This window comes from Cannabis sativa, chromosome X (genome assembly GCF_029168945.1).
Source record: "Cannabis sativa cultivar Pink pepper isolate KNU-18-1 chromosome X, ASM2916894v1, whole genome shotgun sequence".
Taxonomy (NCBI): Eukaryota; Viridiplantae; Streptophyta; class Magnoliopsida; order Rosales; family Cannabaceae; genus Cannabis; species Cannabis sativa.
In genome coordinates, this window is record NC_083610.1 from 12575826 (window position 1) to 12628815 (window position 52990).

At 35.2% G+C, this 52990-nt stretch overlaps 4 protein-coding genes across 7 annotated transcripts; 2 read left to right on the forward strand and 2 right to left on the reverse strand.

Moving 5' to 3' along the window:
- Positions 1 to 20422: 20422 nt before the first annotated feature.
- Positions 20423 to 24286, forward strand: LOC133031653 (DEAD-box ATP-dependent RNA helicase 24-like). Of its 2 annotated transcripts, XM_061105139.1 has the most exons (5): positions 20423 to 21345; positions 21794 to 23022; positions 23263 to 23302; positions 23445 to 23880; positions 23973 to 24286. In XM_061105139.1, the coding sequence occupies exons 1-5, from the start codon at positions 20709 to 20711 to the stop codon at positions 24022 to 24024; spliced, it is 2394 nt and encodes a 797-aa protein (XP_060961122.1). In that variant the 5' UTR covers positions 20423 to 20708; the 3' UTR covers positions 24025 to 24286. The 2 variants fall into 2 exon arrangements, with proteins under 2 accessions (XP_060961122.1, XP_060961123.1); XM_061105140.1 differs by lacking the exons at positions 23263 to 23302; positions 23973 to 24286 and having other exon boundaries at positions 20493 to 21345; positions 23445 to 23674.
- Positions 24287 to 24428: 142 nt separating this feature from the next.
- On the reverse strand, positions 24429 to 26207 carry LOC133031654 (beta-carotene isomerase D27, chloroplastic-like). Its single transcript, XM_061105141.1, has 6 exons — positions 26014 to 26207; positions 25658 to 25934; positions 25455 to 25546; positions 25218 to 25298; positions 24839 to 24907; positions 24429 to 24688 (listed from the first exon to the last, which is right to left on the reverse strand). Exons 1-6 carry the CDS (start codon positions 26149 to 26151, stop codon positions 24554 to 24556), a joined length of 792 nt encoding a protein of 263 aa, XP_060961124.1. The 5' UTR covers positions 26152 to 26207; the 3' UTR covers positions 24429 to 24553.
- Positions 26208 to 37251: 11044 nt separating this feature from the next.
- Positions 37252 to 40201, forward strand: LOC133032510 (pentatricopeptide repeat-containing protein At1g02370, mitochondrial-like). The gene is made up of 2 exons (XM_061106481.1): positions 37252 to 37540; positions 38145 to 40201. Exons 1-2 carry the CDS (start codon positions 37256 to 37258, stop codon positions 39390 to 39392), a joined length of 1533 nt encoding a protein of 510 aa, XP_060962464.1. The 5' UTR covers positions 37252 to 37255; the 3' UTR covers positions 39393 to 40201.
- A 1722-nt stretch (positions 40202 to 41923) lies between these two features.
- On the reverse strand, positions 41924 to 46108 carry LOC133031710 (uncharacterized). Of its 3 annotated transcripts, none has more exons than XM_061105272.1 (6): positions 45862 to 46108; positions 44901 to 45203; positions 44156 to 44600; positions 43474 to 43772; positions 42475 to 42963; positions 41924 to 42184 (listed from the first exon to the last, which is right to left on the reverse strand). In XM_061105272.1, exons 2-5 carry the CDS (start codon positions 45201 to 45203, stop codon positions 42499 to 42501), a joined length of 1512 nt encoding a protein of 503 aa, XP_060961255.1. In that variant the 5' UTR covers positions 45862 to 46108; the 3' UTR covers positions 41924 to 42184; positions 42475 to 42498. The 3 variants fall into 3 exon arrangements, with proteins under 3 accessions (XP_060961255.1, XP_060961254.1, XP_060961257.1); XM_061105271.1 differs by having other exon boundaries at positions 44901 to 45221; XM_061105274.1 differs by having other exon boundaries at positions 44901 to 45221; positions 45790 to 46108.
- Positions 46109 to 52990: the final 6882 nt, after the last annotated feature.

Below are 52990 nucleotides of genomic sequence, written 5' to 3' on the forward strand. Positions count from 1 at the left end.
TGAATCATTCCTCTTTTACTCAAAGCAAATACAAAATTGTAGATGGATACAAATTGATATGCCCTATGCCAGGCCGAGTAAATTGGAGTAAAGAAGTGTGGGGAAGATTAAACACGCTGAAGCATATCTTTGTAATGTGGCCTGCAATTCAAAATAGATTGAAGACTAAGGAAAGACTGTTCGATTTAACATTCCACCTGATACTTGTTGTTTGATGTGCAATTTGGGAGATGAAATAAGTGAACATTTATTCTTTAAATGCCCACTATCCAGTGATTGTCTCCAACAAGTTAAATAATGGTTAGGGTGGAAGACTCCTACCAACTGACTTGCTAACCTGGTTCGACAAATAGGAAGGAAAAAACAACAACTTTTCAAAAGAAAGTGTTCTCAACTGTTCTCGCAAGATTTCAAGGCATCAAATATGGAGGATAAGAAATGAAAGATTCTGGCTGCAATCCCATGATAATCCAAAAACTATTGTACATAAAGTGAAAATTGCATGTAAAAAATAGAATTCATAGTGTTATGACTCAAAAAAGTTTCAATAAGAGATTTAGAATGGTATACTACATTATAAATACAGTTATACATAGAAAATTGTATTAGATGAAAAGTTAATCTAGGCCTTTCTTAAAAGGTGCTGCTTAGTTTGTAAATATTTATTAGAGTAATAAAAACACTACTGAATCCCAAAAAAAAAAAAATTATAACAAAAAGAATTATATAATTTAATTTTTAACATTTTAATTGTAATGCATATTACAAAATTTATATTTTTTTTTTATTATGCATTAGTAAAAGTAAATATTTAACTGAGTATTTTAGTTATATACATAATTGGGGGGTTTTTTCTATTTTGGGTTAAAATTACTCAAAATAAACATTTATACCATCCTAAGGAAAAATAAACATTTGTACTTTTACTAATTACAAAAATAATATTTATAAAGTTTCTTTATTACAAAAATACAATGGAGAGATAAATACAGTGTAAAAGGAGAGAGTGAGATACACATGTGAATAGGATAGGAGAGTGAGACTCACACGCGAGTGGGGAGAGTAAAATTTTTTACTGACGCGCCTCAGAATGTGGCAGTGACTCTGCGGCTGCCACATGGCAGTTTAGACAAAGTGAGCTTGGGCATGTAGGGTTTTCTTTTCTCAATGCAACAGTTATGCGAAAACAACTAATTAACAACACAAAAACAACTTAACAACAATCAAACTTCAAAAGAAATTTATTAAATATTAACATATTGCATTAACACAATTAAAATTTAGACAACAACACCGTACAAGAACTACTAATTGAACATATAAAAAATATTTACAAATTTAATACAATAAATATAAAAAAAAATTGAAACACATAAACTAAAAAAAATATAAAAATTACACTAAAATAATATTTTTTTAAAACAAATAAAATGATTAATAAAAAAAATATGCTCAATTAGAAATCAAGTATCAAACATTGATATATATATATATATAATTTAAACATAATTAACTCAAAATATATCTATGCAAAATTATACTTAAGATAATGATCAATTAAAATATAAAATAAAAATTAATTTGATATTTGTTTACTATAATACCATTCAAAAACTACAAAGTACCTAAAAATAAACCAAAAATAATATTAAAATATGTACATATGAAAACTAAACATATATATATATAGGAATATGATTTTGTCTCGTTATTGTACTTTCACGGATTGTAATCCGTGATGTACGACAGCCGTCAGATGAGGGAGTTATTTGATTTGACGACTGAGATTGATCTAAGAGTAATTAGAGTTAAAAAGTAAAAACGTACCCTGACACTCATTTAATGTACCACGGAATACATTCCGTGAAAGTACATCACAGGACAAAATCGTCTCCCTATATATATACATATGTATTTATTTTTTTTTCTTCTCTTAGTTAAACATTTAATAACAATAAACAATTAGCTAACAGTAAACAAATAACAATATAAAAAAAACTCAAATATATATATAAAAAATTGACTTTTAACTTTATTTGGCAACAAAAATACAATTACACAACAATACTAATTAACAAAAAAATATGCAAATAAATTGGACATGAACAAAATATTGTCAGCAACCTTAAAAAAACATAAACACAACACACACAACCTTAATACATGTTTAAACATTTAATTAACAACCAACAAACAACTGTATAACAACACAAAAACAATCTTAATACATATACTTATGAAAAATTAAACATATTTTTATTTTTATATTATTTGGACAACTAAATAACAACAGTAAAATAACACAATAACAACCCACTTTAATATGCAAATTAAATAGATTTCAACACCACATTGTAATAACAAAAATAAAAGCTACAACCTAATACAAAAATAAATAGATTTCAACACCACATTGCAGTAACTTTTTGGTTCTCACAACACACACACAACCTTAATACATGTTTAAACAGCTAATTAATAACATAAAAGTAATCTTACGTATACTCGTGAAAAATTAAATATATTATTATTTTTATATTATTTAGACAACTAAAGAACAACAATAAAATAACATAATAACAACCCCACTTTAATATGCAAATTAAATAGATTTCGACACATTGCAATAACAAAAATAAAAGCTACAAACTAATAATCTAAAAAAAAAACTAAAACTAAAAGCAACTACAAAATACTTGTACACTAACTCAAAAGTATATGTACCTATGAAAAATGAAATAGATACTCATTTTTAAATTGGTTGAACAAATAAATAAATAAAAAAAAAGAGCATATAATAACTTTACTTTAATATGAAAATTAATTAGGCATCAAAATATAGCGCCTAAACTCAAAATACAAATTTAATACAACGAAAAATAAATTTCTTAAATATATTGCCACAAATCAAATGAATTTAAAATATTATCTTTTGAATACATAAATATATAACGTGGGATTAAAATCGCTAACTTGCATTTGGATTTTGTTTTAATTGCTAACTAACAACATAAACACAACAGACAAACAACATTAATACATGCTTGAACAGCTAAGTAACATCAAACAAACAAAAGGATAACAACTCCCATCAAAATATAGCGTCAAACTTAAAATAAAAATTTAAAACAACAAAAATAAATTTCTTAATTAATATATTGTCACAAATCAAATTAATTGAAAATATTATCTTTTGGACATAAATAAATAATGTGTGATTAAAATTGAACAACACACAAACAATCTTAATACATGCTTGAACAACTATATAACAACAAACAAACAACTCCTCTTTAATATGCAAATTTAGACATCATCCTCAATTGGAAAGTTTCCACAAATAATTACCCACTCTTTTGCTTCATATAATCTCCTCTCCATAATCAAACATAAGATGAAGTTTCTATAGTCATTAGTCCTTGGAGCTACCCCAAGCTTTCTCTTTTTTTTAAAAAAAAACTTCTCTATCTCAAACACATTCCCTATTGATTGAAACACTTCAAACACAATCAAGTTTACAGTTCTCATTAATCAATGACTCACATCATTTAACCTCATCTAACACACTTAAAACAACACCCAATTCAACTTTCTCACATATCTCCATATAAACACACCAAATCCTAGAGTTGTAAAAGGAACACCTTTTTGAGACATTTCATCGAACACCTTCTGAGCAAGCTCAAAATAACCAGCAAAAACTAAAGTAGCTAATAAAGAGTTACATATTTTGGGTCGAAATTTAATAGAGCCATAAATAGAATAATGGAGAGTAACTTTTTGAGCTTTCACTTGCTTGAGGAGAGCATCAATGGCATTGAATTGGGGGGAACAAGAAAGAGATTTGAGGATTGATTGGTAAGTTATGAAAGTGTGACTGAAACCTAGTTGTTGGGCTGCCCAGTTGAAGAATCCAAGTGCAAGTGAGTGGTGAGGAAGAAGAAAGGGGTCGATGACTCGGGCAACGAGTGATGGGGTGAGTGAGTTGCGACAATGGAGTCGGTGCAATGTGTTCTTGAGGGAAGGACTCCATGAACGAGTTGGCTTTGTGTAGTTGGAAGCGGCGATTAGAGCTCGACTTCTCCGACTTGCAAACTCAGTTGCCGAACCACCACCCTTCATCAATAGTCGGAGACAAAGAAGAAGAACGAAAATGAGAGAAACTAAATGGTGAATGTAGTATTTTTGTAATTATAATACTTTTTGAGATTTAAAAAAGTAAAAGTAGTTTTGTAAAAATGTTTAATAAATTGATAAGCATTAAAAATGTAAAAAAGTAATTAAATTTGGTACCTAGTGTAAAAATCCCTAAAATAAATGAGTTTAAATGATAAGAGATACATTTGAGATATAGATGAGTTGTTCTATTGCACAATTCAAAAAATTCTCTACATTTTTACCGAGTAAAATGACTATTATAAACCAGTATGATTTGTTAGTTGAGGTTAGAATCAATACCTAAAGAAGCACAATCAAATTCTAATTAATTTAAGTAACTTAGTATGATATTTATAATTCTAGTAAATTTAAGAATACTGTTATCCAAATTTTTGTACTATGATGTGGCGCCTGACTGGGTGACACGTGTGTCATGTTTCATAACCTGGGTGAATGGTTTTACCCCTAGCAGTCCATGAAGATTGATATAATGCTCAAGGCCACACATACAAAGTAGGATGTCCGAACAAGCTCACATGTAGACATCCGACCATCTTTATCAGATAAGTAACTCGCATGCACCGACCAGGGGGTGTGAGTTGGCAATTTCAAATATGGGCATTGCTATTTCTGAGCTTGCATGTCACGAAGAAAATTTCTACATATGTGGGATAAATTCAGAGAATAAAGGCAATAAGCTTAGATTTCTAAATCTCTACATTATAATAATGGAATAAACTAGTTTCCTATTTTTATTTTTTATAGATTAAGAGAAACCATTCTTCATATAAATAGTAGTTTAATATCACTATTTAAGGACACGAAATAATTCCGAGAGAAAACACTCAAGAGTAAAATCTCGATCTAAGAGTGAATTACTCAAAGGTCATTGTAAAAGCTTTTGAGAGAGATCAAAGCATTCTTACTCACTCTTCTCACAAGTTAGTACAACAAAAATAAGAGTAGGCTATTACCAACTACAAGAGGATGAACCTCTATAAAATTTGGTATTTCTTTACTTTATGATCTTTACTTTCTATTATTTAATTATTCTTATCGCTTTAATGAAGACTCACTATCATTGGCTAAAAGTGAGGTCAATATTTTGGTTCTTTTATTGAGAGCAAAGACACCCAAGTTTTTTTTTTTGTCTCAAGTCTTTTACAGGACACAAGATGGTCGTGCAAACTCGAAGGGGGAATCAAACTGATATAGTCGATCCAATGGTGACAAATATGAGCATGCAGACACCTGAAAATCCAAGAGATCCACCTAAGATGGCCCCTGGACAGGTTAATACTCGGCCACCAATAGTGGGCTATGGAGTGACTTCCTCTCTGGCTGGGTTCACCCCAGGCATGCAAGAAACTGGAAACACTAGTATGGCAGTTGAGCACACTACTCCTGAAACTGGAATCCCATCCACCTTAAATACTTAAAGGCTGGTTGGGGATGATACTAAAATACAAAATTTGAGAGATGCATTGAGGTTGATGCAAGGCCACAGTAACGCTCTTCACCACGATTAACAATGTAATATCCCGAAAAAATAAATAATATTTAAATAGACATATTTTATTAAATATATGATTATTTTGGTGACGAAGTAAGATTATGATCTTACTTGGGATAATTATTGAGAATTTATTTAATAATATATTGGGCCCGACAATTTTGGTTAGAAATGTCACGACATTTATGGAAGAATTATTTTGAGAATATTCCGGACTAGGTTAGAAATTTTAGAATGTCGGTTTAATGGAATTAGCAAAATTACCAAAATACCCTAAGATTAATTTTTTTAATTAAAAGGATTAGAATGGGTAAAATGGTCATTTAACCTCATTCTTTGTCTTTTGTGTTTCTTTATGGTGAGTAGTGGCTGAATGTTAGTATTTATTTAAGTTTAATAATAGTTAAAAATAGAAATATGAATTGGTCAAAGTTGGGAAGACTTAGAGGAAATAGAAAGTTTGGTTAAACCTTCACCTTTCTTCTCTCTCTCTCGTGCAACCAAGAAGCTAGCAGGACCATGGGAGTTCTTCCTCAATTTCTTTTAGTTTCTAGCAGAATTTACTCCCAAGCTCAACTTAGAAGTCTTGAGGTAAGTTCTTCCTATGTGTATTTAGATTTCTCCAAGTTTTTAAGCTAGTTTTGGAATTAGGGTTTGGAATTTCGGAGCTGTGAAGTTAGACTAAGTTTAGATACTGATTTTAGGTTTGATTTGAAGTTAGTTGGAGTTTAGTTTGATTGAAATAGGTGGCTGTATTGTTGGAATTGAAAAATATTGGGTTTTAGAACTTAATATCTTGGTTTTGCTTGGTGATTTTGAGCAAATTTATAAATTATGTTGAATTAGTTGCTTAGTTATGTTATAATTATGTTATTAGACTGTTTTGGAAAGTTTGGTTAGGTTTGGTGGAGGTTGGAGTGGTTTTTGGGGTGAAAAACCAGAAATTTTCGTAGCTGCCAGGGAAAAACGGCAGGCCGTTTTTCAGGCACCCAGAAAAAACGGCCGACCGTTTTTCACAGTAGGGGGAAATTTTGGGTTTTTCTCCTCAATTCTGATCTGATTCGGGGTATCTTTCGGAGTGGAATTCAGGTTGTTTTAGAGACGGTTAAGCTAGTTTGATCCGGGGGAAAGTAGGGTGTGTTTGATTGTGAGAATTAGAGTCGATTATCAAAAAATTTGATTAAGTTTTTTTATTGAGTTTTGGTTGTTGTGACTTAGGACCAGGATCGCCTAACGTATTTTCCACTCAAGTTGGCCCGTACGCTTGAGTTTTGAACTAAGGTAAGAAAAATGGTAAGCACCATATATGGCTAATGTTATGATAATTATGACTCGATTATGATCGAGATCTCAGTATGTGTTTGTTGTAACATAATCTCAATCGAGATTTAACGATATGTATTGGTTGTGACTCGATTATGATCGAGGGAAATAATAGGAAACGATTATTATCGTTGTGACTCGATTATGATCGAGGGAAATGATAGGAAACGATTATTATCGTTGTGACTCGATTATGATCGAGGGTAATGATATGAAACGATTATTATCGTTGTGACTCGATTATGATCGAGGGTAATGATATGAAACGATTATTATCGTTGTGACTCGATTATGATCGAGTAAAAAAAAAAGAAACGGTCATTACTGTTATGAGTAATTACTCCTGAAACCGCGGATAGGTTTCTTACTTATCGTTTGCTGTATCGGGCAACGATAGTGACATAAGTAGCTCGTGGTTAACGAGTGGTAAGGGTACTTTATAAAGTACCAGAATTTTGTGATTACGAAGTTGTTGAATGACTTAAGCATGTTATTATGTGATGACTTGTAACTGGATATATCTTTGTTATACTCTGAATGAATGGAGTTTTATATTGCTTAAGAAATTAGTTTCTTTTCTTACAGAGTCTTAGTGACTCACGAAATGTAAGAATTCGTGTTTATAGAGATGTAAGATTAGAGTGCTTTATGAAGCACTGAGATTATGGAGTTATGGTAATGTGTGAATTAGAGTGTTTTATGAAGCACTGAAGGTGAGTATTTATAATGATAAATGTTTAGGAGGTTGTATGAAACACAGAGATTGTTGATTACAAATAACTATGAATATACTTGATTATGGAATAAGTGTGCTCTCATAGACATTAAGTTAATTATGCACCTTGAATATGTATGACCTATTGGTATATATATTACATTGTAATGAAATCTGGCTGGCACTTTCTATGATTTTATATACTAGTTTTTCTTGCTGAGTCATTGTGACTCACGGGTGCTTCGTGGTGCAGGTAAGGAAGTTAGAAGCTGTGTTCGGCCATGAGTCAGAGGTCTCCCAGCAATGTACATATCAGCCGTTGGGTCTTGGCTTCTGGGAAGCAGGATCGAAGTCCTTTTGCGTTTGGAAAATGTAATCTATTGTAAAAGAGTTTTGTTTTATAAACAGGGGATCCCTATATTACGATAGTATTTAAAATGGAAGTCTTTATTTTGAATTTAATTAAAGGTTTAAATTAAACCACACTTTTTCCAAAATTTATAGATTAGTGATAATAAGTTTATAAAAGCACACACGTGGCGTCCCTGAGGGTCAAGGCGTTACAAACAAGATATTCGAGCAGCTATAAATCTTTCTTTTGATGAAGAAAGATGCCAGTTCGAGGAGTGGAGGGATCGAGAGATGGAGATAATGAGAGCCTAGCAGGCAGCCATTGACAACTGTTCCAGGCAAGCCACCGCACTAATCTGAAGAGCTTATCAGATCACCGACCAACGGCTAGTGACTACTGCTAACATTCCTACAGGGTCACAAAATGGATTAGAAAAGTATTTAGCTAATCACACCCCACAAACTCACATCGGTGGACTGTCCAATCCAAGGCTAAAGGTTCAAATTGTGGGTTAAGTGGTAGACGGGTAGATTTCACCAAACCGTCCCTTAGGAAGGAATGGTTAGCTTGATACCCTCACTCAGACAGAGATATCAGATCAACCCCTTGCACAAAATGGTCAGACTTAGGGGCCCATCAGCACATCTGTATTTGACCGATCAAGTTACCGTGCACGACCTCAGAAATATTCTGAATCGTAGAAGAGAATTGTACAGATAAAATGTTCCCATACCGTCTAGCCGAATAATGCATACAACCATGTCCCTGTTTAAGTTCAAAGACATCCTAATGAGGCACATGTCGATCCACAAGCAGGTCAAGTTGATCCATTAGTACAACATAAATAGATCATCTTAAGAGCCTCATACAAGGTCTGACTGACCCAAAACTCACAAATCTCGAGCTTGATCAGACTAGAGGATCACCATTCTCACTAGAGATCAATTCTCATGACCTAATGCCCAAGTTCAAAATGCCAACATGGAAAATGTATACAGGCAAAGAAGATCCTTTGTCTCACCTTAAATACTTTGAGATGCAAATGGACTTACAATCGGTGAGAGGTGTTGTACGATGTAGAATTTTCCCATCTACTTTGGCAAAGGTTGCCCAGCAGTGGTACTTCAAATTATCTCCAAGGAAGTTCAATTCATGAAATTGCTTCATATCCGAATTCCATGCACAGTTTTCCTCTTCTCAGCAACTCCCATCTCACTTAGAAGACATGGTACAAGTGAAGCAAATACTAGGAAAACCTTTAAGAGCTTACATTGCTTTGGGCTTAGATGCATAAAGGGAGCCCATTTAATTTTTATAATTAAAATGGACTAGGTTGCTAAATAAAATGATCACTTATGATAGATTTTATTTAGGCCCAATTAGTATTTGGGCCTATTCAATTAATAATAGTTGTTCATTTAAGATTAAATTCCTCTCCTTTGGGCCTTGTGTGAGAGTTAGGGAGCGATAGTAGTGGGTTAACATATTGAACCCAGCCCTCCCTCACATAAAAAATCCAATTGTGAAGGCCTATTTACCTCATTTGAATAACTGTACTAGGTTAATTAAACTAGTTTAACCTAATAAAATTGATTAGCAACATAATTAATTTCCAAATATATGAAATTAATTTTTCATTTGAATATTTTGAAATTAATTTAAGAAAAACACACTTAATTTAATGAAACTTTTTCAAGATAAACTATATGTATTTTTCTTGTATTTAATTAAATAAAGAAGTTATAACTAATTAGATTCTTTTAGATACTTAATTATTTAATATTTCATAAAAATATATTTAAGTTGAAAACCAGTTATTTATAACTAATTTCGGAACAACTTGAATTTGAGTATTTTTTAAATTAATAATTAAGTTGAATTTTTCTAGAAAATTTGTTATTCAGATATTCTTTAAATATTGATTTAAGTTGAACACTTATTAATTCTGGATTAACTTAAAATGGAATATTTTTCAAATTAAGGTGGTCAGTTCAAGATACTTAATTTGTTATTTAATTAAATTTTGAAAATAATTTAAGTTGAAAATTTTGTTATTTTAGAACAACTTAAATTAGATATATTTTTTTAAATATTTATTTTATTATATTTTAATTATTTTTTGAAATTTTATAATTTTATATAATAACTTTCAAAAATTAATTTTGAAAATTAAATTAAAGTTGAAAATTAATTATTTAATTAATTTTGGATCAACTTAAATTAAGTAATTTTCATTATTAAAATATATAGACTAAAATAAGTGATTAAATAAAAATACATTTTAAAATAATGAGCTTTAATTAAGAGACATTCGATCTCCATTGTTGGTTCTACATAGTTCTTGTTTTACGGCTCGTTTGGAACGCCGTATTAGGTCGTATTGTATTGTATTGTATTATGTTGAATTGGATTATATATCATATTTTTATATAATACTATACTAAACTTTAATTTATTCTAAAATATTGTATTGTATAAAAATATTGCATAAAATACAATTCAATATAATACAATGCAATACAATACGACCTAATATGGCGTTCCAAACGCACCCTTAGTGAGTTATCATCCCTAATAAATTAAAATTCATTAGCAATTTAACGCCGTAGAATCTTGAAAGATAAGTATTATTTGTAAGTGTTTTATTTTTAGTAACGTCCACCCCAATAGTGGTTGCTAAGAGTAAGACTTACAAAAGTATGAAACAATGGTGGAGGCTCATGAAATAGGAATGACCTTGACTCTCGCCTAAACGGGATAACGTCGGATTCTCATTTCGATCGAATAAAAGGTTGCTAGAATGTTTATCATTTTAGATGAGTTGACTACTCTATTCAATGGATGATATCTTTGACTCTCGCCTAAACAGAACACTGTATCAGTTTGTTGAAAACCTTAGAAAATATTAAATATGTTTTATTTTAGTATTTTTACAAACATATTTGCTATACTTGTTATTTTCTAAACTTGTGTATGAATTTGTAGAACCAAATAATTTATTTCTGTTTATTGATATTTGTAGTGTCAAAATGGACAACCCACACCCCGACCCTCTCCTAGTGAATGCCTTTGCAAATGAACTCTATAGTGTGAAAATGCTTCCTGGTAAGAGCATTAATTCACACTTGTTGATAATGAATCTGAAGTTTCAGAAAGTAAATTTGCTAGGAATTGATTTATCTAGAGAACAATGGGTTCAATTCATTCTTAATAGTCTTCCTCCTGAGTATAATGGATTTGTTGTATCTTATATGATCAACAATTTTAACTCATCCGACATGGACAAGCTAGAAGTAGAATTGCGTGCATATGAACAGAGCTTACCTGCAAGGAGGCCACCCTCCAATTTTGCAGATTTAAGTAAGAGGAAAAGAATTAAGTATGACGCTTCTAACAATGCTGCTTCTTCAAGTACAAATCGTGAAACAATTGATAGTAGTACTCTTCAATGTTCAAATTGTAATGAGAAGGGACATCAGGTTGAACGATGTCCCAGACTTCTAAACAATTCAAATGAAGGTAATGCTTTTATTTTTGAATCATGTGTTTTAGAGAATGACAAATCATTTTGGATTGTTGATTCTGGATCTACTAACCATGTTTGTTCTTCATTACAGCTGCTTGAAACTTGGGATTATTTAAATCCAGGGGAGTCAAAGCTCAAAGTTGGAATTGGTGAATTAGTATTGGTCCAAGCTAAAGGAAAAGCCCGCCTCAAGTTTCAGAAGAAATTTTTAGTTTTAGACAATGTTTTGTTTATTCCGAATTTTAGTAGAAACTTGATTATTGTTTCATGTTTACAGACACAGTTTCATCAATTGAATTTTTTGAGTTCTATTTGCACTATTTCTCGTAATGGATTTCAATTATGTGTTGTTTACATGGAACAAGGGCTTTATGTTTTAAGACCGGAAATATAAATCGCGCTTAACAACGAACTTTTCAATGTTGCTAAACCTAGAAACCATAAAAGAAAAGAGATCGATAATAATGATGAAACATATTTATGACATTTACGATTAGGTCATATAGGCTATGATAGACTTCGCAGGTTAACCAAAGACAGTCCATTGAAAAATGTCGTCTTGGGTGAATTACCAGTTTGTGAATCTTGCCTAGAAGGAAAAATGACTAAGCGTTCTTTCTCTGTAAAGGGAGAGCGTGCCAAACAACCTCTTGGGTTAGTACATTCAGATGTTTGTGGACCTCTAAATGTCAAGGCCAGAGGAGCTTATGAGTATTTTGTCACTTTTATTGACGATTTCTCTAGATATAGTTTTATTTACCTAATGCAAAAGAAATCTAAAACGTTTGAAAAGTTTCAGGAATTTCATGCTTTGGCTCAAAACCAATTAGGTAAAACATTAAAGATTTTGCGAACTAATAGGGGTGGAGAGTATATGGATATGCAGTTCAAAGATCATTTAATTGAACTTGGAATTGAATCATAGTATACTGCCCCTAGCACTCCACAGCAAAATGGAGTTTCAAAAAGAAGAAATCGCACACTTTTGGAAATGGTTAGGTCTATGCTGAGCTATTCAACTCTGTCTACGTCCTTCTGGGGATATGCAATACAGACGGCTAACGACATTCTAAATGTTGTTCCATCTAAAGCAGTTCCTAAGACACCTGTCGAACTATGGAATGGTCGTACACCTAGTTTACGCCATTCTAAAATTTGGGGGTGCCCTGTTCATGTCTTAAGAAATAAAGAAGGCAAACTAGAATCGCGAACTGAAGCTTGCTTGTTTGTCAGAAGATCTAAAGAGACTAGGGGTGGATTATTTTATAGCCACAAGGATAACAAAGTGTTTGTTTTTAAAAATGCTACTTTCCTTTAAGATGACTATATTAAGGACTTCAAGCCGAAAAGTAAAATAGTGTTAGAAGAAATGCTTTCAGATATAACTCATTCTAATGTTCCATCCTCTTCTACACAAGTAGAGGATAATCCCACTCCCTCAGTTGAACCGACACAAGTTATTACAACTGAGAAATCTACCATAAATGTTCCTGTTCAGAAGGTCACGGCTCCTTGTCGTAGTGGGAGGGTTTCTACTAAACCATCTCGTTATGGCTTGGATGGTGAAATCAATATGGCTGTTGGTTACGGTATTGATGACGATCTATTAACCTATAAATAGGTAATGGCAAGTCCCGAACAGAAACAATGGTCAACCGGCATGGATTTAGAAATGGATTCCATGAAAAAGAACAAAGTCTGGGAATATGTAGATACACCTGATGACTATCGTCCAATTGGATGTAAGTGGGTCTACAAGAAGAAAAGAGGTGCTAGAGGCGAAGTCAAAACTTTTAAAGCTAGACTGGTCGTTAAGGGTTATACCCAAAGAGAAAGTGTGCACTATGAGGAAACTTTTAGTCTAGTCGCCATGCTCAAATCTATCCGAATTCTTCTCTCCATAGCAGTCGCTTTCGATTATGAAATTTGGCAAATGGATGTCAAGACAGTTTTCCTTAATGGAATTCTTGAAAAAACCATTTATATGGAGCAACCATAAGGCTATGTTCTTCCAAGGCAAGAAAGAAAAGTTTGCAAACTCAATTGGACTTAAGCATGCTTCTCGATCCCGGAATAAAAGGTTTGATGAAATAATCAAGACCTACGGCTTTAACCAAAATGAAGATGAACCTTGTGTTTACCAACTCAAGGATAATCAAATGGTAGTATTCCTGGTCCTTTATGTTGATGATATTTTGATCATTAGTAACAATATCAAGAAAATGACTGACATCAAGGAATGACTTGACACTCAATTCAAAATAGAGAATTTGGGTGAAGCTGCTTATGTTCTCGGTATTCAGATTATCAGAAACCGAAAGAACAGATCCCTTGCTCTCTCTCTCAAACAACTTACATTGATAAAGTCTTAGAGAGATTCTCAATGACAAATACCAAAGGGGCGCAGATGCCTTCTAGATTTGGTACCCGTCTATCTAAGGAACAGTGTCCCACTGATCCTCAAGAGATAGAAGATACGAGAAGGGTTCCTTATGCTTCAGCAGTTAGGAGTCTAATGTATGCAATGTTATGCACTAGACCTGACATTTGCTATGCAGTAGGAATTGTGAGCACGTATCAGACAAATCTAGGAGAGGAACATTGGACTGTAGTTAAGCATATTCTGAAGTACTTGAAGGGCTCGTTTGGTACGCCGTATAATGGTCGTATAGTAGTAAATAATAAATAACACTATGTTTGGATAAAACAATGTATTGTATTAATTATTATGACCAAATTTTTTAATACAATGTATGTTGTATTATTTAATACATAATAAATGGTCTGTATTAGCTTGTATTATAATATTTTACAAAAGATTTGGGGTCAACACCAATCCGACCCAGACCCGGACTCGGACTTGGACCCGGGACCCGAACCCGGACTTGGACCGGGACCCAAACCTAGACCCGGACCCAGGACCCGAACTCGGACCCCAACCCTGACCCAGGACCCGAACTCGGACCCCGACCCCGGACCCGGACTCGGACCCAGACCCAGACCCCGACCCCGGACCACGGACCCAGACCCGGGATGTGGACTCGGACCCGAACCCGAGACTCGGACCTATACTCAGACCTCTAGTTGGTGTTGGGATCAAGTGTATTAAAAATATATTATAACTTTACACAATCAATTAATACAAGTCAATGATATAATAAATACATAACCCATTAGCCAAATTGTCCATTTTACAGTAGCTATCAAAATTTGAATACAAGGTGGATTCTAAAAGATAAGATCATGACAATTTGATATTTAATTCACACAAAATGAATAATTAAGACACTAAATACAAAGAAAATCAAATCAAAATGTAGACTATTGGAGAATGAAGAAATCCAGTTAATCTAACATTAATCTTTGAATTAAAATAATCAAATTCAATATGGATTATGATCACATGACATTTTTTTATTATTATTTTTTTGTTGAGAAAAAAATTACATTTTACTAAAAAAAAAACTATTAATTTAATGTGATGTGGGACCATGGTGGGTAACTTTTAGAGTTGTCAACTATTAGAGTATTTTTTGTAGAAAAATATGTTAAATCTTATGTAAATAAAAGAGAAATAAAAATGTACTTTAAAATAGGATAATTTGTGACCAAACTCTCTAAATTTTAAAATTTGGCGCGATCAATCCCTAGATTTAAAAAAATAGGGCTAAACTCCCCAATCTCGACAATCATTTTGCTATGTACTCATTCCATTAGTTTTTAGTTGTTAAGTGCCAAAGAGACCTATCACTATATACAAGTGGCATGATTTCATTAATCCACGTAAGATTAATAATTAAAAAACTATTTGAAAATATTTAGAAATTTCAAAATAAAAAAATATATATAATTATTTTTTTTCTCTTTTTTCTTTCTTTCTTTCTTTCTTTTTCTTTTTCTTCTTTACGCTTCTTCTTCTTCTTCACACTGTCCAGAAAACTACCCCCAAAAAAAACCCACCACACACCAATCTGTTAGGTTTTGTGCCTTAAATAAAACCCATTTTAATATAATCAGATTTACCAATTAATAAAGATCAAAAATTGCATTCTATGTTGCATGGTTCACATGATTTATTTCATGATTATGTTTAATGTATAAATTCTATTAAGTCCAGAACATATGTATTTGTTCATGATTATAGTGTCGTCAGCACAGTGGAATATAATCATGATTATATGTTCAAAAGATTAATTCTCATGATTTGTCAATTCACTGGATTTAGACTGGCATGATAATCTGAGATAGGTATACTTACACCTTGGATAAGTGTTATGTCCTTTCCAGGGCATTGGCAAAGTTTACCAGTATCGGATGTATGGAGTATACATTGGAAGGGACCGATATTGATCTTAGATAAGATATCATAAACTTACCGTTATATCTTTCTAAGTCAATATCAATGGTTGATCTTAGGTCTATGGATCTTAATCCTGACATGGTTAGGTTCGATCTCAAGAGTGTTATTTGTGTTCTTTTATTTGATAGTTAAGCCTACCTTTTGGTCTGGGTGACACGTACATTTTGGGAACATGATAGTACAATTGAGTGGGAGCGCTAGTCATAGATATGGAATCTATAGCTTCTATCTGGACATAGAAGTGAAACGATAATTTCCTTCGAGCTTGGCTAAACAGAGATAAATGGTTGAGTACTCATTTCAGTGATTATATTAGTTCACTAAAATATCATTTATAGGTGGCTAAGTGTTTTAAGGATAAAATATATTGAAGGGTGTAACGGTAAATTTGTCCCTATACAATGTAGATCATCTATAGAGGATCCTTAGCTATTAGGATTGTAATAATGGATAATCATAACGTATCTATATCGTGTTACATATAGAGCATTCTATATAACTGAGAGTGTATTCAATTCTAAATCTATAGTGGAGCAAGGCGAAATTAATAAGTTGAGAATTTACTTGGTGAATTCTAGATCTACTTATTGAAAGCTCGGTTATATAGGCCCATGGTCCCCTCACTAGTTGAGATAATACTGCTTACAGACTCAGTTAATTGATTTTAATTAATCAATTATAATTCTAAAATTAGACTATGTCTTATTTAAGAATTTTCACTAAGCAAGGGCTTAATTGTGAAAAAAATAGGTTTTGGGGTCAATTTGTTAATTAAGAGACTTTGTATGGTCTAATTAATAAATTACATAAATGGCAATTTTATTTAGTAATTAATTATAATTATTAAATAAATAGTTTTGGCATTTATAAGACTGAATTGGAAAATATGGTATTATTGAAAAGAAGAAGAAGTGGTTGAAATAAAGTGGCAAAAATCTAACTAGAGTTTGGCCCTTTGAAGTGTACGACCAACAAGTGATTTATTGCCCAATTTTTATTCTTTTTTAATCCATATAATTCAACCCTAAGCCCTAGTTGAAACACTATAAAAGGAACATGATGCTCTCATCTCATCCACTTGACACTTTGTTAAATTAATGCCTTCAACCAAACTAGATGAGAGAGTTCCTTCCTTAGTGATTTCAAAACCTCCTTCATTGTTCTTCACCTATTCGAACCCATAGTGAATGAGTGTCATGCCCACACATAGCAAGTCAAGTACTCAATCATAGTGAGTAAGACGGTGGTAATCAAACCCGAAGGAGAGAAAGAGATCCAGGTTCAGATCTTGATAATGCTCTGCTACAGAAAGGAATTAAGGGCTAGAGATCTTGAACAAAAGGAGGCATTATATTCCGCTGCTATCAATGTAAGGTTTTCTTAAACCCTTATGTGTTTATTTCATTGTTTTAGAGAATTCATATTTAGGATGTTAATTCAACATACTTGTTAGTAAATCTAGATCCTAGTAAAATATTCCCAACACAACCCCCATCTCGAAACCCAACACCACCCCAGCCAAACCCCAATCTTGGCCAGACCACATCTCTCTTTTCCTTCTCTCTATCATCTCTCTTTTGATCCTGACGAGACCACCACCCATAGAACAAATAACCAAAATTTGAAACCCAAAACCCATTACAAAGAATTCTTTAGTGTCTTTTATTTGACAGGGGCATGACCAGTTCGGGTTTGCAAGAGATCGACAACGTTTGGGTTCCAAGGGTCGACCTGTTTGGGTTCACAGGGGGTCGACAACATTTTGGTCTGTAAGGGATCGATGGCATTTGGAGGTTAAGGCATTTAAGTCCACAGAGTGTCAGGGTTTTTGGGGTTTTGGGTTTTGGGAAAAAGGATGAAAGGAGGACCAGAGCACGGTACTCCTAGTCCATTCATCGTCGATGCCGCACAAGCAAATAGAAAGAGAGAGATTATCAAGAGAGAAAGAGAGAGAAAAAGATGAGTTTGGTTTTAGGGTTTTCAATTAAAGAAAAAAGAAAAAAATATTTGTAATTATTATTTTTTAAAAATTTTAATTTATTTTTTAATTATTAATATTAAGTGGACCAATAAAATCATGTCACGTGTAATTTCTATACACCATACCAGGAGTATTAAACAAAACGATTGTGAAGATTGAGAAGTTGAGCCCTAATTTTTCCAATCTAAGGGTTGATATCGTGCCCGATTTCAAAGTTCAGAGAGTTTAACTGTAAATTACCTTTTCAAATAATATTATACTGTTAACAACTATAGATGTTGCGTACTAAGTTAGAGATGTTGTAATATGTTACTTTGAAGCCTCCAAAGCATTAATAAGTTACTAAAATATTAACTTAAATTTCATAAGGAAATTTGAAATTCCATGCTTAAAATACCTTATAATTTTTCCCATAAATGCATAGTTATTAAAATTGGTCATATATGACCACTTTACTAATTTTCCTAAACTACCCCTCACATTTCAAAACATCACCCTCTCTCTTCCTCTCTCTCAGCCGAACCATGAAACCCAGCCCCCTTCTCACAGCCGACGCCCCTTTCTCAACTAGAGATGGAAATTGGTCGGTTAATGTACGGGGAATGCAATCCCCGTCCCCATCCCCGCTACCTATTTATACCCCCATCCCCGCCCCATCCCCGTCTAATAACCAACGGATTCGGGGTAGGGGAATACCCATCGGTTATGGGGAACCCATCGGTTATGGGGAACCCATCGGGTATCCATTAAGGTAAAATGAAAAAAAAACATTAATTTAAAATAATTGAACAAAATAAATTAAACCAATATTCTCACAAATATTTATTATGCATTCATAATTCATAGAAGATAAAAGATAAAACTACTTAAAAAAAGCATAACCTAATAGAAAATAAAAACTAAATATGTCTCAAAGTTTGAAAAAAAACAAAAAAAATTATATATATATCTATATCGGGGTCGGATATGGTGCGGATAGTATTATCCCCGCCCCCGCCCCATCCCCGCTTCGGGTATTGAAATTGTCCCCCACCACCGCCCCATTAACCACTAAGATGGGGAATCCCCACCCCATTAGGTGCGGGTCCCTGCGGTTACCCATCCCCGCGGTATAAATTTCCATCTCTATTCTCAACCGAGCTCCGTCGACGCTCAACCCCGACCAATCCAGCTCCGTCAACGCTCAACCGTGACCACCCAACCCCCTCTGTCGGACCCGAAGCCTCAACCACACAACCCCCTCTCTCTCTCTTCGTCTCTCTCGGACCGAAACAAAAAAAGCCACAGTGGTCCGATGGGGTCCGACCAATCGGACCCAGGCTCTCTCTCTTCGTCTCCCTCAAACCGAAAAAAAAACCACAGTGGTCCGATGGTCGGACCATGGGTCCGATTGGTCAGACCCCATCGGACCATATGGTCCGACCATCAGACCACTGTGGCTTTTTTTTTTTTTGTTTCGGTCCGAGAGAGACGAAGAGAGAGAGAGGGGGCTGTGTGGTTGAGGCTTCGGGTCCGACAGAGGGGGCTGGGTGGTCGCGGTTGAGCATCGACGGAGCTGGGTTGGTCGGGGTTGAGCGTCGACGGAGCTCGGTTGAGAAAGGGTGCGTCGGCTGTGAGAGGGGGGCTGGGTTTCATGGTTCGGCTGAGAGAGAGGAAGAGAGAGGGTGATGTTTTGAAATGTGAGGGGTAGTTTAGGAAAATTAGTAAAGTGGTCATATATGACCAATTTTAATAAGGGGAGTTATATTTGCACTCCTTAAACTTATAAATACACCCCATTATTAAAAAAAATATAAACTTAAATAATTTTTAAAAATTACTCTTAATATTTTTTTAAAATTTTTTCTTCACATTATTTTATGTTAATTTTAATACTTATTTTGATTTTTATTTTCATAATTTTTCTAACTCATGTGTATTTTTTTTTTTTTTCTTAAAAAATTTCACATAATTTTTTATTTTAATTTTTTTATCATAATATTTTTAAAATACACTTTATTTTTGTTTGATAGGTATATTTTTTAAGAATATGAATTGAAAGAAAAAAATTAAAAAAAATTAGTACAATTAAAAATATAAATTTTATATAAAATAAAAATTATCAAAATGGGGTGCTTTAGAACTTTTTAGGGTGTAAATAAAATTTTCCTTTTAATAACTATGCATTTATGGGAAAAATTATAAGGTATTTTAAGCATGGAATTTCAAATTTCCCATTTCATATCGTAATTATTATTATTATTATTATTATTATTATTATTATTATAGAATATTGTAATTATTTTCTCGAATTGTATTTTTCAAAATTTGTAAGATATGTGTTTGTATTTTTCAAAATATGTAAGAGTTACACATATCTTTAGAAATTTCCCAATATGAATGAACTTTTATATATACATATATATTACAGAGTGCGAATTTAGTTAAAAAAAAATCCATAAATAATATCCTTTTTAAAAAATATATAAATTGGTATTGTTGTAAACTTTTTATCATTGGGTATTTATGAAAATGTCCGTACACATTTAATATTACGGCCCAAGTATAGAAAGGTCCGGTAGAGAAAAAGACATGAAAATGGAATATCCAAATTCAATCGGGTATTTGCCTAGTACGGCACCGTAACCCCAAACTCGGTCGGCGAGACGCAACGCGACCGTGGTTTTGAAACCACAACAACAACAACTAGGGTTCATCCCTACCAAAAACCCCTCTTTACAATTCCTGCAGATTTACCGCTTTTTCTTTTCGCGGAAACCAAACAGGAAATACAATTGACCATGTCGAAGAGGAAATTCGGATTCGAAGGCTTTGGCATAAACCGCCAAACGACTTACAACTTCGAGCGCTCCCAACAAGCTCCTCAGCGATTGTATGTGCCTCCATCTTCGCGGGCACAAGGTCACGACAATTACGAAGACACTGACCTTGACAATATCGATTACGAAGAACATGATGCTGCTGCTGCTGCTGATGCTACCAAGGAAAGTGGCAATGGTGACGAAGGTAATGGTGGAGCTGAGGAGGAGGAGGAGGAGGAGGAAGTTGATCCACTCGACGCGTTCATGGAAGGTATTCATGAGGAGATGAGGTCGGCGCCGCCGCCCAAGCCTAAAGAGAAGGCGGAGAAGTATAAGGATGATGAGGATGATGATCCGATTGAGAGCTTTCTTAGGGCAAAGAAGGATGTGGGTCTGACGCTGGCTTCAGACGTGCTTCACGCTGGTTATGATTCGGATGAGGAGGTCTATGCTGCGGCTAAGGCTGTCGATGCCGGGTTGGTGGAGTATGATTCGGATGATAATCCTATTGTTACTGATAGGAAGAAGATTGAGCCAATTCCAGCTCTGGATCATAGTTCGATTGACTATGAACCATTTAACAAGGACTTTTATGAGGAGAAAGATTCAATATCGGGTAAGTAAGTAGTGAAAAGTTGCATACTTCATACTTGAGCAATTTTATTTTCTGAATATATGTATGTATCGTCCCGTTGAATTAGAATGGACTGGCTTTTGAAGTGTGAAATTTTAGTTAGTTGATTCTACATTTAATTTCCTTTAGAATGACAATGGATCCGTTTACGAGAAGGAAAATTTTAGTTGGTTGTTCTTATCTGAACTTATTTTAGAATGACAGTGAACTCTCTTACAAAATGCATAATTTAAAGGAAACTGGTGATCAGCCATTCAAACCATAGTTGTATATATATATTTTAACATACAGGGATGGATGGTGCTGTACTTGTCTTCTTATATTTGTTGTGCTTGTTATGCCATGTCTTACCTTGTTTTGTTAGTTGTAACTTGTAACTCATCAATTTTTGTTTTTCCTTCATTTGTGTAATAATCTTTCCATTCTATAGGGATGAGTGAACAAGAAGTTGCTGACTACCAAAAGAGCTTGGCCATTCGTGTGTCTGGTGTTGATGTTCCAAGGCCGGTAAAAACTTTTGAAGATTGTGATTTCTCTTCGCAACTCATGAGTGCTATTAGAAAACAAGGCTATGAAAAACCAACATCAATACAGTGCCAAGCTTTCCCAATTGTGCTTTCTGGGAGGGATATTATTGGAATAGCAAAAACTGGTTCAGGTAAGACAGCATCTTTTGTCCTTCCCATGATTGTCCATATCATGGATCAGCCAGAACTTCAGAAAGAAGAGGGTCCAATTGGAGTGATATGTGCACCCACAAGAGAATTGGCACACCAGATATATATAGAGTGCAAGAAATTTTCAAAAACACAGGGTATACGTGTCTCAGCTGTTTATGGTGGTATGTCCAAACTTGAACAGTTCAAAGAGCTCAAGGCAGGTTGTGAAATAGTTGTGGCTACCCCTGGGAGACTGATAGACATGCTGAAAATGAAAGCCCTAGCAATGTCTAGGGCAACTTACTTGGTACTTGATGAAGCCGACCGGATGTTTGACCTTGGATTTGAACCACAGATTAGATCTATTGTTGGTCAGATTAGGCCAGATCGTCAAACTCTGCTATTTTCTGCAACAATGCCGCGTAAAGTTGAGAAGTTGGCTAGGGAGATACTTACTGACCCTGTAAGAGTTACTGTTGGGGAGGTTGGTATGGCCAACGAGGATATCACTCAGGTTGTTCATGTGATTCCTTCGGACGCTGAGAAGTTACCTTGGCTTCTTGAAAAACTACCTGCAATGATTGATGCAGGTGATGTCTTAGTGTTTGCATCGAAAAAGGCCACAGTGGATGAAATTGAGTCACAGCTGGCTCTGAAAGGTTTTAAAATTGCTGCTCTTCATGGTGACAAAGATCAGTCTTCCCGAATGGATATATTGCAGAAGTTTAAATCCGGCATCTACCATGTACTTATTGCAACTGATGTTGCTGCCCGTGGTCTCGACATTAAGTCCATCAAGTCTGTGGTGAACTTCGATATTGCAAGAGACATGGACATGCATGTTCACCGTATTGGTAGAACAGGTCGTGCTGGTGACAAAGATGGGACTGCATACACTCTTATAACACAGAAGGAGGCAAGGTTTGCTGGTGAATTGGTGAACAATTTGATTGCTGCTGGTCAGAATGTGTCAGTGGAGCTTATGGATCTTGCCATGAAGGTAATGCCTTATTTCTATCTAACAGTCTTTATCTGGAATGTGATATAACTCTGATTTGATTATGCCCAGATGTGTGATTATCCTGATGCCCCTTGAATTGTAAAATTTTATGTTCATGGTTTCTCCATCTGATTGTGGTTGTGCTTTTAAACTGACTATTTCTACTCTGCCTTAAAAATATTGTTGAAAGATTTGTATTGCCGAACTATTATTGAATACATTTTTGTCTCAAATCATTAGGATGGAAGGTATAGATCCAAACGCGATGCCAGAAAAGGAGGTACGGATGTGTATCATGCCTAAATGGCCTTTTTCCCCAACATCTTTTTGCTAAATGAGAAAGCTTCATTTGATTGATCTGCAGCAGACATGTTGAATAGTCATGTCTAACTTGATATCATTGTGTTTAATGTCTTGGCCAGGTGGAAAAAAAGGTAGAGGAAGAGGTGGAGGTGGTGGCGGTGGCGGTGGTGGTGGTGGAAATCGTGGTGTTCGTGGAGTAGATTTTGGTTTGGGTATAGGTTATACTCCTGAATCCAACAGCAGTTCATCTCATGCTGCTCCTGGTCGATCTGCAGCTGTAAATTCTCTTAAGACAGGAATAATGACTCAATTCAAGAGTAGCTTTGTCGCTGCTTCATCAACTTCTCAGAGTCAGGGTTCAAGTAACAGTTCAAGTGCACCTGCAAACAAGAGACCAGCATTACGTGGCTTTGTCTCTGGTGGTTCAATTGGCGGTGATAATAGTTATAGAGCTCAGACAACCTATCCAAGTAATTATGCCCCAGCATCGGGGATGACCAACTCCTCTAGTCAGAACGCTAATGACCAGAATGCAGATCAAAAGAACTCAGAAAGGTCAATTTATATGCTTCTAAATATATACTAAAATTTAGACATTTAACAATGTTGATCTTTCTGATGGTTTTCATATATCGTTCATATTGCAGTTCAAGTGATAGAACTAGAGAAAGACGGAGGCGCTCAGGTTGGGACCGTTAAGTTGGATGGATGGTTCAACTTCAAACAAGAATAGTTTTTCTTTGTTATTTAAGATCGAAATCTTGGAATGCCTGTATAATTTTTCATGCGTGGTTAGCTATGTAATTTCTAACCGTATTATGATTCTATTATGATTCCATCCTACTTTTCACACTAAAATGACATTACTAGCTCCTCAGTGAATATGACATTTTCTGTACTTATATTCTGTGTGAAGAATGTTGGATAAGGAAATTCAAATGACCAAGTCAAATTGTCATAGCATTAGCATGTTTGCCAAATAAATTAAATACCAATTGTCGTTTTAGCGTCCTATTAAGGTTTTACTTAGGCTTTTGTTTACAAATCTCTATTATTGTTTTGCTTGGATACACAGTTTCGATTGGCCCGGACACTCGCGAGTATACAAAAAACAATATACTTTGTATAGATACACGATTTTAAATTTAGTGTTACATTTTTCATTTATGAAAGCTAGGATTATGTGCAACTTGTTATGGGGTCTGGTGTAGGCCATAATGAAGTAAATTTACGAAGCCTTAGGGCATTGGTCAGAATTTATGGCAAGTTCTCTTCTTCTGGTGGCATTGGGGCATATCTTCAAACAAGGCTCCTTTAAAATGGCATCATCTTCGGCCAGTGGAGGATGTACACCAAATTTAAACTGCCATGTTTAATTTAAAGAGTAAAAAAGTAAATCAATCTATTCTAAAATAATTCTGATTAAACCAAAAGGAGACATAATCAGTTTCATCCATGGGTTCATGGGCCAAGTAATGAAGTAGACAATATTATATAATGACTCAGTTGCTACCTGGCAGCTATAATCACTGAAGTTTGGCTCCATCAGAAGAGGAACACCCATGTAATCCTTAAAGAAAGTCTGGAACATAACAGTAAAAATTGCATAGTGAGCAATGTCTGATTTTTAGGCTTTTAGCCATTAAAGGAGGGCAAAAAAAGAATTTCTTGGATGCCAAATTCAACATGTTAAAAAAATTGCATAGTGACTCAAAAATGGCATTGCATATTTACACATACAAGATTTGTGTATTGAAAATTTGGAATATATAACATTAAATATTATCTCAAGTATGCCAATTGTTGACCTTTTACTCAAAATTTTGCATTAATATGAGCATTTGTAATTGAACTAGCTAATCAAAAATAAGAAAGAAAAAAAAAAGACAGACCTGTGTTGGAAGCTTACAGGTATTGATACAAATCCCAACACATTTGCTTTCCTCCAAATACTTGCATTTCTCCACAAACACCTGTTAAATTCACCAAAAATTTGTTTACTAATTTTTGCAGCAAGATTCACCAGTTACAACTTTCATAGACTTAAAATTAATCTAAATCAATTTTGACTCTTTTAGTTATTTTTCATTTTTTTCAGAAAGAATAATAAGGTCTCAAAATTCACTCACGCCACTATTGCAAGAGCTTCCATCGCCTAAATCCACAGAATTGACATTACATCGTCCCATGAGCCACTGACAAGTGAGGGCAGTCACCCTTGCTTTTCAAAACCAAACGCACACACTTCATCAGTTTTCTTAAATGACAATAAAAAAACACAATATTCCAATGTCGTTTTTACCATAAACGACAATGAATGCAACTCACTCACCGACCATGACAGCTGCAACTCTGCCCTGAGCCAAGGGTGACACAAGCAATTTATAAAGGTCCAACAACAATGGCGGAAATAGCGATCTCAGAATCCGAACGGCGGCTTCTTTAGTGTCTGAATTGGTCTTGTTCTTCATCACTAGACGATTCGCCACTTCGATAAGTCCCTCGTATCCAGGCTTATCCGAGTCCCACCCAACCTCCTCCACCATTTTTGTACGGAAGACGTTGAGGAAGAGCTCATCAAACGCTCCTGCTTTGTATTCGTGTCTTACCTGAAAGAAGAATGATTGGATTTAGAAGTGAAGCGAAGTTGAATTTTGATAATAGTAAAAGATTAGAGAAGAATCGAACTGGTTCTGATGTAGACGAAGAAGAAGAAGAGAAGACTCGAAACGTAAAAGGTTTATTATTAGGGTTTATGCGGTTATGTAATTTGGGAGAGAAAGTATTGAGAGGAAGAAGAGGATGAGCTAAAGGCAGAGACTTCATTTCACTCTCCTCTCTTCCGTGGCTGCTTCTCCTCTTTTTGTTCCTTTATTTTATTTTTATTTTATGGGAATTTGTTTATTGGGTAATTATAAGAAAAATTTAGATAATACACCAAAATTTTGAAAAACAAAATAAATTATAAAACTAGCTGAAATTTTTTATTTCTAGTCTTACAACTTTTTAATTTATAAAAATATCTCTTCAATAAAAATAATAAATCATTTTTTTTGTTATTTTATAATTTATTTAAATTTATATTATATTATCACAAGATTATTTTTTTGTTATTTTTAATTATTTTTTTTATAGTTGATTTATAATTTTTGTGAAATTGTTTAGTTGTTTTCTTACTTTTTATGAACAAAGTGTATTTTTATAATTTTAGAATTTTATAAGCGTATTGTTATAAATAAAAACTCTAGACCATAAAATTATAAATAAAACATAAAAAAGAATATATATATTTTTGTAAATTTTCCTAATTATAAATTCCCTTATCTTTAATTTTGGGTAATTGGTGGAAAAATTATTTGAATTCTAAGATTTGGTACGCTAAACTCATTTACTAAATTTTTGAAAGATAAACACTCCAACCTTCGACTTTGTTGTATTATTTATTATTCTGTCTATTTTCTTCTGTTAACTGTCACTATGAATTATCCACGTGAACACTTATATACACGTGACATGTTTTAATTGGTCCTCCTCATTTTAATTATTTAAAAATTAAAAATATTTCAACTTATAAAGCACAATCAAAAAATATTTTTAAACAATTAATACATATAATCTTAAAAATTAATTCTCTCTTTTGTTTATCTCTCTCTTCCTTGCCAGAATATGATCCTGACTATCCTCCACCGTCAGAGCTCGACCCAGACTCACTCAGCCATGCCCTCCATTCTCTCCCTCGCTTGTCTCTTTCTCTCCCCTAAAAAATAGAGGTGCAAACCACTAAATATTATAGATCGACCTAAATCTTGAGTTATCATAAAAATTTTGTTCATGTTATTAGTTTTTTTGATTCACTTGTTAAAACTTCTCAGAGAATATGATTCTTACAACTTCTATTTTGGAAATCTAATAACATAGATGATTGAGAACATGATGTACAATTATGAAATCCTAACTTTCTTGACGGATTGAATGTTAGTTCTCTTTATGTGTTAATTCTGGTACTGGAAAGTTACGCGCAAATTTAGATGGAATCTTGAATTATAATTCTGCTAGTGAATTAATGGAACTAAATGTTAAGAAGTAATTAGAAAGGTAAAGTGGTATTTTGACCAAAACTAGTTACGAACCAACACATAGAGGGCTAATCACTGGAATTGATTATATCAATGGACATTATAGTTAAACTCAGTAAATATAATTCTATAATTATTAAGAGTGCAATTTCATATTTATAGTGGAGTAATCATAAAATTAATAAACAAGAGATTATTTGGTTGAAGAGACTCAATAAATAATCTAGTTTATTGAAGCTTAGAATTATAGGTCCATAGTCCCCAAATCGCCACCTTGAAATACTGCCAAGGGTAAGGATGAAGAGTTGTATAAAGATGTTCGAAGAAAAAATTATTTTAAATTGGTAAAATGGGATTAGACAAAAATGTTAAGATAAAATTTGTCGAGACAAGATTTTGTTGGGATTTTATGCCTTAAATAAAACTCATTTCAATATAATCTTATTTACTATCAGTAAAAGATTAGAAATCATTTAAGTTTACATGTAGTTTCCATGATTATAGTTTTAATATACAATTTATATTAAATTTAAAACATATAGTTACTCACGATTACAGTGATGTCATCACAGTAGAAAGTAATTATGATTATATGCTTCAAACTATTTAGTCACATGATTTATCGGTGCACTGGATTTACACTGACGTGATAATCAACGATAAAGTTTACTTACACAATGATATGTGGAATGTCCTTTCCAGGACATTAACAAAGTATACTAGTATCAGATGTATTGGCTATACATCGAACTGGACCGATATTGACAGTGAAAAATATACCATAAACTTACCTTATATCTTTTCTAAGTCAATGTCACTTAGTTGATCATAGATCAAAAGAGATAATGGATACTTATGTATAATTCTAAACTAGGTAGTGTTGATCGGATGAAGCCTTGTCTTCCAAAAGATGTCATGCTTGAATTCCTTTTTATTTGGAAGTCTAACGATAATTTTATTATCATTGGAATGAGTACCCAAATAATAGAAGCCACTTGAGCAATTTTTTCTCGCAGGGCATGCCTTAAGAGCATAAAAGCACATGATCTCGAAAGGGGCTGGACACTGCCACCCTAAGATATGATAATGCGACTTCAAGCACGTTAAGATCCTATAAGTATTTGGGACGAGTTGAAAATGTGCACCCTGACATAATTACAGAAATCCTTGAAGTATTGCCTAAAGGGAAGGACAGCTCCTGCTTTAACATGCTCGATGCTCCAAGCACCAATCCTTGAAGAGTCATTAGTATTGCAACATTCATCATTCGATAGGTGAGTTGGGGGAAAAAAACTAAACTCGCTTGGTGCGACTGAGCAAATACGACATCCATCTTCAATCCTGATGTCGCGAGACCTTAGGAATGGACCCACATATGGGGCAATTGACCTAACCCTAGATTCGATCAACTGAGCCTCGAATTGGACTGTGGGGTTCTAGGGTAGTTTGGACTTGCGCTCTTTCAAAAATATGATATAAAAGTTTAGTTTACGTGGGAAAAAAGTAATGGTAACCTCGAGTAAATATTAATGTATTACCAAGGAATACTTAGTTAAACTAGGAGACTCTCGCAAAGCCACGTCTCACAAGAAGCGACGTTACCCACTAGCTACATCATCTATAAAATGTTTAAATCGAGCAGAGGTTTCTTCTCGGTTAAGTTTCTCATTGAACACCCTAATTTTCTCATCGTTTATTTCTATTATTGTTTTTGGATGTTCCAGTCGCAATTTGAAAAGTAATGCAAGCAGTTTTGGATTTTTCTGTTCTAAAATCTCTAAATTCCAAAGTATTGAATAAGGAATAAACATTCTTTTCACATAAGAAAGTATCCTAGGAATTCAGATTTTTTTTTTAGAAATAATTCAGGGAAGGGGATTACTAAAACAAAAACTACCTTATTTATTCTAGGCAAAAATGATGTAAGAACGTATGAAAAATCAATAAAAAAGAAAATACCAAATAGAAAATTTAGGATAAAGATCAGAGAGACTTACCATGTTCTAGGTTCTTCTAAAAGTGTTGATGGTTTCAGACTGGGAATCTTCAGTACTAAGGGTCTGGAATGTAACAAGAATGAAGCTAGAAAAAATAGTGTTGATCACACGAAGGAAATAAGTCTAAAACAAGTTGGACATGCAAAAGTCTTTTGAAAAAAAATGGGTTTTTTCTCTCTAGTTTTGTATTTAAAATAAGGTATAAAAGAAGGTTGTGAAAAAACCTGTAGGAAATTTAAGATAGAAATTTACTATCTTGACCCTACACCAACAAAACAAACAGATCAGTAATTAAGGTCAATTTCGACCTTTCACTGTTCAAAGACTTTTCAAAGTCTGAACACTCAAAACGGCTTCGTTTTGTGTTTGAACAAAACCAAAGACTCGAGAATCTTCTCAGTCACTTTCTCTCTTTCTCAGTCTTCTCTTCGAAACCCTAGCAGAGAGTTTCTCTCTGAGAAACTCAAAGCCAAACCCTAGAAACCCAGAAATCCCAAACACAAACCCAGCAATAAGATCAGATCTACAATGATCTGATCTTTACACATATACACACACAAAACAGTAAGTCTTTAGAGTTAGAAAACACCAAATTTTTCCCGAAGTTCACCAACGAATTGGCTACGTCTCCGTTTGAGCTGCTCCTCGAATTTGAGAGCTCGATTCCACTATCAAGATGTTTCAATCATACAACAATGAAGATTCCAAGTCACAGGTAACAATTTCAGACTGGTAATCTTATTTTAATACATGTATTTAGTGTTTAATCCCTCTCTCTCTCTAGATCTAACTCTCTGTGTCTTTCTGTGCATGTACGAGCTTGGATTCTTCCTTCTTCAAGTCTTCTTACCCAGGATCTTGAAGAACACACTCAACCACACAGATCTGGTTGTTGCTTGAGGTATATATAGATCTAGGGTTTTTATTTTGCTTCTGAATGTATTAGTTAGTTAGTTACAGAAAGTAGTTAGAGTGGATTTAACCAAATCCACTCTAACTAATTTCTGTTAGGGTTATTAGAGACCGAAGGTCAACTTAGGGATTTTGCATGTATTTCCTTTTCTGTCCTTTGTATCAAGTTGTATTTAGTCTTAATATCAGTGTAAGTGGAGGTTTAATCCAACAATTTCCACCTAAACCTTCACTGAACTGATATAGTAGTGGTCGAGTCAAATCTGAGGGTCATAGCTCTGTGATCCAAAGGATCACACTATCCTTGATCCAACCCTATTAAGTTTAAACAATGTTTAAACTTAGATAGGGTGATCACTTTAGTCCCCATGTCTGCAGGGTTTTCTTTTGTAGGTACTTTGTCAATATTTATGTGTCCCTGTGTCACTTTGTCTCTGATGAAGTGGTACTTTATTTCTATATGCTTGGTTCTGTCATGGAACATAGGGTTTCTGCATAGGTGTACACAACTCTGACTATCAGAGTAAATTACTGGTTTTGAGTCTAGTAATCTTAGCTCTTCTAGGACTCCTTTAACCCATATGCTTTCTTTAATAGCCTCTGTAGTTGCAATGTATTCTGATTCAGTTGTGGATAATGCCACAACAGGTTGTAATTGGACTTTCCAACTTACACAATTCCCCCTAGTAGTAGTATGTAGGCTGATGTAGATTTCCTACTATCCCTGTCTCCAGCATAGTCTGCATCACTGAAGCATTCTATTGCTGTGCTTCCTTGTTGCTTTTTGTACTTGAGTCCTAGTTTAGTTGTCCCAATTAGGTACCTTAATAACCATTTCATAGCAAGCCAGTGTGTCTTACCAGGATTTGTCATAAATCTGCTAAGTACACTAATAGCATAAGCAAGGTCAGGTCTAGTGCTTACCATTAGGTACATAACAGATCCAATAGCATTAGCATATGGAATTTTACTCATTTCCTCCTTCTCAGCTTTGCTCTCAGGGCATTGCTTCTTTGATAGTGTAAACTGTGTAGTTATAGGTTGGCTAGCAATTTTAGATCCCTTCATTGAGAATTTCTCAATTATCTTGTGTATGTAGTCTTCCTGATTTAGGCTAAGTGTCCCTTCTGCTCTGTTTCTCTTAATAGAGATTCCCAAAATCTTAGTAGCTTCCCCTAGGTCTTTCATTTCAAACTCAGTCTTGAGTAGGCCCTTCATTGTGTTTACTCTTGCCCTTTCCTTACTGATTATAAGCATATCATCTACATACAGAAGTAGATATATGACTTTATTAATATCAGTACCTTTGTAGTACAAACAGTGATCATAGTAACTCCTAGAGAACCCTAGTTTTAGCATAAATCCATCAAACCTTTTATTCCATTGCCTAGGAGACTGTTTTAACCCATACAGTGACTTAACTAGCTTGCATACATAGTTTTCCTTTCCTTTTTCAATATATCCTTTAGGTTGCCTCATGTAGATCTCCTCCTCTAGTTCACCATGTAAGAAAGCAGTAGTAACATCCATTTGGTCTATTTCCAGGTTGTATTGAGTTGCTAGACTTAACATTATCCTTATAGTCTTGTATTTTGCAACTGGTGCAAATACTTCATTAAAATCTATACCCTCTTTCTGTGTAAACCCTTTGGCCACTAACCTGGCCTTATATCTTATAGGTTCATTCTTAGTTCTGCCTTCTTTCTCCTTGAATAGCCATTTGCAGTCTACTATGCTTTTATCTTTAAGTTTAGGCACCACAATCCAGGTTCTGTTTTTCTTAAGAGATTCCATCTCTTCATCCATTGCACCTTTCCATTTCCTGGAATTTGGTCCTTTAATGGCCTCTTCATATGATTGAGGTTCATTATTGACCATTTCTAACTCACTCATGAAGGCATATGCTATGTCTTCATCCCATATATTAAAACTATACTTAGGATTAGGTCTTGGCATCCTTCTACCTCTGTCCCTGACCAATTGGTAATCCCCCAAGTCTTCTTGAGTCCCTTCATCAATAAGGCCAGTGTTATCATCATCAGGTTCCACCTGAACCTGGTCCCCAGGTTCCACCTGAACCTGATCTCCCTGGTTCTGTTCAGGTGTGTTCACTGTTTGTTCCACCTGAATAGAACCAGTTCCTTCATTTGCAGTGTTACCTGCATTTTCAGTGTCTTTTGTACCTGCACTAGGGTTAGAAGAAATAGGCAAACATGGAAAAACATCTTCCTTAAATATTACATCCCTGCTATTGATAGTTTTAAATCCTCTTTGTTCCCAAACCCAAAGCCTATATCCCTTAACTCCTTCTGGATATCCCAGAAAAACACATTTCATAGCCCTAGGTTCTAATTTCCCAACACTTTGGTGTGCATATGCTGCACAACCAAATACTCTAAGATTAGAAAGATTAGGGGGTTTACCAGACCATTTTTCTTCTGGAGTTTTGAATCCATTTGCACTGGATGGACTCCTGTTGATTAAGTATACAGCTGTTAAAGCTGCTTCTCCCCAGAAACCTTGTGATAGTCCAGATTGCAACAGTAAGCATCTCACTTTGTTGAGAATGGTTCTGTTCATTCTCTCTGCCACTCCATTCTGTTGGGGTGTAATTCTAACTGTTCTGTGTCTCTGTATGCCATTTTCTTTACAATAATTGTTAAACTCTTCATTACAAAATTCTAATCCATTGTCAGTCCTTAGAGTTTTTAATTTTTCATTTGTTAAATTTTCCACAAGTGTTTTCTACTGTGTAAACTTAGAAAAAGCCTCATTTTTATGTTTAAACAGAAAAATCCAAACTTTCCTAGAAAAATCATCAACAATAGATAGAAAATATACACAGCCACCATGAGTACTTGTTTTCTCTGGTCCCCACAGATCAGAGTGAACATACTCTAGAATTTTCTTAGTGTTGTGTGTGCCAGTGGAAAATTTCAGTCTATGATGTTTCCAAGCACACAACACTCACAGAAATCAAGTTTACATACCTTGTCCTTACCTAGTAGGTTCTGTTCACTCATTAGTTGCAGTCCTTTCTCACTTATGTGTCCTAGCCTCTTGTGCCATAGCATTGCATTTGAGTCATCAATGTTGCTGTGAACAGTATAATTACAAGGTACAACTGGTTGTCCTTTTAAGTAGTATAAGCCTCCTTCTTTGTGTCCTTTCATGATAGTTAAAGCCCCTTTACTTATTTTCATTTGGTCAGATTCAATTTTGCTAACAATGCCTTGGTCATCTAGAACACTTAGTGAAATTAGATTCCTGGCTAGATTAGGAACATATCTAATTTCACTTAGAGTTCTGACCATTCCATCATGCATCTTAAAACTGATAGATCCAGAACCTTGTATATCACAAGTTTGATTGTTTCCAAGTATAACTCTGCCCCCATTTGTTTTCCTGAAATCAAACATGAAAGCTTTATTATTAGTCATGTGGAAAGTGCAACCAGAGTCAAGGATCCATTCATCTTTGATGGATGGTCCAACTTGGTACACTTCACCACTTTCATATCCAGCAGTAACATTAGCATCATGCATATCAGATTTAGGTTTAGAATTTGAGTATTTAGAATCTCCCTGTCCATGTGGTTTTTGTTTGTTTGTTATTTCTTTTCAAGAAATAACAATCTCTTTTAAAGTGCCCAGGTTTACCACAATTCTAACAACCATTAGTTTCATCAGGATTTCTTGTGTTTGAATTTGATCTGCCTCTATGATAGCCTCCTGGTTTACTTGAGTTTCTGCCTTGACTTCTGCCTCTGTTATTCCAAGGTTTTCTTGGACCTGGTTTGCCTCTACTCAGGTTGACTTCACCATTTGAATGTCCACCTTTCTCTGTTCTCATTTCTAAGTCTTTAGATTTGAGTGCAGAGATCACCTCCTCTAGGGTTATAGATGTCCTTCCATACTTAATAGCAGTCTTGACTTCTCTGTAGGATTCAGGTAGTGAATTTAGGATAATGATAGCCTGGTTTTCATCACTTAGTGCCTCATTTTCCCCAGAATTTGCAAGTTCAATATGCATCCTTAAGAATTCATCCAAATTTTGATCAAGAGATTTGGATGAACTCATTTTAAACCCAAAAATCCTTTCCTTCAAGAAAATCTTGTTGGTTAGGGATTTCTGTTGAAACTGTTCTTCCAGTTTCTTCCAAATCTGGGCAGGGGTTTCCTCCTTGTCTATTAATCTGATTATAGCATCTGATAGATTGAATATCATGATTCCAGTGGCAGTTTCCAAGTATTCTTCTTGTTGAATCTTGGTAGTCCCTTCTGGCCATTCTATAGGATCATTAAGCACTCTCAACAGTTTCTGTTGAGCCAAGAGTGACTTAATTTTCCTTCTCCAAATCCTGTAATCACCAGAGCCATCAAACTTGTCAATGTCAACCTTTAAATTGCTCATAGTTAAAGAATCTAGATAATGTAAAATAAAGATAAGTGTTAATAGGCAATTTAATTGTAAAGATAATTATAATGTGTCCCAGAAATCCTTTGTTAAAGATTTAAAGTTGGTCTGGTTGAGTTCTTGAATTTCTTGTTTGAGTTTCTTGATTTCTTGCTTGAGTTTTCCTCCTTCCTGATGAGTTTGATTGTTGATTTTTCCAGCTTTAACCAAGCTCTGATACCATTGTAGGAATTTTAAGATAGAATTTACTATCTTGACCCTACACCAACAAAACAAACAGATCAGTAATTAAGGTCAATTTCGACCTTTCACCGTTCAAAGACTTTTCAAAGTCTGAACACTCAAAACGGCTTCGTTTTGTGTTTGAACAGAACCAAAGACTCGAGAATCTTCTCAGTCACTTTCTCTCTTTCTCAGTCTTCTCTTCGAAACCCTAGCAGAGAGTTTCTCTCTGAGAAACTCAAAGCCAAACCCTAAAAACCCAGAAATCCCAAACACAAACCCAGCAATAAGATCAGATCTACAATGATCTGATCTTTACACATATACACACACAAAACAGTAAAGCTTTAGAGTTAGAAAACACCAAAAATTTTCCCGAAGTTCACCAACGAATTGGCTACGTCTCCGTTTGAGCTGCTCCTCGAATTTGAGAGCTCGATTCCACTATCAAGATGTTTCAATCATACAACAATGAAGATTCCAAGTCACAGGTAACAATTTCAGACTGGTAATCTTATTTTAATACATGTATTTAGTGTTTAATCCCTCTCTCTCTCTAGATCTAACTCTCTGTGTTTTTCTGTGCATGTACGAGCTTGGATTCTTCCTTCTTCAAGTCTTCTTACCCAGGATCTTGAAGAACACTCTCAACCACACAGATCTGGTTGTTGCTTGAGGTATATATAGATCTAGGGTTTTTATTTTGCTTCTGAATATATTAGTTTGTTAGTTACAGAAAGTAGTTAGAGTGGATTTAACCAAATCCACTCTAACTAATTTCTGTTAGGGTTATTAGAGACCGAAGGTCAACTTAGGGATTTTGCATGTATTTCCTTTTCTGTCCTTTGTATCAAGTTGTATTTAGTCTTAATATCAGTGTAAGTGGAGGTTTAATCCAACAAAACCCTTTCTTATATTGAAAGATAATCGTTTATCAAGTTTAAATTAGATCAAATAATTGGAGATATTTCTAGGAAATGCAAAAGGACGGATTAAAATTTCGTCAAATAGAAGGACATTTAATTGATAATTAATTAACCTTTATCGAGGAAAGTAAAACTGTCAAAAGAATATACTCATTACTAGTAGGAGAAATACCAAATTGTCCCAGCTTAGATCGTTTAAAAAACTCTTTCAATTCTAGAAAGAGATTTTTAAGAAAGTCATAAATATAGACATGACACGTGAATAATAATCCTGAACATTAAAAGAGATTATTGGATACAACAAATCTCTAGCATCTGGGTAAGTGGTAATAAATAGATACATGTTTCGCACTATGCCCCAATGACATCGTTGATAAAACACGGTAATGCAGGGTGGCGATATTCTAAGATCATCTCGGGAGCTAACTAGGATGACTCAAAAAAATACAGACTGAAATTTTATCGCTAAAAAGGGTAGATAACGAGGTATTCAAGAGCTTGCAACTCATTGACCCACATACTCGTGAGTATATTGAAAGATTAAAGAATATAAGTTGGGAGCGACCACACTCAAAATTCCTAAAAAACTAATTCAATAATTGTCGTAAAAGGCAATGGTGAGGATAAATATCTTCACCAACGTCTCACGTAACACAACCAGTTATTCATGAATATCGTCAAAAGATGCAAGTTATAGTTTGAATATGTTACCTCGGCAACAACAGACTATTTCTTAATAAGAACAAAGAGCGGTTGTAAACAATTATTTCATTTTATCCACATGTTGTAAATGTAAAATGTAAGGATCGGTTACCTAGATAAGATTGAAAGAGAATAACTTTCCTCCTTAAAAAACCTATAAATAGGGACAGAACTCATGGGGGAAGGGATCGATCATTTAAGGAATGAATGACCATCTGAGATTGAGTGAATATTCAAAAAAATTCTCTTATAATCTAAACATATTGTAAGGAAATAATTAAAGATAATAATGACTCGTGGAGTATGTAAATTTTAATTACACGTAAAAATTCTTAGTATTTCATACATACTTGTTAATTATAAACAGTTAATTTTTAATTACAAAACTTCATTTATTTTTAACAAAAATTTGAGTTAACAATTATAAAATATATATTTATATATTTAATTTGGATTAATTTATTAAGACAATGTAGTTATAACTTAAAGAGTTGTAAATATAATCTCTCATTAAATATTTGTAAAATAAATTACACACACAGATGAACATCTTAATAAAAACGACAGCAACTTTGAGAACATAATACATAAAAACGACAATATTATTTCAATTGTAAATATCCTAAATAAATACCCCTTTTAAGTTTTGAGTTCCATGTTCCAACCATTATTTACCTCAATGAATCCTAACAACTATACCTCGGCAACGCGGTTCCTCGGACAACTTAACAAAGCTAAGGAGGCGAAGGCGACGGAGGCGGCGGCGGCGGCTTTGAGTCGGGCACCACCGCCGGAACAACCTGAGCGTCTCAACCGAAAGCTTTCCGCTTTGGGAGCGACTGGAGGCAGCGTATGGAAGACACTAAACCATTATGTCATGGAGGGAAATATCGTCAAGAAATGCGAGCTTCTGAGCTGCATTAAGGAGCTCCGCAAGTTCAAAAAATATCCTAAAGCTCTCGAGGTCACCCTCATTCCTTTTAATTAATTCAGAACATGAAACCATATTGCATCGAAACTTTTATGTGGGTGTGTGTGTGTGTGCCTGTATTTTTCGAAGTAATGATCCTTACATGTTTGTAGTAATGCCAATGCCTTGTTTTTACATGGAAGCTTTATGTGGGTGTGCAATTATCTCAAAGCAATGCTCTTTAGGTGTTTTTAGCTCTGTAAATGCCTTGTTTGACAAGGAAACTTTATGTGGCAGTGTGTGTGCTCAAACTTGTTCTTTTATTTCTGTAAATGCCCAAACTTGGACAAATTCGAAACTATTACTCGGAAACTCTATGTGGGTGTGCCCTTGTTCCAAAGTAATGACTTTTAGGTATTTTTAGTTCTGTGAATGGCTGAATGCCTTATTTTCATGGAAAGTCAAATTAATTATCTCTATGTGTTTTTTAGTTCTGAAATTTCCTTGTTTTATATAGTGCGTCTTTATCGTCATATTAATGAACTTTATATGTGTTTTTTAAGTTCTTTAAATACCTTGCTTTCCAACAAGTTCATTGACACGCTCTTGTACAAATTCTTAGGAATATATAGTTATATTTTGAAATGTTTGAATACAGATAATGGAATGGATGGAGATGAGGAAGATTGAATACTCTTATACTGATCATGCCTTGCGTCTTGATCTCATATCCAAAACCAAAGGGATAGTTGCTGCTGAGAATTACTTTAACAACATTTCACCATTAGCTGAGAACAAAATAACTTACGGGGCTCTTCTGAATTGCTATTGTACTGCAGCTATGGAGGACAAAGCTTTGGAACTCTTTGAGAAGATAAATCAATTGGGGTTTCTTTCAAATTCTTTACCTTTTACCAATCTCATGACTATGTACTTGAAACTGGACAAACCTGAAAGAGTTCTTTACTTTGCACAAGATATGAAGCAGAAGAACATCTCTCCTAGCACCTTTACTTACAATATTTTGATGCAAAGTTATGCTTCTTTAAATGATATTTCAGGAGTAGAAAGCGTGCTAGAGGAGATTGTGAATGCAGGTGAAAACAAGTGTGATTGGACAACGTATAGTAACATGGTTTCAATCTATGTCAAGGCTGGTCTTTTCGAGAAAGCTAAGCTTGCTCTGGCGAAGCTAGAGGAGAAGATGAAACCTGGGGCACCACGTCAGGCATATCATTTCATAATCAGTTTCTATGCTGCAATTGATCAACCCAGTGAAGTTGATAGGATGTGGAAAACCTTGAGTTCTGTGTACCCAACATTCAACAACTTGAGCTATCTTACTATGCTTCAGGCTCTTGCTAAACTAAATAATATTGTGGGATTAAAGAAATTATTCAAGGAGTGGGAGTGTAGCTGCTCTTATTATGATATGAGATTACCAGAGGCTGCCATAGGTGCTTACCTCCATCATGGCATGTTTGAAGAAGCAAAGTTGGTCTTTGAGGACGCCATGAAGAAAAGTAAAGGGCCATTCTTTAGGGCTCGGGAAAAGTTCATGTTTTTCCTTTTAAGAAATCGTCAGCTAGATTTGGCCCTTGGTTATTTGGATGCTGCTGTTTCTGAAGCTAAAGATGACAAAGAATGGACTCCGTCCTGGGGATTAACAAGTACATTCCTAAACTGTTTTGAGGAAAATAAAGATGTTCACACTGCTGAAAATGTTCTCAAAACTCTAAACCCTTATCACCGTCTCAATTCCAATGATTACCGATCGTTGCTAAAGATTTATATAGCCGCTGGCAAGTTGGATCCAAAGATGCGTAAAAGGTTGGAGGAGGATGGTGTTGAAATAAGCTGCGAGATTGAGGAGTTGCTTCAAGTAGTTTGCCCCCAACTGGATTAGATGGTTCAGCCCTCTAATCTCAAAATACAAAGAAGCATTACCAGTGGGAATTTGAGGTGACTTGTACAGTTAAGTAGGGGATCAGGATTGGAGGCCTAACAGTAAACTTTGAGAACACTGAACTCTATTCAACAGTTTACTTTCATGGAGTCGTATTTTTCAGCAATTTGGATAACATAACATATTTCTTTAGATATATGTTTGCCAAGCTTTCAGCTATTGACTGATCTTTGTCGTCCTTGGAAATTAAGTAAAGAAGATTTGAGTACCAAATGTCCCCATCCGTATGCATTTCTTGAGATTGACATCAATGGATATGGAGGGGAAAGTTCGAACTGTGTTGTGAAAATGTACGTAATTTGATTTCAATTGTCACTCAACTTAATTGACAAGCTTGTCCTTTTGAAAGAATTAGCAATTGCTTTGGTAGCTGGCGCTGGTAATTTGACTAGTCCTTTTTACTACAATGGAAAATCTTTAGGACATGACTAAATGAGGTGGTAGCACTTTGGATGCTTCTAATTTGTTCATACATAAAATACCATACAACAAAATCTCATACAAAGTTTGAAACCTTAGTCTTGTATTAATGACTCTAACACGATCCTTATCTTCTTGGTATTCATTCGAAATCCTAAACCTAACCAATCTAACTTGCATAGCCAATAAAACTCCTAAGCTTAGGAGATTATTTTAGTTGCAAATAATACATGTTGAGAAACTAGACAGTTAAGTCGTCAAGGTACATTATTTTTGAACAATCAATCTTGTTGAATCATAGCTGCCTGTTGCTAAGCCTAGGCAGAATATATTGATATGGACTTCATTGTTTTAATAATGTTTTATATTATTTTTTATGTGCCATGAACTTTTTAAAGTAGGGAAACATTGGAGTTACTTGAAACAATTGAATTGAATTGAAACACTCAATTGAATTGAAAGGATTAAGTCTCTATCATGCTGATTGAAGATGTCTCTGATCAGTTCAACATCCCAAGCTCTTGTCCCCACCTGTAAAAGATTGTCAACGGACCTACCAACAAGAGGGTGATAAGTTGTCACAAACTTATTATCCATTCCAGGAAGCCACGGGTCTTCTAAGATTGAAGTTGATTTACCATCACATATTGATCTCCTAACACCCGCATGAATTAGATTCTTTGCCTCCAAAACACTACGCCAAATGAAACTTGGGTCCAGACCCAACCCAGCTGATAAAAAATTCCCTTTGAGAAAGTATCTAGCCTTACAAACTTTTACAACCAGTAGTCCTTCATTAGTGAGCTAACGCCATCCCTGCTTCTCCAAAAATGCCAAGTTATACTCCCTCAAATTACGAAAACCAAGCCCCCTGCATCTTTATGACGACATAGTTTCCGCCAATTCATCCAGCTTACACCTTTAGTTGATCCCTTAGATTGCGATTTCTACCAGAATTTTTCCATCAACCCCTCTAGGCTAGAACATATTTCTTTAGTAAGGAGAAACACGCTCATCGCATAGCTTGGAAGAGATTGGGCAACAATTTTCAACACCACCTCTTTTCCCGCCTTAGAAAGAAATCTAGCGTCCCAACTTTGAATGCTCTTTATCATTTTATCTTTGAGAAAACCCAATATAGCATTCGTACCCATAGTGCAAGGCAAACCCAAGTAAAAGCTATTTTCAGTAGCTCGTGCCATACTAAGCAGGCCACACAAATGATTCCGAGCATCTTCGTGTACATTATTGCTGAAAAACACAAAGGATTTGGCAAAAATTTACTTTTTGTCCCGAAGCACGCTCATATGCTTCAAGGAGCCGAAGCATATTAGCAACTTCAATCTCATTAGCTTTACAGAAGATGTAACTATCATTAGGAAACAGTATGTGAGAAACAATGGGAGCATTTCTTGCCACTCAACAGCCCGTCAACCAACGATTTTGCACAAACAAACTTACCAACGAAGAGAACCCCTCAACACAAATTAAGAAAAGATAGGGGGATCAATAAGGATCCCCCGACGAATTCCTCTACTTGGGGTAATTGGCCCCAAAACATTGATGAGTAATCTTATACGTGACAGATGAAACAAATTAGATTTAGTTCCAGAAAACTAAAAATCTGAACAAAACTACTCCTACTCACCCGAGTTCATTATTTGACATTCGTCCAAAATAACACGATGGGTAAATAAGTAAAAAACAATGGCAATCTCAGCAATTAACGACCTTTTTGAACGAGTACTCTGTGACCAATTGAGAGTGATGTTAACACATTTAGTTGTCTTTTTTTTTTTCAACTATGTTTGGTGTTTTCCGTACAACACATTTATTAACATTAAAATAAAAAACTTATAACTGTGATAATTAAAATTCCTGTCGAATGTAACACATCTATTCAGCCCCAAAAAAATTAATTGTGCACCACAATACATCTCCTTTTATTAATTAATTATTTGTACCTTCTATGTTATTAAAACCAAGTATTCATACCCTTTAGCCTTACCAACCGTTGTATGAGTATGAACTTGATAAAGCAATAAACCATATGTTCCATAATGAAGCGCTTTCCAATAATTAGAAATTTCAATACTAATGACAAATGAAATCGAAACTTTGTCCTGGTTTAACAAAACATCCAATTCTGAGCAGGACCTAAACTAAAAAAAAAAAGAACAAACATAATATTGTTCCACTGCATTACTTTCCATAATTCTCTTCAAAATTCGAAGCTACAAATAATTTCCTTCAATACTTACCCCACATTTGTAGCTCTCCATTTGGCATTACGTCTACTGATCAGATTAAACCTGAAAAATTTTCGAGGGAAATTTAAGTAACCATGTAAGAGAAAACCATTCCTGACCAAAACCCACCACTACAATCCCTGAACCAAATTCGAACCACCTCTAATTATTTCAAATGACAAGTTAATAAATTTCCCCTAATAATAATAACTTTTGGCATCTCCATTCCCCCACACCATCCTTATAACTACCATGAACTTGATCGAGTAGGATATGCCATTGTATTGGGACAAATTGAGTGATATGTACAGCACCATTTGACTTAATTTTACCTGGAGAGCAAGGCAACTTACCTAAAGTTATTCCACGATACCAAATCAAAATCGAGTGTATGTTTTCTCATAATCTTCTCGTCTCTGGTGTTGGAACTCACCGAAATTTCCATGAGCCCTTGAAGGGTAGTTTTCTGTTTGGTTTGGGTATCTGTTCATTGGCTCCACTGGTACATTGTTCCCAACATAGCGAGAATTTGCATTAGAGCCATCGTAGTTGGAAAATCCCCCCTGCTGTTTGTAACCAGAATAACCTGAAGGAGAGACTTGCTGGCGTGATTGCGGTTGTTGTTGTTGCTGTTGTTGTCGTGATTGTGGGTGTTGTTGTTGTCGTGATTGTGGTGGTTGTTGTTGTTGTTGTTGTCGTGATTGTGGTTGCTGTGGTTGTTGTTGTTGTTGTTGTCCCCGCCTCTGTGCATCAAGTTGAAGAAAATCCTCCCACTGCTTTGCATGAATTCTCCTCAAATTACCCAGCTTCTTCATGTAGTTTTCTCTCATCTCCGTAATAGCCTTATATCATACCAAAGAGCCATAGTCAGATATAATTAATACAGAACACAGAAGGGTGTTTCATATCACATGTTTCCTAAAACTCAAAATAAGCTTAATGATAGACTTGAGTACAATATTAAATACCCTGAATGCTGGTTAAAATCAAATTAATAAACCTTCAAAAACTTCAAGATGTCCAGAAACAAAAGTCTACAATTATTTTGGACATGATCTTTCCCTAAACTAAGAAAGCCACAAGTTCCCACAAGAAATACAGTTTAGTCACAAGACAAGCGGTAATCAGAAAAGATTTCAAAACAATATGTGTGCCACACAAGCACGTGAGAGAGATGAAGGATTTAATGACAAACACTAAGACAATTTAAATTTCACACATTATATATCCAAGGAAGCCTAAAGGACAAGTAAATAATAAGACTGAAGTTCATTCATAATAATGAAAAAGAACTTCAGAAGTTGAATTTTTTTAGTTCATTATGTCTGGCCACACCACAAGTTAGCTCATACCTCGCGATGCTTCTTATTTTCGTCATCTTCTTCCTTGTCTCGAATCTTCACAAGTTCCATTGCCTCCTTTTTAAACTCCATCTCTAACTCCTCTAATGTAGGGAAAGCTGGGTGATCATACTGAGGACCAGATTGCATGTCAGGTCCTTTTCTCTCAGAATGCCATCCATCAGTTCTATAAGCACCCATAGTTTGATTACGGCCATCGTATGAACCATATGTGTTGTTGCTCATGTAAGGGGGTTGTCTAGGAGATTTTGAATGGCTTGAACGGCCCCTAGCTCCATCATTACCATAAGCTTCACGAAATGAAGAGTATGTTTAGCACTTGATTCAAGATGCTAACTCAGTTTGTAGCTTAATTCAACATACTATTTTATTCATAGTGAAACCATCCGATGCAAAAAGTCGAGAAATGCTTTCAGTAATTTTCGGAGACAATCCATTCAATTCAAACCCACTCACGAAAGTTACTTCAGAACTGTACACATAAAGCTTGAACATAAGAACTTACCTCTTGCTGCAAACAAACAATAAGCAAGGGCAGCAACACGTTTATGCACTCAAGAAGGAGAAAAATACACATATGAACACAGAAAAATCTGCAGGAACCTAGTAAGCTATGAGCATGGAATTACCAGCTTTCTATGCACGCCGAAAACATATCCTATCCTGTCCCTACCTTGTGGAGAATTCCTTGGGTACTTCTGCAGATTATCACGTATGTGGTCTTCCAGAAGTTTCTCTTGCCTGTGAAACCTCTGTTGAAACTGAGGCGCACTTCGAGTAACAGAGTGGGATCTTTGAGAGTCAGACCGCTGTAACCGTGACCCCACAGGACTTCGATCAGGTGACCTCGATCTCGAGACCTGAGAACTAGATGAAGCTCTGCGGTCTCCCTCCTCTATCACTTTGCGCACAGCATCCACACCTTTCGCTAAGATTAATCTATCCTTGCCACTAACAATAATAAACTTTTCATCCATCTTAATTTTGCAGCCAATATCCCTTTCTATTTTGTTTATCACCTTCTCACTGAAAAGTGCCTTGACATGTTTTTCTCTTGCAGGTACCCTTTCAAAGAAATCTTGAGACTTCCGATTTGCTCCGAGCGTAGAAGGACACCCCTTTAAATGTATAGCAATAAAACAAAAGCAATATTAATTATCTTTTAATATCAGCATATTATGTTGAGTATGTATGAAAAATATGAGAACAACATTTAATGATGTTATCACTTCCCAATCAAAATATAAAATGCAAGTTCATGTATAATCTTATGAAAAATGCAATTCATACAATTTAAAACTTACTAACAAATCAAACAGATAAGATAACATACAACTACGTGAATAAATTAGCAATTAGTTTTGAGTGAATCCAACATATTGTAATACCAGCCAGGTATGAAATCATTCAGCAGTTACCTGAGTAAAGTGACCAGATTCTCCACAAATTTTACAGATCATTTCTTCTTCCTTCCTTTTCTTCCAATTCCTCTCGGTAGCTTTAGACTTTGCTTCCCAAACCTTAGCTTCTCGGCTAGTAAAATCAGTTGGAACAGCATTGGGGTCACGTGCTTCCTCTTCCTCATCAGAACCTGCATGAGACCTTTTGTTTGTCTTTGCCCTTTCTTGTGAATTGGTGACATTTGATCCTAAAGGTCCCGTGTACTCCTTGTAAATGTCACTAAAATCATCATCAATATCTTGGTCGGATCTTGTTGCCATCTAGCATAAACTCAAATCCTTCACAAACAAATACATACAGGAACTATAAACTGTGCTTACTTGGTCAAAATTTCAAATCTAGATACAATTCTTTTGAACAAAGTTCCAACAAATCATCTTACTGTTTCCATACCCTCCCTTTATACTTTTAAGCTATATGCAAAAAAGTACAACAAAGTTTGCAAGAACAATACTACCAACCAGCTTTTTAGAACCTTCTACAGTTCTACTTACACCCCAATTTTCAACGAGTAAGGTTTACTTTACAAGTTAGATTAACACCTCTGGAGGGACCGACCATTGATCATATTTCTTTGGGTCGGTACAGCTTGGTAGTAATGTAATAGTTTCATTATCAAAAATGAAGAGCATTTCCCACCAAAATATCAATCCATTAGCGCGACTCTAGCTAGAGAGATTGTAAATCCCATGTGAATGTATTACTTTATCATCATCGTAAATTAGTATTTGATTATAAATTCAATGACCAATAGAATTCAACAGACTAAGCAATCAAAACAAAATGAAATTATGGAAGTTAACTAATAGTCTAATACTATGACAAAATGGAATCATTTTAGCGTACGAGTTTGAAAGAAACAGAAGATATTGCAGGTGCACAGCTCTCGCACTAGGAGACTAGCAAAGAACTGGTTACCTTCGTCGGCAATCGCAGCTGGGATGGGCGAACGAACAAGATTTCGCGGAGAGCAGAACTTTGTCGGCAGTCGCGGCTGAGTAGGGCTATGCTGGGCGGACGAGACCTCGCAGATTGCGGAAACTCGTCGGCAAAAGGGAGTGGTTCAGCGGCGGACGGTAGAACTTGGTCGGGCACCCGCTGAGGTTTGTTTGTAAGAGCGAATGGGATTGTTGGTAGCCCTAGCTTTTAATGGATGAACACGCAATGCATGTATAGCCTCTATTATTATTATTATTATTAATGACAAATAATTATATCAAATTTTTTTATCAATTAATATTGAATAATATCCAAATTTTATTTGCAAGTTAACTGCTAATTACTTAATTATTAACCGTATTTTTTAGTATCAAATTTAGTTTTAATAGATCAATAAAGAGTAATTTGCGGCATAAATACTTAAATTTAATTCTCAGTTGTAAATAAATACTTAAATGTAATTTTTGACGCTGGAACTTTTATAGGCAGGGACGGACCCATTAAGATTGATTATAGCCCCACTAACAAAAATATTGAATTTTAAAAAATTAAATGTAAATTTTTTAATTTTATAATTATAGGCCAAAATAGTAGAAAAGCCCTCACAAAATTAGATAAATTTGGTAAGAGTTATTATAATGTAGCTATAAATATTTTTTTATGATAAATAAGCCTCCACAAAGTAAAAATCCTGTGTCCGTCAATGTTTATAGGTATTAACGGTTAAGTATTAAGTAAGTTGTCATGTGGCAATTCTTGATTAGTCCAAGTCATTAAATTTTTTATTTTTTTAAAAAAAAATAATTTAAATATACCAATAAGAAAATGACACGTGGATAATGATTTAATCTTTAATGGTTAGGTATTTACAGAGTTCTAAAAATATAACTTAGGTATTACCGCCAAAAATTAAACTTAAGTATTTATTTGCAACTAGGAGTTAAACTTAGGTATTTATGCCGCAAATTACTCATAAATAAATAATTACACATTCTTTTATGAGGAGTGCTTCCGTCAACTTCCTGTTACAACCTCTTAGTCAACCTCCACGCCCGAAAACACATGTGGTATATTTTTTTTCAATTTTTTTTTCACGGGTGTTTGTTATGCATACAACATCATCCTTGTAAATTTTTGAAAATTTTCGAACACACGTGGTGAATTGAAATATCAAGAATTCTGTTTTCGGTACCGTAAACTATTCAGAATTTTTCAAAAATTTACAGGGATGATACTGTAACTATAACGAATACCGCTATAAAAAAAAATTAAAAAAAAAATATTTCGGCATGTAATTTTGGACGTGAAAGTTGACTAAGAGATTGTAATAGGAGGTTGTAATTAGTATTTCTCTTCTTTTATTTATCCTATCTATATTGTTGATTTTTTTTATTAAAAAAAAAACTTTTAGAGCGTATTTGAAAAGGCACTATGTAATTGGAGTTTAGTGAATTTAGAGTAATTACAAAGTCATTACACAAAATAATTCAATCCAATTATATATATATTTTTTTTTTTTGAATGAAAGAGATGCTTTATTAATGAAGAAAGTCATTCATTACAATTTCCACCAACTCGGATGGTAAATTACTAGCATCAAGAGTGCGATCTGACATGTAATAAGAGCTACGTGCAAGAAAATGCGCGACCTTATTAGCAGAACGCTTAACAAAAGACAAATTAACATAAGATAACTCAGAGAGAAGATGTTGACAGTCTTGGACCAACATCCCGAATGTAGAGGGGAGAAACATGTTATTGTTGATTGCTTGGACTGCCATTAGACAATCTGTTTCAACCTCTACAGAGTTCCAGCTTTTGGTTTTTATCCAACTAAGGGCCTCCTTAATTCCAATTAGCTCAACAATTTCAGGGGCAACACTACCAGATTTGCTTAAAGCAACAGCTCCAAGAACAGCTCCAAATGTGTCACGGGCTAAAAAACCAAAACCAAAAGAGTTGTAAGCTTCAAAGATAGCTCCATCAACATTTACCTTTATCTTGTTTCCAACAGGTTTAGTCCAATGCTCTACCTCTTTACCTATCTCGAAGGAAGATAAAAGAAGATCAAAACGATTTTTTTGAGCACTTTGCCATTGATAAAGATTAGACCTTGCTGACAGAACCACATCCAAAGCAGCAGTACTTTTTTGATTCCAGAGTAACTGATTACGAGCATTCCATATTGCCCAAGTCACCATTAGAGCTTCTTCAATCTGCCCCGTGTTGTTACTGATCATTACTTGCTGAAACCACTCGTGATACACCGTGCTAGCAGCTGAAGAGAAGTTGACAGAGGAACGATGCCAACAGGACCTGGCATAAGAACAATCAACTAATATATGTTGTATGGTTTCATCTGCAACATTGCAGAAAGTGCAGGATTGGGAGATAGGCACATGCTTAGTGTTGAGTTGGACTTTGGTAGCTAAAGTACCAGTGAGAGCTCGCCACCCAAATTGTAAGACCTTCGGCTGCACATTGATTTTCCAGAATGCAGACCAAAACTCAGTAGGCATACCAGAAACAATAGAGTGTTCTTGCATCCCTCTATAGGCACTTTTTACAGAATACACCCCAGTCTTCTCCCTGCTCCAAGTCCAACAATCCTTCTGGACAGTTTGGGGTAAAGGAATGTTTAGAATTAAATCTCTGTCTCTTACATCAAACATGTCTTCTAAAATTTCCTTGTCCCATTGAAGTCGATCCATACACATTAAAGAAGAGACCTTTTTATTCACAAGGCCAGGATTAACAGAACGCACATAAGGATCAGTACCATCTGGGAGCCACGGGTCATCTAATATACTGGTTTCAAAGCCTCTTACAATGCTTTTCCTCACACCAGCAAGAAGGAATTGCTTAGTTTCAAAAATGCTTCTCCACACATAACTGGGGTTATTTCCAAGAGAAGCTGTCAAAACAGAACCAGAAGCAAAGTAACGAGCTTTAAAAACTCTGCTGACCAATGTATTATCAGCAACAAGTAACCTCCAAGCCTGCTTCCCAAGAAGAGCAAGATTGTAATCCCTTAAGTCTTTAAAACCAAGTCCACCATTGCTTTTATGTTTGCACAGCTTTTTCCAACTCATCCAAGAAATACCACGGCTGTTTTTAGATGATTTCCACCAGTAATTACTCATGACACTCTCTAAAGACTTGCAAGTGTTTATAGGCAAAAGAAACACTGACATAGCATGATTAGGGAGGGCTTGAGCCACGGTTTTCAGTAGGAGTTCTTTACCAGCTTTTGACAAAAACTAGCCTTCCCAGCTCTGAATCGCTCACACATTTTGTCTTTGAGAAAGCCAAATACTGCCTTCTTATTCCTACTGATAATGCACGGTAATCCCAAGTAGAGACTAGAATCATCTGCTTCAACAATGCCCGTTCTTTGACATATTTGCATTCGATCAATAGTATGAGTGTTGGCACTAAAGAACACTGAAGATTTTGAGAAATTTACCATCTGTCCATAAGCTCTTTCAAAGTCTTTGAGCAATGTTAGCACCTTGATAGAATCATTCTCATTGGCTCGACAAAAAACATAACTATCGTCCGCAAACAACATATGTGAGATGAAATGAGCACCATTAGCAACTCTAATGCCTTTAATCTGATGTGAAACCTCATAATATTTAATTAGTGATGAAAAAGCTTCAGCACAAATTAAAAACAAGTAAGAGGACAACGGGTCACCTTGTCAAATGCCTCTTGTAGGAATGATTGGTCCAATGTTCCACCCACCATGAATAACCAAGTACTCCACTGAAGTAATACATTGAAGTACCAGAAAAATCCATTTGGGATCGAACCTTATTTTAAGTAAAACCGCTTCAAGAAAAGACCATTCTACTCTGTCGTATGCCTTGCTGAAATCAAGCTTCAAGGCCATGAAGCCTTCTTTACCTCGTCTTTTTCGCTTTAGGTAGTGCATGACTTCATGAGAAATCAAAATGTTGTCTGTCATATACCTTCCTGGAACAAACGCACTCTGAGTGTCTGAAATCAATTGAGGAAGCACCACTTTAAGCCGATTAGACAAGACCTTGGATATAATTTTGTAGAGAACATTGCACAGCGAAATGGGTCTCAAATCCCCCATGTTAATCGGGTTTTTCTTTTTAGGAACAAGTACAATGTGTGTACGATTTAAACCAGTAGGCAATACACCATCAGAAAAGAATTGCCTTATGAGAGAACAAACATCATGCTTCACAATGTGCCAACACTTCTGAAAAAATCCGGGAGTCATACCATCGGGTCCTGGCGACTTGTCAGGATGCATTTGGAAAAGTGACTTTTTTATTTCTTCATCCGTGACAATCTCAAGCAAGCTGACATTTTGGATGGGAGTTACCGAACTAGGGATATTGTCAATGACACCTGCTATATTGACTCTTGAAGAACAATATAATTCTTCAAAATACCCTTTAACAACATCGGCCAACCCAGAGTTCTAGTCACACCATTGACCTGAGGAGTTTTGCAGCTTAGTAATAGCATTTTGCCTTTTTCGATTTGTTGCTGAAGCATGAAAAAACCGACTGTTATGGTCTCCTTCGCGAAGCCAAAGTTGTTTCGATCTCTGACGCCAAAATACCTCTCTTTGAGCATAAACCTCAAACAACTCCTTTTCAGCATTTTTAACCTCGGCTATAGAAATATCATCTCTACCTCCTTTGAAATGAGCAATTTGCTTTTTCCAGTGATGAATTCTTTGTTTAAAGTTACCCGTGTAACTCTTACCCCACTCAGCAAGGTGACGACCACAAAGAGCAATTTTCTCTATAATTGTAACAGAGTTATTTATCTCCCAAGTGTCTTTTACGGTTTGGATACACAAAGGCTCCCTAAGCCATGAATTTTCAAATCTAAAATGCTTAGGTTCAGAATTGAAATTCCTAGCAGTAGGTTCAAGTAAAATGGGACTATGATCAGAGCTAGTTACCTCCACATTTACGAGTTTTGCCGTGTTGAATATCGTGAGCCAGCTATCAGAGACAAGTGCACGATCCAACCTCGCTTCTATCCAATTCGAAGATCCTCTTCCTTTCTCCCAAGTATAAGGATACCCTGAGAGAGAAAGATCAATAAGACCACAATCCAATAACGATTGGTTGAAGCCATCTATGAGCCAATTTGGATAAGGGGAGCCTCCTCTCTTGTCCTCTTGCGATACTACATTGTTTAAGTCCCCAATTACACACCATGGCAAGTTATTGTCAGCTGAAAGTGTGCGTAACAGGTCCCAAGTTCTAGCTCTCAGACTTCGGTTGGGTTCTCCATAGCAGCCCGTTAAACGCCAGTTGTTTCCTTCAGCAGTGTGAACTTTAACATCAATATAATCATGTGTATACCCCAACAAAGTGACATCATCCTTATTTCTCCAAAGTAAAGCTATTCCTCCACTTCTCCCTTGAGCATCAGCCGAAATAACCCCATCAAACTTTAGTTGGGCCCTAAGCCTTTCAACCTTTTCTTTTTTACATAAAGTCTCACATAAAAAAACAAAGTTGGGTCTCTTTTGGAAAACAAGATCCTGAAGGAATTGTAAAGCCCGTGGGTTCCCAAGCCCACGGCAATTCCAACTCAGAACACTCATAATCCTTGGTGGGCCTGAGAACCAGGACCCACCATAGATCCGTTTTTTGATCCATCAAGCACATGATCAATTCCTTCCACCTCATCTTCCTCCATTAATTCTTTGCCATTCTGTCCCAATCTCATTTTTTTAGAATCAACGATAATCATGGCCTCATAAAGGAAGTTTTCAGCTAGTGTTTCCTTATTGGCATTGACTAACGCAATCCCTTGTTCCTTGGCAATTCCTTTGTGAACCCCCATCCCCTGATTGATGCTATTTATTGCAAAATCTCCTTCAACAGTAGTGTTTTTATCTTGCAATCCCTGATTGCTCGTTGGAGTAATTGTAGGCGCATTAACTGCAGTAACATCATCAGCAAATTGAACATCCGCCGTCGTGCCTGTTCGGAGCCATCTAGCTCCGATCAACTTATTCTTCTGTTTAGGCTCAGCTTTCATCCACAAGCCATATGGTTTTTGAATTAGTTCCAAAGGAGTATCGTAGAGACGCGAGCAAAATCTCTCGGAATGGCCTATAATGCCACAGATAAAGAAAAATGTGGGGATGAACTCGTATTTGAAATCAGTCCATAACCAGTCACCATCTGGTTTCTTCAACTTCATTCTCCTCTTCAACGGTTTTTCAACATTAATACTAACTCTTACACGCAGATAAGTTCTCCAAATTCCATTAAAGTTCTTAGGATCCGACTTAACATACGACCCAATATAATTAGCAACTCTCTGGACTATAGAGTCAGACATAAAACCAGGTCTAAGATTATGCAACTGCACCCATATATCTAGACGACAAAGCTTCACTAACATAGGTTCCTCTCCCTTCTTGAGTCGTTCAAAAACTAGTTGAATCTTATTAAAAGTCCAGGGACTCCCCTCTATGACTCTTTCAATATCAGCTTCATGATAGAATTGAAAGAGGTACAGATTAGTTTGGAGTTCCTTCACGAACATACCTTTCCCAGGTTGCCATAACGATGCCATCGTGTGTTGCATGGACAGAAAATCAATAACTCTGCTTGTTAAGAATTTACCCACGAGACACCATCTATCATCAATTGGTTGACCCACATCCTCTGCTAATTCACATAACAGGGCTTCTTCCTCTTCTTCTTCCAGTTGTATCCTCGAATAGCTATCCTCAAAATCTGGTGGCAAAGTACTACTAGAAGCCATAACAAAACAAAGTTTCTGTCTGTATCACCCAAGGATTGAAATAACGTCAGAAAATCACTTACACTCACGCTCACATTCCACTCATGTCATAAGACAAGACTTTTTTTTATAATTCAATCCAATTATAATTGATCGATCTAAACATAATTGATTAAATAAAATTGAATATCTAATTATAATTGAATCGAATTGAATGTAAATTTTAAAAATCTAATTGAATCATATCAGTTTCAAATAAGACGTCTAATCTAATGAAAAACTGATCAAACCGATTTAATTATAATTATATTTTTAAAAAATAATTATTAATTTTATTCTAAATTACAGA

Coding starts and splice junctions, on each gene's coding strand:
- LOC133031653 (XM_061105139.1), top strand. CDS start 20,709: ATGTCGAAGAGGAAATTCGGATTCGAAGGCTTTGGCATAAACCGCCAA. Junction 21,346..21,793: donor GGAGAAAGATTCAATATCGG/GTAAGTAAGTAG, acceptor TCCATTCTATAG/GGATGAGTGAACAAGAAGTT. Junction 23,881..23,972: donor GATCAAAAGAACTCAGAAAG/GTCAATTTATAT, acceptor TTCATATTGCAG/TTCAAGTGATAGAACTAGAG.
- LOC133031654 (XM_061105141.1), bottom strand. CDS start 26,151: ATGAAGTCTCTGCCTTTAGCTCATCCTCTTCTTCCTCTCAATACTTTC. Junction 25,935..26,013: donor CTTCGTCTACATCAGAACCA/GTTCGATTCTTC, acceptor TTCTTCTTTCAG/GTAAGACACGAATACAAAGC. Junction 25,299..25,454: donor GAAGCTCTTGCAATAGTGGC/GTGAGTGAATTT, acceptor TGAATTTAACAG/GTGTTTGTGGAGAAATGCAA.
- LOC133032510 (XM_061106481.1), top strand. CDS start 37,256: ATGAATCCTAACAACTATACCTCGGCAACGCGGTTCCTCGGACAACTT. Junction 37,541..38,144: donor AATATCCTAAAGCTCTCGAG/GTCACCCTCATT, acceptor GTTTGAATACAG/ATAATGGAATGGATGGAGAT.
- LOC133031710 (XM_061105272.1), bottom strand. CDS start 45,203: ATGGCAACAAGATCCGACCAAGATATTGATGATGATTTTAGTGACATT. Junction 43,773..44,155: donor CCCAAGGAATTCTCCACAAG/GTAGGGACAGGA, acceptor CATTTCGTGAAG/CTTATGGTAATGATGGAGCT. Junction 42,964..43,473: donor AAAATAAGAAGCATCGCGAG/GTATGAGCTAAC, acceptor GTATGATATAAG/GCTATTACGGAGATGAGAGA.